General features: G+C 48.3%; 1 protein-coding gene and 1 long non-coding RNA gene across 3 annotated transcripts; one reads left to right on the top strand and one right to left on the bottom strand.

The window, feature by feature from the left end:
• Positions 1 to 53,440: 53,440 nt before the first annotated feature.
• ISG20 (interferon stimulated exonuclease gene 20) lies at positions 53,441 to 70,484 on the bottom strand. Of its 2 annotated transcripts, none has more exons than XM_064376234.1 (4): positions 70,048 to 70,477; positions 69,538 to 69,789; positions 56,603 to 56,803; positions 53,441 to 53,666 (listed from the first exon to the last, which is right to left on the bottom strand). In XM_064376234.1, the coding sequence occupies exons 2-4, from the start codon at positions 69,763 to 69,765 to the stop codon at positions 53,550 to 53,552; spliced, it is 546 nt and encodes a 181-aa protein (XP_064232304.1). In that variant the 5' UTR covers positions 69,766 to 69,789; positions 70,048 to 70,477; the 3' UTR covers positions 53,441 to 53,549. The 2 variants fall into 2 exon arrangements, with proteins under 2 accessions (XP_064232304.1, XP_064232303.1); XM_064376233.1 differs by lacking the exon at positions 53,441 to 53,666 and adding an exon at positions 53,673 to 54,025 and having other exon boundaries at positions 70,048 to 70,484.
• On the top strand, positions 54,241 to 56,104 carry LOC135274897 (uncharacterized). The gene is made up of 3 exons (XR_010342630.1): positions 54,241 to 54,430; positions 54,811 to 54,925; positions 55,965 to 56,104. It is a non-coding gene; the product is annotated as an uncharacterized LOC135274897 (long non-coding RNA).
• Positions 70,485 to 71,029: the final 545 nt, after the last annotated feature.

Below are 71,029 nucleotides of genomic sequence, written 5' to 3'. Positions count from 1 at the left end.
GATTGCAAGGGACACTAGAACTTGGTGGCAGATAGTTGACTCTGGATCAGCCAGGCCGGCTACACTCTTTCTCATATGAGCCCAAGAGGGGCCTGGGGGTGTGACGATGGGACTTGGGATGGGCAGACATGAGGACATCCTAGCCACATCTCCACTGCTTCAACTTATGTTCACTCTGAACCCAGGGTGTGGGCTTGTGCCTGTGAAGTCTTTCTACTCCCACCTTGGGTGGGGGTCCAGGCAGGCCCCTCACACCAACCCTGCTCCGTCGCCCTTAGCTCTCCTGGGACCCTCCAACAAACTGATCTCCATCAGATTTGTCCTTCTAACCATCTGGCCCATGCTCCAAACCTTCCTTGACCCATCCTCCACCTCTTCCAATCTGCCAGGGATTCTCTGGTTTCCCAAAGTCCTCACACCACAGTAAAGCATTCAAGACATCTGTTCTTCCTCCCTAGGCTGGGGCTTACAAAATCTTGCATTAAATCAAAGATGAAGGCCAGACACTGTGGCTCATGTCTGTAATTCCAGCACTCTGGGAGGCCAAGGCGGGCAGATCATTTGAGGTCAAAAGTTTGAGACCAGTCTGGTCAATATGGTGAAACCCTACCTCTACTAAAAATACAAAAATTAGATGGGCATGGTGGCTGGCACCTATAATAGCTACTTGGGAGGCTGAGGCAGGAGAATCACTTGAGCCCAGGAGGTGGTAGTTGCAGTGAACTTAGATCATGCCATCGTGTTCCAACCTGGGCGACGAAGTGAGACTCCGACTCAAAAAAAAAAAAAAAAAAGATACGAGGTTGGGCATGGTGGCTCACACCTGTAATCTCAGCACTTTTGAAGGCCGAGGTGGCAGGAGGATTGCTGGAGCCCAGAAGTTTGAGACCAGTTTAAGCAACATAGTGAGAACACAGTGAGACCCTGTCTTTAAACAAAAAAAAAAGAGAAGAGAATGTTAATGATGAATTTTTTGATGGAAATAAAATTTTAGTAGGGTCTTGTTCCAACCCCACTGCCCTCCTTCCCAAGCAGACTTTGAGCATTTAAATAGAGCTGTGTCTTCCAGGGCTCTTGATGTTTTCGTGCTGCGCTCCTGGTTCTCTCTCCATTTTCCTCCTGGAGCACCGTAGGCTCAGGCTGACGTGGCGGCCGTGTCCTGAGAGCTCAGCACCCCTCTCCCGTGCCCAGCCCTAGGGGAGCTGCCTGATTTAGGAAAAGATTTCAACGTGAGACCAGCTCCTACTACCTCAAAAGCCCCAGGCCTCTGGGCACCCACAGGATCGAATTTAAGCTCTTTCTTCTCCAAAACTGGAAGATCCTGGCAATCTCAGGAAAGAATTTTATATTTTGTCTCCTGCTTTTCTTAATAGCAAACGGTGGAAAATGCTGAAAATCCTGTGCTCAGCAAAACCTCCCTCTATAGGAAATAGCAGGAAACCACTTTCTGGGATGAACACCAGGCCAGCTTAGGTGTTTCTTGGAGACTCTGCTTGGTTACATAATGCCTGATGGCCCAGCCCAGGCGAGCTGACACCTCGGAGCTCATGAGCCCCCTTTACTGTACAAGCCCCCTGCCCTAAGCTGGTCAGGCCCCTTGCAAGGCACTGGCTTTCGCTGTGTTTAACATTCATCTAGTTACTCCCTGCTTTTCCTTGTGCCCCTTCCCCGCTGCCCCCAGGTCCTTTTTTCATGGAAAAACAACAATTTCCATGATGAGCTCAGTAGTGAAGCAGAAACGGAACCTGTCTGGGCCTTCGCTTCCCCGTTGGAGGGGTGTGGATTAAGTGACCTGAGGTTTTTGCTCGCAGCCCACATTCCATGATTCTCTGGTTGAAGGAGAGCTTCTCCTTGTTGTTGAGGCTGCAGACCGTGGCTGAGGGGAAAGATTTCCGGGCAGAGCCATCATGCTGGCCGTGACTGACTAATCCTGTCCTCTCCTCTACCCAGCAATGATACACACATACACATAGGGTATCAAACAAGCATCTGGGTTTCCCTCTTTCTTCCATTCATCCACCCATCCATTCATCCACCTGTCTATTCATTCACTTATATACTCATTTGTTCCATGAACATTCACTGAGCACCCACTGGGTCCTGGAGACATGGAAGTGATGGGATCCCTCCCTGTCCTTGAATTCGTGGACTAGAATGGGGGCAGCAGCTTGTAGATCAAACAGGAGAGTGCTGAGTGCTAAGGTCTAGGGCAGTGGTCCAGCAGGGGCCCATGAGGACAAGAAGTTTCCACAACATCCGGGACACATCTCCACCTCCTCAACTGACAGTCGCTCACTCTGGACCCAGAGTGGAGGCATATTCCTGGGAGGTGCCTTAAGCACTTTAGAGATGATCTCTTCATCCTGTGCTAAGGTGAGTTGGCCAAAGTCACGAAGAGCAAGCAAGTGGGGAAACTGGAACCAAGCCCAGGGACCTTAAGTGTTACCAAGTTGGTGATTCTTACCTTGACAGCAGCATGCAAAGTTAGCCAGACTCAGGACTCTAAAATAAGGTGGGGTGAGAAAAGCACTCGGGCCTTATTGTAGAATTCTAGTGCCAACATCATCGTCTATTTCAACCTCTTGAAAGTTGTCTACTTCAACCTCCTCTTGGCAGGCAAGGAAACTAAGCCATAGCTTGTTCAAGTCAGTTTGCTCAGGGGTCCTCAGCAAGGAAGAAGCTGAGCTAAGAGAGTGCCCAGGTTTCCTGACTAGTTTAGTCTCTGGCAGGCTCTGGTTCAGGCATGATGCTGTTACTGCATACATCTCCACTTTCTAGAACTTTCCCTGGTCTTCAATCAGACTGCCTAGCTGCAGCAAATGCTGCTGCGCTGGCAGACAGGGGTGAGCTCATCCCCTGAGGCAGTGTGGCAGGAACGTGGTGGCAGCCAGGGCTTTGGCTCCCATCTGAAATCATTGGTGAAAATAGCTTGCCTGCGGTCTATTGATACCCAATACTCTATCATCAGATTGAAGAAGTCAATTAAGTGTCTGGTTTTCCCCCAGGGGCCTGAGAATTGTACAAAGGCCAGAGACCAGTGAATAACAGCAACAGGGCTTTGGTTTCCCATTCATAACTCCCCCAAAGCCAGAAGCTGCCAGCTGCACTCGCCAGTCTGCAGGCAGCATTAGGTGGCTCCCTAGGACTGGTGACAAGAAGCCAGCTCTCCAGTGTGAAGAACGGGCTCAGACTCAGATTGCAGAAACATCTGGCCCTCCTGCAGAAAGCACAGGAAACAGCTCAGGATGGGAGGGTCCTGGATTGCCCTGGGACTTCCTGTGGGCAAAGAGGCAGAAGCCAGGGGACCAGGCTGGTATGAGTCGGGAGTGACTGTGGCTGGTTCCAAATGAGACCTCAGGGACATTGGTTAATGTTCAGACCAGGGCAGAGGTGACAGTGCCCAGGGGAATGCAGACTCTGCTCCTGCCACATGTGAAAGGCAAGAATGTGGACCGTCTCCTCCCCAGCTTGATGCTGACCCAGGTCAACCAGCAAGGGACAGAATGCCCGGTCTTCCAAGCCTCAAGCCCTACTCTACCTGCAGTCAACTGTGGTCCTGCCCGTGGAGAGCCTGGCCCTCTGGGAATTTATGTCTCATGCAGGCCTCCTCATTACTCAGCCAGCTCTCCTTCCACCTTTGTCCCCATTGTCCTTTGGGGACCAAATTTTCTGGACTAGGTGGTGATAACTGTGACAGCTCAGGGATAACATGCTGGGCCAGAAGTTTTCCATATTGAGAATCCAACATCAGAATCATTTGGATGGCTTTAAAAATGGCCAACTAACATGAAACAATGCTGAACATCACAAATCATCAGGGAAATGCAAACCAAAACCACAATGAGACATCGCCCTGTCCCAGCCAGAATGGCCAATATTAAAAAATCAGAAAATAATAGATGTTGGCATGGATGCGGTGAAAAGGGAACATTTATACACTGCTGGTGGGAATTGAATTAGTACAAACTCTTTGAAAAAGAGTATGGAGACTTCTTAAAGGACTAAAAGCGGAACTACCATTTGCCATTTGAGCCAGCAATCCCACCACTGGGTATCTACCCAAGGGAGAGAAGTCATTATATGAAAAAGACAACTGCACACATATGTTGGTTGCAGCACAGTTCACAATCGCAAATATATGGAACCAACCTAAGTGCCCATCAACCAATGAGTAGGTAAGAAAATGTGGCATATGTACACCATCAAATACTATTCAGCCATAGTAGGGAATGAAATAATGTCTTTTGCAGCAACTTGGATGGAGCTGGAGGCCATTATTCTAAGTGAGGTGATTCAGGAACAGAAAACTGATTACCGTGTGTTCTCGAAAGTGGGAGCTAAGCTATGGGTATGCAAAGGCATGTAGAATGGTATAATGGACTTTAGAGATTCAGAAGAGGGAGTGTGGTAGGGGACGTGAGATAAAAAACTACATACTGTCCATTTTGGGTATGTTGTACAAAAGAATTTTTTAAAACTACATATTGGGTACAACATACACTGTTTGGGTGAAGGGTGCACTCAGATCTCAGACTTCACCCCTATGCAGTCCATCCGTGTAACCAAAAATCACGTGGACTCCAATAGCTATTGAAATTTGTTTTAATTACAAAATAAAATAGACTGGGTACAGTGGCTCATACCTGTAATCCCAGTGCTTCGGGAGGCCAAGGCGGGCCGATCACAGGTCAGGAGTTCGAGACCAGCCTGGCCAACATGGTGAAACCCCATCTCTATTAAAAGTACAAAATTAGCCAGGTGTGGTGGTGCACACCTGTAATCCCAGCTACTCAAGAGGCTGAGGTAGGAGAATCACTTGAACCCGGGAGGCGGAAGTTGCAGTGAGCCAAGATCGCACTATTGCACTCCAGCCTGGGTGACAAGAACAAAACTCAGTCTCAATAAATAAATAAATAAATAGGATTCACCCCCATAGTTTCTGACTTGGTAAGTCTAGCGTGGGGCCTGAGGATCTGAATTTCTACTAAATCCCTGGGAGATGCAGATGCTGCTGGTTCTAGTAACTGCAGTCTGAGACCCATGTGCAGACATAACTGGATGAGGCAGGGACAGCCACAGCTAACATAGCCAGAAACAGCCTCCCTGAGAAGGCAACATTCAACTCAGACCTGACGAGAAGGAGCCAGCGGTGAAAACGTCTAGGAGTTCCTAAACTCTTCTGGGCCAGGGGTGCCAGGGCAGTCTGGTGAAGCCTATGCATCCCTTCCCAGGATATCTGTAATTGCATTAAATTAATATACATTGAGTTACACAGGAAAATCGTGATCTTGAAACCCAGCTCAACCCCATGGACCACCTGGTTTTAAAACCCTGGGAAAAGAGTATTTGAATAGGAAGAGGGAATGGTAAGCGTGAAGTCCCTGGGGTGGGTGAATTCGGCAGGTTGGGGGAAAAGATGCCAGGGTGTGAGCTTAGTGTGCGGAGGGAGTGAAGCAGGGGCTGGGTCCTGTGGGGCCTGTGCTTTGGGGCTGGCTCTAGTCTGTATTTCCAGTGTGCTGAACACCATCAAGGCTTTCAAATCTGCTTACCACGCCATCGGGGCAGGGTGGTGAGCAGACTCCTATTCTAAACCATCACTGTGGCTGCTGGATGGGAAATGGGGTGTTAGGGGGACAAGAAGGGAGGCAGGAGACCTGTGGGAGCTACCGCAGGCCTCAAGGACCTACTTAGGATGCGATCTTTGATGCAGGGCAGGGAGAGGAGCCTTTGGGGTCAGCAGGGACCTTGGAGGTATAATTGAGTGAAGCACCTATGCATTGGACACAGGCAAGTGAGGACGGGTATTTGGGGTTAGTGTCTATTGCTGAGTGTCTATTACTAATTCGCCAAGTGTCCTAGGCTCAATTGCTCCCCATCTCCGGTTCTCAGGCTCTAGTGGGTAAAAGGAGGGCTTGGACTAACTCCCACTGTCAGCGTCCGGAGGGTTCAGCGCAGGCCCCTCGAACCCTCTGGCCGGAAGTGCTGTTTGCCCGGGAAGGGTGATGCCCACCGCCACGGGCGCCCGAGTGGCTGCCCAGTCGGGCCTGCGGGCCGCATCGCCGGCGGGAAGGGGCGGCGTGGGGACCGGGCGGCCGCAGCCAGGTGGCGAGGAGCCTGGGTCCCGCTGCCAGCGGCCCGGCCCGGGGAAATGAGAGCCCGAGGGAGCCAGGGCGGCGAGGGGTGGGGGTAGGGGCTGGCGCCCGGTCTGGTCCCCTCCTCTTCCCTCCTTTCCCCTCCCCTTCCCTTCTCCCCTCCCCTCCCCTCCCCTCCCCTTCTCTCCCTTCGCCTCCCCTCCCCTCCTTTTTCGTCCCCTCCCCCTTCCTCATCTCCTACCCGCACCCTGCTCCTCTTGGCAGAACTGCTGGAAAAAAGGGCCGGGCAGAGGGGCAGACGGCGGCGGGCCGGCTCCTCGCCGCCAGCCCGGGCAGCGAACGCTCAGGAGGAAAAGCTGCGCCCCCGTCAGCCTTCCCGCCTCTGCTCTGATGCCCAGTTCCGGTGGGGGGGGGCGGGCTTCCTAGAGCCCCCCACTCACTGGACACCTGTTGGCCCCCTGCAGGGAAAATGCTTTTTTCCCTCTTCACTCCCAGAGCCCCTCAATCCAGGCTGACCTCCCTGACATGGCAGACTAGCGATGACCTCTGGGAGGCTTCGTTATTTAGTCAATCAACAAACTTTATTGAAAAACTGCTCCTCGCTGGCCCCGTACTGGGTAGGCCCTGGGGATGACACCAATTCGGACCCTGTTCCTGTCCTGGAGGAGCACCCAGTCTGGTGGTGGAGATGGATATATAGGAGCATGAAATAAGCACCCACTGTTTGCCAGCTCTTTGAAATACATGATCTATAATCCTTATGCTAAAGCCTCGAGTAGTATTATCTCCATTTGACAGGTGAGGAGAAAGACTGTTCTCCATGGTCTAAGATAATAGATGGATGAAATGTATATTCACAATATGTAAAACCCACAAGAGGTGACTATCTTAAAATACACGAAAATTCCTATAAACCCACCAGAATGGCTACAGTTTAAAAGACTGAAAATATCAAGTATTAATGAGCACCTGGAATTTTCACACGCTGCTGGTAGTGCAAATTGGTACAAACACTTTAGAAAATGTTCACTAGTGGAGATTAAAGCCAAATATTCAAAATCCCCATGATGAACCAATTTCACTACCAACAAAACTGAGTACTTACAGCCACCAAAAGACACGTTCAAACATGTTCATAGAAACTTCATTCATAATAACTCCAAACTGGAAACAACCCAAATAAATTCTGCATAACCAAGCAATGGAATATTACACAGCAATGGAAAAGAATGACCTAGCACACCACCGCCTGGATAAATCTGAAAGATGCCAGTTACCAGAGAGAATTTACTGCATGATTCTGTTTATATACAGATTTTATTTTATTTGATACATTCATTATCTTGATTATGGTGATGGTTTCACAGGTGTAAAATTCATCAAACTGCGGACTTTAAATATGTGGAGTGTATTTATTGTATGTTAAGTAAAGCTGTAAAAAAGGAAATAAGAGGAGGACCTTGCATTCACTAATGATGATAACATACCTGAACCGAAGGGTATAATGAGCCCTTTCTAAACTAAAGGATATAATTTTCTGTACCTGAAAATTAATAACTAACCAAACCAAACCAAACAAAACAAAAAAAGCCCAAGCAAATAAAGCAAAAACAACAAGGCTTAGATGGTGAGGTGACTTGCCCAGGCTTCACAGCTGAGATGCTGGCTTCTGGAGTGTGGCTCTAGGAGCCCCGGCGAGACTCAGGGCTTGCATTAGTTCAAGGTGCTCCACAGGCAACAGCATGAGAGAAATTACCTGAACTTAGTGGGGGCAGAGATGACCACATTCACCTAATCCTTAGGGACTGTCCCTGGAAAAGGCACCAATGACTCAGAGACTGGGGGACAAGGTCCTTCTAGGCCCTCTACATTCAGTCTTGAAGAGAGACACTTGGACAGATAGTCACAAGGCTGGGTGAAATCAGGGAAGACTTCCTGTAGGAAGTGATACATGAGTTCACACATGTGTTTGGCCCAGCGCAACCCCTCCCTAAATTTTATCTATTTATTATAACTGTGCCCTCACAATATTGGAGAGAGAAGAATAGAAAGGAACAGGGTGTTCCCGGCAGAGGGAGCTGTACCATCAAAGGCAGGGGGGCATGGTGGAGAGTCACAGATACTTTGGCTTGGCTGTGATAGGAGTGGGGCAAAGTACAGGGTAAGTAAGTCCTTTCAGGGCTGGTTGAGCAGGGTTTGCGTACTCCTGAAAACCTCCTAGATGACACAGGGTCATAGAACATTCTAGGACAGGGGTGATAGAGGAGTCAGAGAGCACTGGGAAGCTCCCCCAACTACGCAGTGACCTAGAGTCTCAGCCTGCCACGTCTAATCTGCAGATGGCTTTAATCCATTAAGGCTTGTCCTCACTGGGTCTCTTGGCTTGCCTGACACATAATGGGAGGCTGATATTAGATTTCTCTCTTGCCTCCGCCTTTCCCAGAACACTTACAGGCTCTGCCCCATGCCCACCCACAGGGCCACGGTCCATACTGAGCCATGACCAGAAAGTGGGCAGGTAGCACTGGGCCGGGCCAAGCGGACCCTCAGTCCCGGGAAGAAGCCAGCCAGCAGCAGGCCCCTCTGGGCCAGGTGGAGGGAGGGGCTGCTCCTGATGCCCGCCCATGAAAAAGCCGTATTGTAGGGTCTTTGCGGGAGAATATATTTATTTTGTTTCCTGAGCTGTGTGAACAGGGCATGGTGCCGCCTGGATTCAGTGGGCTCCATGTGGCTGGGGAGGGATTACGTCCCCTCCCAGGTGGTGTGATATAAAAAGCCTCCATTCAGCCCCAGCCTGGAGGCCCACAGGCAGCCATGCGCTCCTGCACCATCCCTGGGGGCAGCCCGGCTCCCCACATCTCCCTGAGGCTCAGGGCCTGGGGCCGTGTGGGGGACACAGCCACCTCGCCTGCTTGCCTACACCTCTTCGGGATGGGGGGCACAGGGACAGCTGTTTGAGACCTGTTCTCTGAGGGGTCCCTGCTCACCTTCAGGTAGGGTCCCTCAGTCCACACACTCAGGAGAGGAACCAGCCAAGGGGGTGGGCATGGGACACAAAAGAGCCACTTTGTCCCAGCCTCATATTCTCAAAGGGCCTCACATTGAAACTCATGATGTTACCTCCGAGGGAGGTTTCACATCCAGCCACAGAGGCCGGCTGAAGGAGACCTTCGCCGGACAACTTCAAATTCACATTCATTGCTAGGCCACATTGCCTATGGGGCCTCTGAATGAATATTTCTACAATCCCTGTGATTATTTTGTGAATAGCACAGTTATGTTTCCTTACGTTTTGTGTGAGTGTTGTGTGCAAAGAGTATTAATGTATTTATGGGAAATATTTTAAATATTTTTGTAACCCTATTTTGACATTTCTTTGTCAGTGCACTGGGATTTTCTGGATCTCCAAGGGCCCTTGCCAAAGGGTTCCTGCATCCTGAGCTTGTCTGGACCCACGAGGTGTAGGCAAGCAGGCAGGGTGGCTGTGTCCCTGGCAGCCATGGGCAGGGGAGGGCTGCATCCTGGCCAGGCATCCCTGGAGTTGGCAGAGAGGCCAGGAAGGGGTCTTTCCTCGAAATTGGCTGCTTCCCAGATGATCAGCTCCCTGGTAGGGAACACGAAGTTCAGGTTCTTGCTGTTCCTTCCCTCTCCTGTGTGTCAGGCCCCCAGGCCAAGCATGGGCTGCCTCCCGCTGGATTTGCCATACCCCTCAGCCCTTCCTCACCTCCAGAGCAGAGAAGCTCTGACCCCAATTTGGAGGGGCTGGAAAGCCCCAGAGACCCTGGCTGGCACAGGATCTTGATCTCAGTGGGAGAGAGCTCACCGTAGCTATCCCAGCCCTTGGCTGGCCCTCTGCCTTCTAGTTCAGCTCTGCCTCCGCCTCCCTAAGTAACCTTGAGAAATCACTGAACCTCGGCTCTCCCATCTGCATAATGGTGGATTGCACTGGTTGGTTTTTAAGGGTCTTCTCAGTTCCGACTTTCTGGAAATCCAGGAATCCGCACGCAGATATTAATATAACTGGATTCAGACTGACAAACTTGACACGGACACCTAGTTATGCTAGGATGCTGGCCGCTCCACGTGCCCCAATGCTGTCTAAAAGGAGTTTTCTCCTAGGCGTTTGCATCCATCCTCCTGGAAGGATGGAAGGCGGGAGATGTTCTGCTGATCTATAGCCCCCTCATCCCTTTCCCTCTTTGAAAAGAACCATAGAGGAGGACTCGGTGCCAACATTTGGGGTAGAGGTGGGGGGTGGGGAGGTGAGGCTAAGGAGGAAGGGGTTGGGAATTTCCTGCATGGGCAGGACATGGAGGGTGCTCAGCTCTGGAGAGCCCTGAGCTCCCAGTTGTCTATTGTAAAACTGAATCTGATTTCAGGTTATGGCCCAATGTGTCACAGAAGAGAGAGGACCTGTCCCGGAGTACCATTTGCTCCCCGGCAAGGGGAGAGCTCCTTGCGTGCCAGCATGAGCTAGCACTTGCTGTTGGTCATAATCTTGTACTCACTGGTGAAAGAAGGGTGGGCAAGGGGTTGGGAGTGGTCTGTGAGAGGCCCGGAACATCCAGGCTGGCCGTGGCTGCCTGTGCCAGCAAGCTTAGCTGAGATAGGACTTTATCCTTGACTTGGGAACAGGGCTCTGGCTTCCATGGAACATGACCTACTCACCCCCGAGTAAGCTGGAGTGTTCTGGAAAGGATAGAAGGATGGATGGAGGGATAAAATTAAACTGATCTGAGGGAAGACTCCCTAATGACTTTTTCTAAATGACTAACTTATGTAAACAAGAGAGAGAAACTAAGTTTTATGCCCGTGTTTTGAGTCTGATGGACTAAGAGAACGAGCCCTGAAGGGATGGCTGCTGGCTGTGGCGGGGGGAAGGAGGTGGAGGGGAGTGGAGATCAGGCAACAGTGACTTGGCTTGAGACCTGTTGAGTTGGAAGCCGGGGATGGAGAGCTGGGGAGACATCTGGCTTGTAGCTGGAGCTTGGGAGAGGGGCCCTGGTCTGCATGTGGATGCAGATTTGGAAATTTCAACACACAGAGATGATAGTGAAGGTTCTATGAATGGGTCAGTCTTCAAAACATTAAAGCAGGAGAAGGGGAATGAGGGCAGGTAGATCCTTGAGGATGTTCACGGTTTAGGAGCTGACAAGGGACAAGAGGACAATGGAAAGGGAAGCATGAAGCCTCCGGAGAACCGGTGGAGAAGGACGTTACTCTCCGATCTCGTGGCACTCAGAGGGAAGGAAAATGGAAAACATCAAACTGGACTTGCTGTCTGGTGAATCCCAGGAGAGAATTCTGGTAGACTGTTGACAAGGGGGAGTGATGACTGAAGGGACGAAGGAAGGATTGTCGATGTTCCCTCTAGACTGCTGAAGCATCTTGCTTTGCACAGGCGAAACACTGATTCTATCCAGCCATCACATTTGCCACTCACAGCCATATAGCCTGAAATGTCTAAATAGGATTCTCTCCGGAGAGGTCCCCTGAAATAGAGCACGGGCGCTATCATGTACCGTGTGTCACTTACTAGTGATAGCATGGTGCCTTAGAAGGAGTTGTGTGCTCTATGTTAGAAGATCTAGTTTCTGTTTCTTGCTGTGGTGCTAACCAACTGTGTTACCTTAGCCAGATCACTCAGCCACAGCTCTTTATCCAACTCCAGTGAGTTACGTACCACTCCTTATCTTGTACTGCCGTTTGCATTGAACTCTTCCTAACTCAACGTTATCTTATACATAGTAGCTGCTCAATAAGTACATTTGCTGAGAGGATGGACTGATGAATGGCTAAGTGGATGAATGACAGATTCTGGAGTCCAGTTGCCCATCAAGAAACCAAGGGATATGAAGTCAAGCTTCCATACATTTTCTCCAACCTCAAATCATCTGCAGCTATGCTGTTTTGATCTAAGCAGAGTTCTTCCATGGAGTTGCTTACAACAAGCACACCTGAGCCAATCAGGCTTTTGTAGGTTATTCAGTTTAATATCCTTCCCAGCCATTGTCACATCTCCACATTCTTTCCTTTTTGATTGGTGATAGGATCTGAGAAGATTAATAATACTAAGTATTTGTTGAATGAAAAAGAAATCATTTCCAATTATGCTTTGATTCCCCAGAGACACATTGAAGGATCTGTGGCACGTGAGTCTCATGGTAGACATCATGCCACAGTGTTTGCCAGCGGTTTGAAGATTATCCTCCATGCGGGGCAAGAAGTATCCCTGTGACCAGTTTCTGGTGTGACATCTGAATGTGGCTTTGCAGCTTTGGGCTTAGGCGTGTCCTTACGTCCGTCAGCCCATCAAAACAGCACTGGAAAGCATCATATCTGGGCCCCTGCCACCGTATAAGAGAGATGCTGACAATTTAGAACATGTCCAGAGGCAAACGGCCAGGATGGTGAAGGGTCTGGAAACGTCACAAGGGAGGAGTGGTGAAAAGAGCCGAGGGTATTCGCCGGAAGAGAGAGACACATGATAGCTGTCTTGGCAAAGCCTTGAAGGATGGCAGCAAAGGGTGTGTCCACGCTAACCTGGGCTAGGTTTTGGCTTTTTCCCTACCTGGGCGTCCTGAGAACAGACCTGCCAGTGGCAGATGTAAGTTACAGACAGACCAATTTCAGCTCAGTCTAAGAACTTAAGAAGATTTTTTTTTTCAACTGACTTATAACAACATAGAATTGAAGGAGAGAACGGATGAGCACGGCCAGGACTGAAGGGAGGGAGATGTCGCAGAATGGAAGGTTGGGCTAGGTGAATTTTCAGAGCTCTTCTAATACGGAGTCACCAGAATTCTAAATAATTTAGCACACTAGTGTAAAGAGAAAGCTCCTTGCTTTGTCAATTTAGAAATCGTTTGCAGGTCTTCACTGGTTCATATAAGTCCCGGCTGGCCTCCTCTAAACATGTTTCTTTATTCGGTGGCTTTGGCCCCTCAACTGAAATGACTATAAGCCTCTCTACTTTGTGTTTTTTAAAAAAGATACTTTTAATTCTTTTTTCTCCAAATAAAGAGCTTAGGAGGTCTCAGGAAGACTGTACCCAAACGGAGAAATTCTGTAACAAACAAACAAACAAGCCTCCAAGCCAAAATTATATGGCTGTAGAGGCCAAACCCCCACGGTTCAGTTTGCCCGGCTGTCCAGAAAATAGAGCATTGTCTGCCTCCAAGATCTCTTCAGGGACGATGTATTTGCCTCACCCATGACTGGACCCATTAAATTTAAATCTGGGGGCAGGGTAGGTGGGAACCCCTCTGAAGCTCACACCTCCTGATGGTGGATGGAGAGGGAGAAACGTCATCTCCATAGCAACCAGGGGCCCCCACCATAACAACCCCTTACAGCTAGAGCCAAGTCTTCCCCTAGCAACTGGGCTTGAGGGTTGCGCGTCTGGGGCCTCCTATCTGGTGGTTGGTGATGTCAGTGGAGCCTCTGATGCAGTGATTTTCTTGGAATGACGCAGAATGTATGGCCCATAAAATAGAAATTAATCTATCAGCTGCAAGGCTTAAAATAAAAACTGATTCACAACCGCTTTATTTGTGACCGCACCACTGCCAACCAGAAGCAGCCCTCGGCTCCCCCACTCAGGGCTCCATCAGTTTTCTTTTCACAGTGGCATAAACCATCAGAGCCAGAATGGCTCTCTGGGAGCGTCCAACCCCCTCATTTTAGATGAGGTTTCGTTTGAAGCTCAGTTCCAAGTGGGCTTGGCGTCCAACAGGAAAGCGTTAACATTTTCCAGAAGCAGCCCTCTCCTCCTAGCTGAAGGCTGCTTTAACATGAAAGTCCACGTCTTGTTTGAATTAGTGCGGGTGTTCTGGGCATGATTATGGGAAAGGGGGTGAGCCGGGGGAGGAAGTGATGTCGCTGGGACACCAGGTAAAAGCCTCGGGACATGATGACAGTCACCAGCAGAGCCCTCTCTCGTTAGGCAGAGGTTGGAGGGAGAAGTGGGGTGGCTTCTTCCAGAGCAGCTGGTTCTAGGTGGCAGCCACGGCCATCAGGGGCTACCCCAGAGAGGCACTTTGGTGATGTGGCTCAGGTAGACACAGGAGTGTCTCCACCATGTTGGGTGACAGACGCAAGGGCGCCGCCTACTGGCCATGGTGGGGTGGCAGGGGTGCTCTCTGGCTCCAATGTGGGCAAAGAATTGTGTCTAGCAGAATTTGCTGGGCCACTTTTCCAGGGGCTTGAGCCCTTTGAAGGGGAACCTTCGCTCCAGCCACGTCTTGAACTCCACCAGCATTGGCTCCTCCACCTGCTGCATCGTGTAGGGAAACTGAAACCTACCACATGGAATAGGTGTCAAGAGGAAGGGCTCCAATTCCCTGGGATCCAGGGCTCTCCATAAACCCACAGAAGACCTTACCCGCTCAAGTTTCTTTTCCTTTTGTGTGTGTGTGTGTGTGTGTGTGTGTGTGTGTGTGTGTGTGTGTGTGTGCCTGTGTGGTATTAGGGGAAGAGGGGCAGGAACGAGGGAATTTGTGCTGACAATTGCAAGTCTGTTCTGGAGCCCAGAGGAAAAAGTTAGTACAGACCGAAGTAAGAGAAAGAAAATTTCAGGGTTTCCAAGAATACTTAAATAATTGCTGCTATTCCGGCCCTCAGATTGGCGGTTTGTTTGAGTAATAGCTCTGGCATGAATCCTTTGTACCACACTTTGTTCTGGAGGCCAGGCTGGCTCTGTTATGTCTGCAAAGGATACCCCCAGGGTGCACCATATTCTGGGGGCACTCTACAGTTAGGCCAAGGAACAAAAAATTGGACCATAAGGCAGGGCGGTGAAGATGGCATTTCACTGTTAAGGGACATGCTCATGGACTTACAGAGATATAGAGGCTTTCCACGGGGTCTTCTCTGAGGCATGATTTCTCTACCATACAAATGCTGACCTATCTTATTACCCCGTCAGACCTCAGTACATATAAAGAGGCTACATATGTCATTATTTAGGGGCACTCTCACCTCGCGTTAAATTTCCCAGGTCTGGGCTGGTTGCTGATTACTTGCTGGATCCCTGCATATTTATTTTGCCCATTGTATCTTGAGTGTGTCGTGTATTTGCATGTGTGGTTGGGTTGTGTTAGCCCGATTTGTTCAGGCATCTCTTCCCTACCCTAGTAGAGGGAAAGATCTTTTCTAGAGTTCTCAGAGGTGCAAAAGTAGGAGGAGAATTTGGCCGGATTCTGGAGGTCAGGTTCTGGTCCTGGCTCTGCTTGGCTGTATGCTCGAGAGCAAGTCACCTAATCCCGCCAAGAAAGATGAGAGCAGGACTCAGCTTGTGTCAACAAGCATTGCAGATTGTGGCCCATTAGCCAGGGGGCGTGCAATCAATTTGGGCAGAGCAAGTACTCAGGGATCTCTCAAGCAACCAACATCCAGCTTGGCCCAATGAAATTTGATGCAAGGTGAGAGTGTCCCCAGGTAGTCAGGATATTTGTAGCTTCTTGCAACTCTTACTCAATGTGGGACTCATTCTTGGTTTAGGCACCTCAAGGGACAGGGAGCTCACTACTTAACAGAAGAGATGTTTTCCTTGCAATAAAGTAACAACTATGACTACGACGATGATCATGACTAACGAATATTAAGGTTTTGTTCAATGGCAGGCATGAATCTGTTATTCACGTGTGAGACCTCATTTAATCCTCACAACAATCCTTCCTATGAAGTAAATACTGTTATGATTATCTCATTTTATAAATAAAGAGACTGAGGTTCAGGTAGGTTACATATGCCCCAAATCCCACAGTCAGGATTTGAACCTGGGCACATTTGACCCCAGAGCCTAGACTTGTAAACTGCACATGGTTCGGCCCTTTTCTTACTAGGGGAAGGTCTTCTGCCTCCTCCTGGGAGCCACACACTTGCATAACCCTGTCACCCTGGGTATGGGCTGGATTTAGCAACAGCTTCTAACAAATAGAAGGTGCCCAAAGTGAAGGGATGGTACTCCTGGGATGAGGTTACAAAGGACTAACTTCCTGTTCTCTGTCACTAGCAAGCATCCCTATGGAGAGCCCACAAGGCCAACAACCGTGTGAGTGAGTCTTAGAAACCATTGAGCCTTAAGATGGCGGCAGCCCCAGGCAACACCTCAGTTGTGATCTCATGACAGGTGGAGAAGTAGGGGCGTCCAACTAAACCGTACCCCAATTCCTGATTTACAGAAACTGTAAAATAACAAATGCCCTTTGAAGCCATTGAGTTTTAGGGTAATTTGTTACCCTGCAATAGACAGCTCACCCACTCCTCGTGACATCCACCCTGGTGCCACCATTTTGAGAAACACAGAATATATTGACGCCCTCTCCTTCTTCACGTGCCCTCTTGGAATGTTTTCTTTTTGAGTTTCTCATGTGTCCCTCAAGGATACCAGATGGTTTCTAGGATCTCCACCTTCTCTGGAAATGTGAGCATGTTAATATTCTTCTTAGGTGGGGCACCAGACCAGTACCAGCCAGGGTGGCACTGTCACCCCTCTCTGGCTTCACTATTCCTGTTTGAAGATTCCTCCTTCACTCATCAGCAATGAAACTTTGTATAAGTTATTAAACTTATCTAGGCTTCCATTTCCTCATCTATAAAATGAGGATAAGATATTCCCTCTCACACATGGCTATTGTGAGTGAGGATTAAATGAGATAATGTATGCTGGATGCTTCAAACAGTACCCAGCCTGTAGTGGGTGATTAATAAATGCAGCTGCCACATCGCTGGTTAGCATTTAGCCCCACTGTGTTCTGTGCAAACTGCTACAACAAATGCGCAAAGAAAGCTTGGGTCATAGAAGAGGGAGAAGGCACTCCCTGTTGGCTGGTCCTTATTCTGCAGAACACTCCACATCCTCCCCCATCTACAGGGGCAGTTTCTCCACCTCCCGCAAGGATTGTGACACCTCATCTCCTCTGCCTCACAGGTATCGTGAAGTTAAAATGGTCAACTTGTTTCTTAGGGTGGACCTACTGACAACAGACATATGACCTGGTTACAGTATTTGCAGTTTTTTTTTTTTTTTTTTTTTTTTTTTTTGAGATAGAGTCTCGCTCTGTTGCCCAGGCTGGAGGCAATGGCTCGATCTTGGCTCACTGCAACCTCTGCTTCCCGTGTTCAAGCCATTCTCCTGCCTCAGCCTCCTGCGTGGCTGGGATTACAGTCATGCGCCACCACGCCTGGCTAATTTTTGTATTTTTAATAGAGACAGGGTTTCACCATCTTGGCCAGGTTAATCTCGAACTCCTGACCTCAGGTGATCAGTCTGCCTTGGCCTCCCAAAATGCTGGGATTACAGGTGTGAGCCACTGCGCCCGGCCGTGAGACCGAATTACAGTAAAAGTGTGTTTGCTACCACAATGAATGACTAGAGATTAAAAAAAAATATTAAAAAAAAAAAGAAGAAGAGTGTTGGAGCTCAAGGTCCCCCTCTCACTTTCTGGAACAGCCCTGATTGTAATCTGCCGCTTTCTAATACTGGGAGAAGCTCTTGTTAATTTCCCGATCACAACTCAGCAATGGTTTCCCACTAAAGTCCTAGGTGCCAGACTCGGCACCTTGATAGCTCCCTCTCTCTGTCTGCACAGACATGACTCACTTCTCCCTGCCCCTTGCTGCTTGTGGTGGCAAGTTACCCCCACCTCCAGCAGGCCCTCCAGCAGTCAGGAGGGAACTTCTCACTTCTTCAGGGTGTACACCCCAGACCAGAGTCAAGTGTCTGGAAAAGGTTTTAATCCACGTATTGGAGAATACAACAGCAATCCACCTTCCCAAAGGTTTCAATAGTCACTTTCCATGTAGAGTCATACAGTGGGGTTCCCAAACTACTCGAGTCATATAAAGAAAAGGGGACCACGATGATGGATGTCAGGTGTCACTGTTAGGACTCAGATGCCTCCGCCACGCCCCAAGGGGACCCTCTTGCCTATTTGGAAGCCTCTGGCACTGGGGCAGCACTGCAAATGTGAGCCCTGAGAGTGAGATAAGTTTACTCACCTGTTTACCTACACCTAAGATACATGTTTTGCAGCTAATTTTCTCCAGTCTCTGGCTTGCTTATTCATCTTCTTAGAAGTGTCTTTTAGCTGGGCGCGGTGGCTCATGCCTGTAATCCCAGCACTTTGGGAGCCCGAGGCAGATGGATCACTTGAGGTTAGGAGTTCAAGACCAGCCTGACCAACATGACAAAACTCTGTCTCTACTAAAAATACAAAAATTTGCCTGGCGTAGTGGTGCACACCTGTAATCCCAGCTACTCAAGAGGCTGAGGTAGGAGGATGACTTGAGCCCGAGAAGTGAAGGTTGTGGTGAGCTGAGATCACACCTCTGCACTCCACCCTGGGCAATAGAGCAAGAATCTGTCTTAATTTTTTTTTTTAAAAGTGTCTTTTTATGAGCAGAAGCTTTTGATTTTAATGAAATGTAATGTATCTTTTTTTCTGTTAGCGTTATTGCTGTCTGTGTCCTCTGCCTCCTCTCGAATCATGTATATATTCTTGCGTCTTTCTTCTGGAAGTTTTATAATTGTGACATTTACATTTAGGTCTACAATCCATCTTGAACTAATTTGTGTGACAGTAGGTGGCACGGGTCAAGGTTTATTTTTTGCCATATGAATATTCAGTTCCAGCAACATTTGTTGAAAGACTCGTCTTTCCTCACTGGATTGCATGGGCAACCTTGTTGAAAATCAGTTGACCATGTAAGTTTCAGTCCTATCCAACACTGCTGTTTCATTATGACTGTAGAATGACTAAAAGGTATGACTGTGAGAGCAGTTCTCCATAGTAACTGTCTAAACACACACTTTCAATGGACAACATGTAATTTTGTAATTTTGTTCTTTGTTCATGTTATTTTTGTTCTGGTTATATTTATAGAAATGTAATTTTTTTTTTTGAGACAGGATCTCACTGTGTCACCCAGCTGGAGTGTAGTGACATGGTCATAGCTCACTGCAGCCTCACCCTCCCAGGCTCAGGGATCCTCCCACTTCAGCCTCTCCAGTAGCTGAGACTACAGTCACCACACCTGGCTAACTTTTGTACTTTTTGTAGAAACACGGTTTTACCATGTTGCTCAGGCTGGTCTCGAATTCCTGGGCCCAAGGGATCTGCCCATTTCAGCCTCCCAAAGTGCTGGGGTATCAGGCATGAGCCACCGTGCCCAGCCAGAAATATATTTCCTATGTTCATTAAATCTAATACCAATCTGGATTCATATTTTGTGCCTTTAGTTTTTCTAGTAATTCATTTTTGTCTTATTTTAAGAGAGTAGAGGTTTATGACAGATGAAAACCAAACAAAGCCCTGATCCTTTACCACAGACGGCTTGAGAAGCTCTGCTCTGTATCATGCAAGGCCTGCAGGGTATTTAGATATTAATAAGCATTAGATATAAAGGAATTCCATAAAAAAATTCTTCTGGGAAACATTGGGCTACAAAGTTAAGCAGGTTTTTGTATCACAGGGCTCCCTAGGATCTCAACTGCATTATCAAATTACCAAAAGGAAAATATAGCAGGACGTGTTTCCCAAACTTACATGATCAGGGACCTCTTTCTTCAGGGAGTCTCTTGAGAGACCAGTGTTCCATGGAACAATCTTTGAGAACCGTCAGTCCACAACATCCCTCAGGAGTGGTCACCAGCGTTGTCTTGGAAGCCTCCAACGACATTACTTCACATGGCAGCCCATCTCGTTTTCAGGCAACTATCATCCCTGGGGGGTGGGGGGTGCAAAGCCCATCTGCTCCTCCTCTCTGGAGTGGCACAGAGGGAAACCCAATCCGGGTTCTGCTGGAGAATCCTCTTGGGTCTCCTCCCCCCTCACATCCTCTAGACTAAGTGTCTCTGCACTAAGCTAGGTGCTCCTTAAGAGCAGGAACTGGCCGGGCACAGCGGCTCCCGCCTGTAATCCCAGCACTTTGGGAGGCCGAGGAGGGCAGATCACGAGGTCGGGAGTTCGAGAGCAGCCTGACCAACATGGTGAAACCTTGTCTCTACTAAAAATTCAAAAATTAGCCAGATGTGGTGGCACACGCCTGTAATCCCAGCTACTCAGGAGGCTGAGGCAGGAGAATCACTTGAACCCGGGAGGTGGAGGTTTCAGTGAACCACGATCGCACCATTGTACTCCAGCCTGGGCGACAAAGTGAGACTCTGTCTCAAAAAAAAAAATGGGGGGGCTGGGAACTGGGCTTGGCGTGTCAAGTCTCTAGTGCTTGGCACACGTAAGCACTTGGTAAATGGTTATTTAGTCAATGAAGAAATAAAGCCTCATACCTCACATTTGGCCCCATCTCCAGACCTTCTGCTGTCTTGGTTACCTACCGCTGGTGAACCACGGAGCCACACTATTGGCTCACTTGCTTCCTGTCACATGCAATCTCCGATGCTCATTGTTCCCTTGGACCCGCTTAGCTCTCAGAATCCCACAGCTCAATTGCGCATGGTCTCTTGATGGCCAGTTTGTTCCTCCTCAGAGCTTTTGCACAAGCTGTTCCCTCTGCTTGGGAAATGGCCACCTCTTTCTTACCCTTCTGTTCTCAGATGAAATGTCACCTCTACAGAGGGCCCTTCCCAAAGTCACATCCTCCCATCACACTCCATCCCAAGATCTGTTTTGTTTCCCTTGTAGTGCTTATCATCACTCCATTTCCTTGCTATGGTGCTTACTGATGTATTTGTCATCTGGCACCTGGCCTCTGCACTCGCCGCTGGGTCCCTAGGGCTAGAACAGTCCCTGGCAGAACATGGACACAACAGAGTTGGCTGAATATATAACTTAAATCAGTAATGTTAGAGGAGGGAATCTTGTCACTCAAGACAACACAGATTCCCCTGCCACATGTCATCACAAATGCTGCTGCCCCTGTTCAGTCAGACGCCCTGGGGCAGAGCAAGGCTTCAAGCGACTGACCTTCTAACATAGGCTGATTCATAGAGAGCTCCCTCCAGCAGCCCGGCCTGCTCCGTGCGTCTGGGGCCTGTGAAAGAAGCCCTTGTCGCCTTTCACTGTGTGGTCATTCACCGGGATTGGCTCGCCTGTCAGAGAATTTTAATTTTTTGAAAAAATTCAAACCATCTTGAAACATGCAAGCCAAGCACCCAAGCACAGGTAGGAGAAGGATGAATACGTTTATTCGAGGAAGGCCCTCCGGGAGACCGCAGAAGGCAGGAGCCAAGTCCTCCTCTCTGAAGCCTCAGCTTGTGTACCCTTTCTTAGACTTCCTACCCAAAGCACTCAGTGTGTCAGTGCTCCGAGGGTAAACGACGAGGGGTTGGGGGCACTGGGGGCACCCAGGAGGTGCCCTGAGGATGGTTAAGGGAACAGAAGAGAGAAGTAAGGCTGCGGTTGCTCTTGGGAGGTTCGAATGTCTGGCATTCTTGGCCCCTCCTCACCGTCAAGACTTTTAGATGTTTGCTCCCTGAATATTTCATCAATCTGCCCCCACCCTTCATCCCTGAGCTGCCACTGCTCAAGGCCCACCATCACACACCTGGACTGTGAAATTTCCCCCAGAACTGGCCACCCAGCTACTTGGCTCTTTTCCTGTTTTCCAGCAGCCAGAGTGATGGTTCAAAAGTGGACATCTGATCGAATGACCCCCCACATCCCACTCTTAAATAACTTCAATGAAGCAGCATCACTGACAGTAAAAATCAGACTTCTTCCCTGGCATTCAGGCCCTCCAAGCTGGCCTTACCTGCTGCTCTTACATTACCTCCCTTTTTCCTTGCCTCACTGGTTATGCTTGGGAAGATCCAGTAGCTTGTGGTGTCCTGGCTACACCATGCCGCTCTACAGCAGGGTAAAGGATCAGAAGTGTGAGTCTGGAAGCAATGGGAGATGGAGCTGGTGGAATCTGGGAAGTCTTCCTGGAGGAGGTGATATTGGTTATCATCTTAAAGCAAAAGTTAGGGTTAACAAAGCAAAAAAGAGGGGAAGGAGCTTTTGGATTAAATGATTTACTCAAGAATCTCATAGATCATAAATGTTAGAGTCAGTGTCACTGATGCTTGGGCTAGAGCATGGACACACAGAGTTGGCTGAATATATAACTTAAATCAGTAATCATGGAGGAGGGAATCTTGTCACTCAAGACAACACAGATTCCCCTGCCACGTGTCATCACAAATGCTGCTGCCCCTGTTCAGTCAGATGCCCTGGGGCAGAGCAAGGCTTCAAGCCCTGCTCTAGAGCACGGTGACCGCAAGGATCGCAGGACCCTGTGTTATAAGCCTGTGTCCCCTAAGGCGTGAGACTCGCAAGTGGGAAACACAGCTCTAGAGAAGGAGCCGTCAATCCACGTGCCCACAACAGCCAGCAGGGAAGGAGAGTAGGTAAAGGGGATTGGAGGGGCTACGGCCAACCCAGGTGGATAAGCCGTATCTGTAGGGGATCAAAGAAAAGAAAGATGCAGGAAAGTGTGCATAACACAATCTCATATTTAGAAAATGAGAGAGAGAAAGAAAGAAAGAAGAAAGAGGAGAGAAGGAGGGAGGGAGGGATGAAGGAAGGAAGGAAGGAAAGAAGGGAGGAAAGAAAGGAAGGAGGAAAGAAAGGAAGGAGGAAAGAAAGGAAGGAAGAAAGAAAAGGGCCGGGTGCAGTGGCTCGTGCCTGTAATCCCAGCACTTTGGGAGGCCAAGGTGGGCACATCACGAGGTCAGGAGTTCAAGACCAGCCTGACCAATATGGAGAAACCCCATCTCTACTAAAAATACAAAAATGAGCCAGGCACGGTGGTGTGCACCTGTAATCCCAGCTACTCTGGAGGCTGAGGCAGGAGAATCACTTGAACCTGGGAGTCGGAGTTTGCAGTGAGCAGAGATTATGCCACCTCACTCCAGCCTGGGCAACAGAGTGAGACTCCATCTAAAAAAAAAAAAAAGAAAGAAAGAAAGAAAAGAAAAAAATATATAGAAATTTAAACAGAGATGAAGGATTTAAAAAATATAAAATAAAGGACTGCTGTGGTTGCTGAGCTCCGGCCACCTGTTATCCTGAGGGAATTTAGGCCCAGGGTTACCAGGTTTCCTAATGCTTCAAAAGAAGATGAAAATCCTGACTTCTATGTGAAATTAAAACACTGTGTAGCTACCAAGCACTTAAGGAAGAAATAATGCCATTCTACACCTTCTAGAAAACACCATGCATAGAAACCAAGCACATCTTGGAGCCACCTCTAACACACACCTGTTTGCAACCTCTAACTTAGAGCATCTGAAAGGAGTGGGGCCAGGGCCTTCTGATTCCTCTTTGGGGAGTGAGGGGCAAGAGGGCGAAGGTAGCTGGCATGTATTGAGTGTGCTGTGTGCCAGGCACACTCATAAGACCTGTACGTGCTTATATTCATTTATTTAACACAAAATGAAATCAAGCCCATTGAACAGATGGGGAAACTGAGGCTCTGTTAAGCCAGATGCCTGGGGTCACCCAGCTAGTAAGCAATGGGGCTGGATCAAATTCAGAACTGCCTCCCTTCGAAGCTTTCCTCCGTGCTCCTGGCTTCCTGGTAACACTGAGCTTTCCGCCTCACTCCTCTTCTTTGCCCGTCTTGCATCTCTGCCCTCCTTTCTTTTCCCCGGCTTTATCATCCAGCTCATGAATCCTGAGTCCAACATGCGAAGCTGCTGGGCAGGTAGGAGTCATCCACATGTGAGATGTGCTTATGGGAGTATCATTCATATGCTCAGATTAGAATGAAAAAGGGACTATCAGTGAAGCCCAAGCAACTCTCCTGCTTTGCAGTTAGGAAATAGAGGCCTAGAGGCTGGGCGCAGTGGCTCAGGCCTGTAATCCCAGCACTTTCGGAGGCTGAGACGGGCAGATCACTTGAGGTCAGGAGTTCAAGACCAGCCTGGCCAACATGGTGAAACCCCATCTCTACTATTAATAAAAATACAAAAGTTATCTGGGGGTCATGGTGCATGCCTGTAATCCCAGCTATTAGGGAGGCTGAGACACGAGAATCACTTGAACCTGGGAGATGGAGGTTGCAGTGAGCCAAGATTGCACCACTGCACTCCAGCCTGGACGACACAGCAAATCTGTCTCAGAAAAAAACAAAAACAAAAAGCAACAAAGAAAGAAAAGGAAGTGGAGGCCCAGAGAGTGTGCATGCCTTACCCAGGGTCACACAGCCGAAATTTCCATGACTTTCCTTCTCCAGATCCTCCCTCTGTGGCATTAGCTGGATCCCAAGTTGTCTTTTAGCCTTACCTGAAAATCATGGGTTGAGGTTAGGGAAGTTGTAGGGAACAAACTGGGAGATGGACGGTGTGACACCCCGAAACCTCCATTGTAGCCGATGCCCCGCACCCCATGCCCTGGCAGTAGCCAGTGGGAGCCCAGGCAGCTCCAGGGCTGCACCCGCCGTGGGAAGCTGATGGAGTCTTGTGAGGTTCCAGTCTTGGGGCTTGGTGTGTGTTTCTCTTTCCAGCCACACTTCTCCTCGAGGGCTATTATTAGCAAAGGGGACAAAGCCCTTAATGACGGAGGCTGGCTGCTGGCTCAGGAAGCTGGCCCTTAAGCCCTGTGGGTGCCTCTCCGCAAACAGTTCCTTTGAACAGGGTAGATCTTCCTGAGGAAGGAGAAGGCTAGGGGAGGTGCTTTTGTCCTCCACTCCCGCTTTTGGGACCCCTTGGGGAGGACTCTGTCTGACCCTAATGGTACCCCTCCATGGTGAACTGTCTTGGGCAAGGGGCCTGGGATATTCTGTAGGCTACAAAGAAATGGTCTCTGCCAGTCTTGGCGTGATCTCCTATGCTAGGTCTTCAAAACCCCTTTAGGTCCCGGGTTCTTCATCTCTCTGTTACATTCCAGTCCCTCCTCCTAGCATGGGGAAGTCAGCTACATTCCCACATCCCTCCTGGATCACAAGATGCTGGTGGGCTGCCTCGGGGCCTCTCTGACTGATTCCCGCCCAGCCATCTCCACTCTGCTGCCCCTGACCCCACCCCTGTCCTGGGTGCATCCTCAGCATTGCTGTTTTTCAGAGGTCCTGCTATAGGTGCCTCGTCTTTCAGATCCTGCCCTTAAAACAGGGCCTGTCAACCCTCCATGCCCCGTCCCCTGGGATGCAAAGATAGTTTTCTATATCAGCATCCAGCCACAGCTCCCTTGTTCATTTCTAGCTTCCTTCACTCCCCACCCTGGAAGCTACTAACCACTCACCCTGCCCAGAAAAATCCCCACCCAGGTAGCAGCACTGCTTCTAGATCTTTCCAGACTTGTACTAGGATGACAGCTTTGAAACTTAAAAGCCAAACTTTACCCTGATTTTATTCTGTGGACGTTCCATGATGCTGTACCATGGAGCAATGCTGGATCTGTGTCTCCTTTCCCAAGTAGGGTCCTACGTTAAGGCCAAATTGGGGTTCGTGAAGGTGGCTGCTCCCTCCCTCCCTCCCCAAGAGGGATTAAGGGTTATTTGTCACAAATCCAAGGCCCACGTCCAATCCGCTCACTTTGGAGCTCAAAAGAAAGTTTAAAAGCCCCACTGAGTCCAATCCTCTCACCATGGAGAAGGTGAAGCTGGACTCTAGGACGGTGCATGCCTTGTCCAGAGTCACCCTGGGTGCGGCAGAGTCAAAGACAGGACCTCGGTTTCCTGGCTCCCAGGCTGGCTGTGCTTCTACTGCGGACCCTGCTTATTACAAGGTTGGAACTGGCATTCTCAGGGCTGGGATTATGTCACATCCATCCTGATCTACCGCAAACCCTGCCTCGTTACCCCAAGGAGGTCACTTTTCTACTGGTGAGTCAGATTGCTCATCTACGAGATGAGGGTAGGTGATGGCAGAGACCCCTAGTTCCCCTAAGCTTCATCTATTCCCTGTGTCCCTGGACTGTGCCAGTCTTGGAGATTCTTTCAGATGTAAATTGGCCCCCCTCTCCTCCCTGCTTGTTTACCTCTTGGCCTGCTGAGATCCTGTTTATTGGTTAAATCCTTCCGAATTAAACAGGTTCTCCCTCTGCCCCAGCCTTTGCCTGGTGGAAAACATATTTCTCTTTCATAAAATGTATTTCCTTAGTCACTTAGTCACTTACCACTTGTAAAACTCCCCAGTGATTAAAAAAAAATTTTTGTTGATACATAATTGGTGTGTATATGTTCAGGGTCTCCAGCGATTCTTTTCAAAAACAGGTTGCTTATACGTGTCTCCAAAGTCTGAGATCTCCCAGACTTTCTTATTCCTACACATTCTTGACTTTCCATTTCTTTTTTTTGAGATGGAGTTTTGCTCTTGTTGCCCAGGCTGGAGTGCAGTGACGCCATCTCAGCTTACTGCAACCTCCACCTCCCGGGTTCAAGTGATTCTCCTGTCTCAGCCTCCCAAGTAGCCAGGATTACAGGCACTTGCCACCATGCCCAGCTAATTTTTCATTTTTAATAGAGACAGGTTTTCTCCATGTTGGTCAGGTTGGTCTCGAACTCCTGACCAAGGTGATCCGCCCACCTTGGCCTCCCAAAGTGCTGGGATTACAGGTGTGAACCACCGCACCCGGCCAACTTTCCATTTCTTAAGAGTCCAAGCTCAGTAGCCCTCATTCTCTTATCCATTTTGTGTAGCTCACCTTTCCTTTTGCAAACTCAAAGCCCTTTCTTCTGGGAGTGTGAAGCTACCCAAGCAGTGGAAGAGGAAATGAAAGCCCAGAGTGGGAGAGAGGCAGATCCAGGATCTTCAGCGGGGTGAATGGCTGGACCTACATTTAAATCTGTGGCTGGGTGCATGGCTGGATCTATGACTGGGTTGACTTCTGGGTCCACAACTGGGTCTATGGGTGAGTCTATAGCTAAGTTCATGGCTAGGTCTATGGGTGTCTATGGCTCAAGAGCTATGGGTGTCTATGTCTTATGTGGCTGGGTCTACAGCTGGATTTATGGCTGGGGCTGGGTCTATGGGTGAGTATATGGCTGGGTCCATGGCTGGGTTTGTGGCTCTGTCCATGGCTAGGTCTGTGGATAGGTCCACAGCTGGGTCCATGGCTGGATCTATGGCTGGGAGTATGACTGGGTCTGCGAGTGAGTTTATAGCTGGGTCTCTAGCTGGGTCCATGGCTGGGTCCATGGGTAAGTGTATGGCTGGGTCTGTGGCAAGGTCCATGGCTGGGTCCACAGTAAGACCTGCCTTTGACTCTGATCAAGTGTCCCCAGGACCCTGGCCTGGGACTCCTGAGGTTAAAATATGTATAGTGTGGTGAGCAGGGCCCAGGAGATCTTGTTTGCAGCTCCAGTTCTGCCGCAGGCTAAGCTTGTGGCCTCAGATCAATCTTGTTCCTGTTCTGAGTCTTGGTTTCCCGTTTATACAATGAGCCAGTGAGGCTAAGATCATAGTTTTTAAGGTGTTTCATGGAGCCCTAGGGTTCCCAATGAAGTTCTTCCAAGATCTGGCAGGGATGGTGGAGGTTGCACGTTGGAGGTTGGCCTCACCCACCATCTCCTCTAACCAGAACAGCTTGGCAGCAGTCATGGTCCCTCACAAGACTTCATTTAATAAGACTGGAAAGACTGGAAACCAATCATGTTCATCTTTAAAATCTGGCTAGTAACTTATCATATAGCCACAACATGGAATACGATACAGTTGGGAAAACGAAGATGCTCTCAAAATAATTTTTTAAAGTCTCCAGGATGTCTCATATTAAAAAAGCAAGATGTGAAAGGATGTCTAGTATGCTAATCTTTATATAATAAAAAGGGAGAACTAAAAATAAATATCTGTATGTTTGATTTGCATACAATATCTGTATGTTTGATTTGCATACATAAATATCTGTATGTTTGATTTGATACCCTGTGGTATCAGGTGGGGAGGGGGTGGGGAGGGGGAGAGTAGATGAATCTACAGATGGAAATGAAATTTCTCAATGTATGCCTTTTTGTAGCATTTTGATATTTGAATCGTGCACATTTATTACCTTTTCAAAAAACTAAAACTTACATATAAAAAATCTACCAAGTGAAAACAAGGGTCAGGGGAAAATAAGTTGGCCAGATAATCTCTAAATTCCCTTGCTGCTTTGATGAGCAGGCTGGTGAAGGAGGTAAGGAATGCCCACACATGCCTGTCACCAAAGGCAGATGGGCAGGGAGAGGCCTTGGAACCGGGAACTGGGGAGGGAGAAGCTGTGCCCCCAGGTCCATGTGCAGCATCTCTGGGGCTTCTGCCAGTCCTGCTGCATAAACAGCCGATGTAGATGCCCCTGGTGCCCAAGCCTCGGGCCCTGTTCTTCCCCCCTGACCGGCCTGGGCTCCCTCTCTCCCGGGAGTGGAGGCCAACGGCTGCCCCTCCTCAGCCTGCCAGCTGGGAGTGGCCCCACCACTGGCCAGTGGGACAGAGCCTCCTCCACGCAGGGCTGTCTCCAGCTGACGCCAGCTCCAGACTGTGGCCTGAGCCTCGTCCAGGGCAGAGCCCAGGGTACAGATGTTCCCATTCTCTGGCTCTGGATGAGCTTCTTGGAAAAATCATGGAGCCAGCCTTCCTCAATCCACCTTTGAGTGGAGAGAAGAGGGGCCCTTCTCTCCTGCAACCACTGGCACCTGGCTGCCCGCCCTCGGGGCCGGCCGCAGGCTGCTGATCCATGCAGCCCTTGTCTGTGTGGCTGGCTCCTGTCCGAAGGTCGCTGCAGGGAGGCGGGCTGGCTGGAGAGAGGGCGGCAGAGGCTCCCATCAGCCCTGTCTAAAGTTCTTCATGCTCTCTCTGGCTTTTTCTGGGTGGCTCACCAACAGGAAGTGGGCTGGCTAAGACGAAGGGCAGCTGCTGCAGGGCCCCAGAGTGGGACATTGCAGCCAGACCAGGACCAAAGTGAGTCCAGGAGGAGGGAGAGGGGCTCTGTGTTTATTGCAGTACTGTTACGTGCCAAGCTTTGCAGTGAGACAGACTTGCATTCAAATCCAGGTCCTGCCATGGAGTAACTGTGACTTTAAACAAGTTACATAGTGTACCGTGTGAACCTCAGTTTCATCATCTATAAAATGGGGGAAGGTAAAATGAAATAGGGGTAATAAATCACCTAATCAGGCAGTCGTTGCTGAAAAAATATTGCCGATTCTCTCCCTCTGGGGTATAAGATAGAAGGTCAATGCCAGACAGGGTTTAAAACCCTGAAGCCAACTGCCGGGATTCAGATCCTAGCTCTGCCTAGGGCACCTGATTCAGAAGACTGCTGCATGCTGGGGGGAAGGAAAGAGTTGAGCATGGGGCTGGCGTGCAGTGAGTGTTTTGTGTTACTTCTTTTTATCACTGTTATGTCAACAACCACCCACTTTAACCCAAATCCTTGTAGGTCCTTGTGTGAGCCAGAACCCTGGGACCTCTTCTGTTGCCAGGCTGATCTGCTGAGGACTCATTCACCAGCCGGTCTTGTCTGGGTCGGCTTCTGAACAGGGGTTGAGAAGCGGGTGGGGAAAGCTGAGTTCAACCCCATCTGCTCAGGGTGGGGACACACTTCCCTTCACCCACACTTCAACAGGCATCTGTTTTTCATAAATCCCTTTAGCCATATGCCTGGGAAGGAGAGTGAATTTCCTTAGGCAACAGAGCCCTCCAAAACCACCCGCCATGGGTTGGGTGGATCCCGCTGGGCCTCCTTCCCACTCTGCGTCTGGCCCTGCAAAGCCTAGGGCCATCACTGCCTCTCAGCACCTCTGCCAAGGGAGGTTGCTTCCCTTGTCCAGCCTGTAGCCTGCCCGCCCCTCCGGCTCCTGGCTGGCCACTATTGCCAGCCGCATGCCTTCTCTTAGGCTGCCTGATGACTGTTTGGCCCTCAACTTCATGCTGAGCTTGGAGCCAGTAGCCCCCAGCCCAGAATTGCTGCCACCCAATGGCACTCTCACTGCCAGCCTGGGACCGCTCTTTAAGAAAGCCCCTTGGGCCGGGCGTGGTGGCTCACGCCTGTAATCCCAGCACTTTGGGAGGCCGAGGCGGGTGGATCACAAGGTCAAGAGATCGAGACCATCCTGGTCAACATGGTGAAACCCCGTCTCTACTAATACAAAAAATTATCTGGGCATGGTGGCGCATGCCTGTAGTCCCAGCTACTCAGGAGGCTGAGGCAGGAGAATTGCCTGAACCCAGGAGGTAGAGGTTGCGGTGAGCTGAGATCGCGCCATTGCACTCCAGCCTGGGTAAAAAGAGCGAAACTCCGTCTCAAAAAAAAAAAAAAGAAAGAAAGCCCCTTAAAAGAAACAGCATGTGGTCCTTCCTAGTGCCTGAGGCAGAGGGACGGACTTCCGGAGGATTCTGCTCCTGGCCCCTGACAGAGGCTGGCAGGGCCCCATCTTCCCATTACCCTTCGCCTCCTGCCCCTTCCCATGAGCTTTCTCTTTGTTCCTTCCATAAACTCAGTTTAAGCTTTGTTCTCGGTGTCAACCAAAACTTGCTCCCATATAGGTACATAAAAAACAGTTTTCCATCTCTTCAAGCAAATGGGGCGGGCAACCACCAGCTCACTGTGTCGCCACCATTTTGGTAGGAAGCCATTATTTTTGTATTAAAACAGACCTCCTATGTTATGAGCGTATTGTTATGGTCCCATTAGGGAACAGAATGCAGTCGTCTGCAAGCGTTTCCAAACACGACATAAGACTCTAAAGATCAACGCTAGAATGGAAATCCACCACAGCAGGGGCTATGTCTGTTTTGCTGACTGATACATTCCCAGTGCTGAGAAGAGGACTTGCCAAGTGGCAGGAGCTTCATAAACGTTTGTCGAATAAATGTAACACAATGTTGCAGCCTGAGGCTCCAGTCTGGACATCCAGATGAGGGTACATGCTATTCTTCTGCCTTTAGGGGAAATGTCTGAGAATCACTGGGCCATGCATCATCTCATTAAATCCTCCTACCAATCCAACAGTGCTGGGTAAGGGACATCTTCATGGAGGGTAACTATTGAGCGCCTGGACTCACCCCCACCCGTCGATATTGAGGACGTCCCCATCGTGTGAGTCTTGGTAAGAGACTGGCCTCACTTTCAATACAGAAGCTTAAAAGACCAGATTTTTTTTTTAGACTCTGTCACCCAGGCTGGAGTGCAGTGGTATGATCTTGGCTCACTGCAACCTCTGCCTCCCTGGTGCAAGCAATTCTCCTGCCCCAGCCTCCCGCATAGCTGGGATTACAGGCACCTGCCACCACACCAGCTAATTCTGTATTTTTAGTAGAGATGAGGTTTCACTATGTGGGCCAGGCTGGTCTTGAACTCCTAACCTCAAGTGATCCACCTGCCTCGGCCTCCCACAGTGCTGAGATTACAGGTGTGAGCCACTGCGCCTGCCTTGCAGGGTCAGATAAAACTCAGCCTACCCCTGCAAGCAGGGCTTAGACACATACCAGGGAGGAAGTGACACACAGATACAAGCTTGGGTCAGAGTTCATTCTGCTGGGACCCACATTGGTGTCCAGTGTGCACTGCCAGTGGTGTAGTGCCTGAATCTGGCTGCTCGGCACCCCTTCTTCCAGCCTGTGTTCTGAGCCTGGCCCCTCCCTAACCTAATTCTCCAAGCCAACCAGCATTCTTCCAGTAGAGCTGCTTTCTGCTTAGGTTAGTAGAGATGTTTTCTATAGGTTATAAGGAAGAATCTTGATGTCAAAAAGTAGATGCTATTATTCTACTTTCTAGATGAAGAAACTGAGGCTTAGGGTGGCACTTATTGAGCACCTACTGTTTGCCAGGCTGTGGGGGTTAGATATGTGAAGAGGCAGTTTCAGTACAACGTGATAGAGGGGTGTACAAGGGGCCATGGCAGCTGGAGTGCCTGAGGAGGGCAGGGGAGGCTTCATGGAGAAAGTAGCACAAGTTGAGACTTGAAAAAGGAGGACAGCAGGCATGGTGGCTCATGCCTGTAACCCCAGCATTTTGGGAGGCAGAGGTAAGTGGATCACTTGAGGTTAGGAGTTCAAGACCAGCCTGGCCAACATGGCAAAACCCTGTCTCTACTAAAAATACAAAAATTAGCCAGGCATGGTAGCACATACCTGTAATCCCAGCTACTCGGAAGGCTGAGGCAGAAGAATCACTTGAACCCAGGAGGCGGAGGTTGCAGCGAGCCCTGATTGTGCCACTGTACTCCAGCCTGGGTGACAGAGTAAGACCCTGTCAAAAAAAAAAGGAGGAGGAAGAAGGAAAGGAGGGAATTTTCTTAACATGGTACGTTAGAGGTATGGCATGTTATTCTGGAAGCTGGAGTGAATGGTGCAGGGGGCCCATGACCACAGATGATGCTGGAGGAGAGGGTGGAAGCCAGTTACTGAGAGGCCTTGCCTGCCTTATCAATGGATTTAAATTTTGCAACAGGTTTCCTAGTTGTAAGCAACAAAAATAGATTTTGGCTAATATCATCAGAAAAGGCTTCTGTCTGGAGAGTATCTGAAAAAAAGGCTAATAAATTGGGCTTAGAAAAGAGGGAAGCAACTCGTTTAGATAGTGAGAACTGCTGGCTTGTCAATGTGCTGCTGCTGTAATAAGAGCAATATTTTTGCATCCTTGACTCAACCTACAGAAGACTCAAAGTCTTTGGAGACAGAGACCAGTTGTTCTAGGGTAAGAAAACCAGGAGCTCTTGATTTATTCTTCCATCATGTCTGCAAACTCTAGGGAAGGAGCAGATCTCAAAGAAATATTGAAGTGTTATTTCCAAAGAAAGAGAAATTAATAATGTGCAACAAATAGCCAACAGACTTTATCATGAAAGATATGTTTAACAAGGGAATGACAAGTTTTTGACTTCTAAGAAAGTAGTTTAAAATAAACAATGAGGGAAGGCAACATTGTGGGTAGATGGCCAGTGACTGGATTCAGAAATCCAGGAGAGCAATGATGAGATCCTGGGCTAAGGCAATGAAGATGAGAGTGAAGTGAATGCAGGAAATACCTGGGAAATGGAATCTTTAGGATTTGGAGGACAATTGGATGTGAGAGGTGAAAGAGAGAAGAGCCAAAGAAAGCTCTGCTTTCTGGCTTGAATGAGTTGGGTGGATGAGGAAGTCCTCAAGTCAAAATAGAAATACATGAGGAAGGTAAAATGGGGATGGTGATGCTTCATGAGATGAGGGGACATGTTGAGTTTGAAATGCCTGCAGATTGTCCAGTTGAACAAGATTAGAACTTAGGAAAGAGACATCAGCTAAAGGGATACTTCAAGTTATAGACTTAAGTAAAATTTCTCAGTGAGACAAGGTAGAATGAGAAGGAGAGATGAGTGAGAAGGAAGTACTAAGAAGAACATGCTGACATTTAAGTGGCAGGCAGAAGAGGGATCTACGAAGGGGTAGACAGTGAACTGGAAAGAGTGAGGAGAGGCTCAGGTTATACAAACAATCATTTTTTAAAAAAGAGAGTTCCAGGAGAGTGTGGCTGACATTAATATATGCTGCAGAGAAGTCACACAGGATAGGCACTGAAAGTGTCCATTGGATTTGAGCACTGGAAGGTCATTGAGAACGCTGGTTAGAGCAGTTTCAGTGAAGTCCTGAGGACAGAAGCCAGGACATTCAGAAGGAGAAAAAAAGACAAGATAGTAAATACAGGCCTCCCTGGGGTAAAGCTTGACTGTGAGGGGAAGGAGAGACACGGTACCTGGAGAGGACCTAGAGCAACGGGAACATGTGAAGATGAAGAGCGTGCTGAGTGTGGCACTTACTGTTTCTTGATTTCAGTCCAGTGGAACATCCAAATATTGACTCAGGGTTCTAAAGAGGAAAATATTTTTTAATCCCTAAAACATGCTAAAACGTGAATCATGATGACAGTGAATGAAATCAGTTGTGTAAACAGTAGAATATGTCTATTTGTTATTAAACTATAAACAGTTCAAATTTGGGGGTCAAAATAGGAAATAAAAACAAAACAATAAAGATTATTACTGTGGAGGAATCTCCCAATACCAACTCAGGGTTATCTTTCTGGTTCGCTTAGTCTGTTCACTTCTGAGGGGAGTATATTACTATCTTCAGCTATTATTGTTGCTTTATTTAGTTCTATTCACAATTCTTCCAGTTGTTATTTCATGAAGACTGTCCAGTGTAGTAGGTATTAGACACATGTGGCTATTTACATTTTATTTGGCAGGGCACAGTGGCTCATGCCTGTATTCCCAGCACTTTGGGAGGCCAACGCAGGAGGATCACTTGATCTCAGGAGTTTGAGACCAGCGTGGGTAATATAGTGAGACCTGCAAACAATTAAAAACAATATTAGTCGGGCATGGTGATGCACACCTATAGTCCCAACTACTTGAGAGGCTAAGGCAGGAGGATTGCTTGAGTCCAGGAGGTGGAGGCTACAGTGAGCCATGATCACACCACTGGGTGATAGAGGGAGACCCTGTCTCAAATAAATAAATAAATAAATTTTAATTAATTAAAATCAAATCTTTAATTATACTAGTGTCACAGTAACCATATTTGAAGTGGTCAGTAGCCACATGTTGTTAGTGGTTGTTGCGTTGGACAATGCAGATGTAGAACATGTCTGTCACTGCAGAAAGCTCTTTTGGACTGCTTTCCTTTATATAAACCTGGGCTATATTGCTAGATGCATATATGTTTATGTTTATGTTTTCTTGGTTTATGATCTTTTTATTAATCCATAAAATGTCTCTTTGTCCCTTATGATGTTTGTTACTTGAAATTCTATTAAATTTACAACCCAAGCTTTGATTGGTTTATATTTACTAAAAGTCTTCTTCTCCATATCTCTTTTTACCTGCCACACCTAAAATCTACAAACTTATTAATAAAATGTTTCAGTTTTCTTGCTAATCAAAGTGATAAAGGAATCACAGAAAATAAAAAGACATTCGATACAAAATTGATACGAAATCACAGAACATAAAAAGACATTTGTGCTTGTTGAAAAAAATTCACATAAAAAAACTCATGTTGGTTGATTCAGATCTATCTTATTGTTATTCAGCAATCATTTTTCTGCTTTTATTGACTTCTTACTGAATTTCTCCTGGAAACTAATCCAAAAATTTTATTACCTTAAATCCAATCACTTTCTGTGACTGGCTGAAAAATGGTCCACCCAAAGATATCCACATCAAATCCCTGGAACCTATGAATGTCACCTTATTTGGAAGAAGGAACTTTGTCAATGTTATTAAATTAAGCACCTGGAAATGTGGAGCTAATCCTGGGTTATCTGGGTGGGCCCTGAAAGCTATCACAAGTGTCCTTATAAAAGAGAGACAGAAGGAGATTATACGCCACCACACGCAGAAAGGGCTGTGTGAAGATGGAGGCAGGCACTGGAATGATGCTGCTATAAGCCAGAGAACACCATGGAATGCCAGCAGCCACCAGAAGCTAGAAGAGGCAAGGAATGGATTCTCCCCAGAGCCAGCAGAAAAGACTGGCTCCACCGACACCTTGATTTTAGATCTGGTTTCCAGAACTGTGAGAGAATAGATTTCTGTCGTTTTAAGCCCTCAAGGTTGTGATATTTGTTACACCAGCCCTCGGGCACAGATACACTCCCATAACTCCCCTGTCTTTAGCCAGAACTCTGACTCTATTTTCTACCACTGGAGTTTGTCATTTCTCAACTTCTCCCAATTTTGTATTTTTGTTAGAGATGGGGTTTCACCATCTTGGCCAGGCTCATCTCGAACTCCTGACCTCAGATGATCCACCCACCTCAGCCTTCCAAAGTGCTAGAATTACAGGTATGAGCCATACTGCAATTCAAAAATTCTCTCTCTAGCCACCTTTTCTAACCCCTTTCCCATTGGTATGGTCAGAACTGCCCTTCCTTCCTTTTCCCAGGGCTAACGTCTGCCTTCAGGCTCCATTCCATCTTGTATATTCGGTGCATGCCTATAATCCCAGCTACTCGGGAGGCTGAGGCAGGAGAATCACTTGAACTGGGGAGGTGGAGGCTGCAGTGAGCTGAGATCCCACCATTGCACTTGGGCAACAAGAGAAAAACTCCATCTTAAAAAAAAAAAAGAAAGAAAGAAAAGAAAATATAACACACATGCTGTCCTCACCCTTCCAAAATAGTTAATCATCATTTTGGGGAATTAAATCAAGATTCAATGTTTCTATTGTTATTATTATGTAAATTATGACAAAATGGCAACATGCTACTACTTTTGTACATTTTCTCATTGTTGGTACTAGTAATTGTCTCTCTTTTTAACTTAGTTTTCTATGTGCCTGCTATTAATTCATCTCAAACGAATAGAACCTCCTTTTGGTATGATTCCCTTTTGTTATTGACAGATATTCAGGACCCCCTCTGCACTCTAGGCTGGCTCCTCTCTGGGCTCAATACACAGCTGTCATCTGGAGACATCCCTTCCTCATCTTCCTGGGAATATCCTACACCCTTCTCTTTTATTTGAGCTCCTCTTTTTCCGTTTCCTCCTCCATTTGGGTTGAGCATATCTTCCAACAGCTTCTTTAAAAAGGAATGTGGAAGATAAATACTTGAAAGTGTAGATTTCTTAAAGCATCACTTTATTTTGTTTCCATATTTGATCTGTAGTTTGCTTAGATATAGAATTTTAGGTTACAAGTTATGTTTCTCACTTGATGCTTTTCGATGATGTAAAAATAATTTTGTTTAAAAAAAAGAAATCACTTTCCCTCAGAAGTTTGAGGCAGTACATCACTGTCTTCAGTCTTCTTAAGAAGTCTGGTGCCTTTCTGACTCCTGGCCCTTGGTGTACACCCCATTACTCTTTTCTGGATGCTTCTAGGGTCTTCCTTTTACCTCCAGTGACTTAATTTCCACAGTGATGTCCCTTGGTGTGGATTTTCCTTTGGTCATCTTGCTGAGCCTCTAGTGAGCCCTTAGTTTTAGATGATCCATATCCTTCAGTTCTGATAAATTTTTCTCCTTTCTATTTTCTCTTCTGTTTCTATAATTCCGATTCATCAGATATTAAATTCCTAGATGAAGCCTCTAATTTTCCCACATGTTTTGTCCCATTTTCTTTTTTCTTTTTAATTTCTATGGGTACATAGTAGGCATATATGTTTATGTGGTACATGAGATATTTTGATACAGGCACACAATGCATAATAATCATGTCAGGGTAAATGGGGTATCAGCCACCTCAAGCATTTATCCTTTGTGTTACAAACAATCAAGTTACACTCCTTTACTTATTTTTAAATGTACAATAAATTATTGTTGACTGTAGTCACTCTGTTGTGGTATCAAATACTATTCATTCTATCTAACTATATTTTTGTACTCATTAACCATCTCTCCTTCCTCCCCACAACCCTTCCCACCCTCTACTAACCTTCTACTCATGAGTTAAACTGTTTTAATTTTTAACTCCCACAAATAAGTGAGGACATGCAAATAAGTGGAATTTGTCTTTCACTTATTTCACTTAACATAATGACCTCCAGTTCCATCCATGTTGTTGCAGATGACAGGATCTCATTCTTCTGATGACTGAAGTGCTCCATTGTGTATATGTACTGCATTTTATTTTTCCATTTGTCTGTTGACAGACACTTATGTTGCTTCCAAATCTTGGCTATTGTGAATAGCACTGCAGTAAATATGGAAGTGTGACTATCTCTTCAACATGTTGCTTTCCTTTCTTTTGGGTGTATACCTAGCAGTGAGATTGCTGGATCATCTAATAGTTCTATTTTTAGTTTTCTAAAAGAATCTCCCAACGGTTCTACGTAGTGGTTGTACTAATTTACATTCCAACAACAGTGTACAAAGATTGCCCTTTCTCCACATCCTTGCCAGCATTTGTTATTATTACCTATGTTATAAATAAAAGCCATTTTAACTGTGGTGAGAGCATATCTCATTGTAATTTTGATTTGTATTTCTCTGATGATCAATCTAATGAGCAGCTTTTCACATATCTTTGCCATTTGTATGTCTTCTTTTGAAAAACACCTATTCAGCTCTTTTGCCCATTTAAAAATCAGATTATTAGCTTTTTTCCTATAGAGTTGTTTGAGCTCCTTATATATTCTGTTAATAATTCCTTGTCAGATGGACAGTTTCCGAATATTTTTTTTCTCATTCTGTGGGTTGTCTCTTCACTTTGTTGATTGTTTCCTTTGCCGTGCAGATGCTTTTTAACTTCGTGTGATCCCATTTGTCCAATTTTGCTTTGGTTGCCTGTGCGTGTTGGTATTACTCAGGAAATCTTTGCCTAATACAACGTCCTGGAGAGTTTCCACAATGTTTTCTTTTGGTAGTTTCATAGTTTGAGGTCTTAGATTTAAGTCTTTAGTCTATTTTGAATTCATTTTTATATATGGCAAAAGATAGTCTAGTTTAATTCTTCTGCATATCAATATCCAGTTTTGCTAGCACCATGTATTGAAGAGACTGTCCTTTCTTCAATGTATGTTCTTAGAACTTCTGTTGAAAATGAGTTCACTGTAACAAAAAATAAATAAATAAGAAAGAAAGAAAATGAGTTTACTGTAGATGTATGGATTTGTTTCTGGTTTCTCTGTTCTGTTCCATTGGTCCACATGTCTGTTTGTACGCCAGTACCATGAAGTTTTGGTTACTATAGCTTTGTACTATAATCTGAAGTCAGGTAATGTGATTCTATTAGTTTTGATCTTGTTCTTAGGATAGCTTTGGCTGTTCTGGGTCTTTCGTGATTCCATATAAATTTTAGGATTATTTTTTCTATTTCTACAGAGCCTCTCATTGGTATTTTGTTAAGGATTGTTTTGAATCTGTAGATTCACTGGGTAGTATGGACATTTTAGCAATATTCACTCTTCCAATCCATGAACATGGAATATCTTTCCATATTCCATATTCCTCTTCAATTTATTTCATCAATGTTTCATAATTTTCATTGCAGAGATATTTTACTTCTTTTGTTAAGTTAACTCCTAGGTATTTTATTTTATCTGTAGCTGTTGCAAATGAGATTACTTTCCTGGTTTCTTTTTTAGAATGTTAACTGTTGGCATATAGAAATGCTATTGATTTTTATATGTTGATTTTGTATCCTGCAACTTTACTGAACTTATCAGTTCTAATAGTTTTTTGGTGGAGTTTTTAGGTTTTCCCAAATATAAGATCATATCATCTGCAAAAAAGAATAATTTTTCTGCCTTTTCAATGTGAACGCACTTTATTTCTTTCTCTTGTCTGATTGCTCTACCTAGGACTTCCAGCACTATGTTGAATAACAGTGGTGAAAATGGGCATCCTTGTTGTTCTAGACCTTAGATGAAAGGCTTCCAGTTTTTCCCCATTTAGTGTAATACTAGCTATGGATCTGTCACATATGGCTTTTATTGTGTTGAGATATGATACGGTATATCCCGTTTTTTGATGGTTTTTGTCATGAACGGATGTTAAATTTTATCAAATGCTTTTTCAGCATCAGTTGAAATGATCATTTTTTTGTCCTTTATTCTGTCAATATATTGTATCACATTGATTGATTTGCATATGTTGAATTATCCTTGCATCCCTGGGATAAATCCCACTTGGTCATGATGAGTGATCTTTTTAATGCTGAATTCAGTTTACTAGTATTATGTAGAAGATTTTTGTATAAGTGTTCATCAAGGATATTGGCTTGTAGTTTTCTTTCCTTTCTTTCTTTCTTTTTTAATGTGTCTTTATATTAGAGTAATACTGATCTTGTAAAATGGGTTTGGAAGTATTCCCTCCTACTCCATTTTTTGGAATAGTTTGAGTAAGCTTGATATTTATTCTTCTTCAAATGTTTGGTAAAATTCAGCAGTGAAGCCACTGGGTCTCAGGCTTTTCTTTGCTGGAAGATTTGTTTTTCCAGCTTTAATTTCCTTACTTGTTATTGGTCTATTCAGGTTTTGGATTTCTTCATGGTTCAATCTTGGTAGGCTGTGTGTGTCTAGGAATGTATTAATTTCTTCTAGATTTTCCAGTTTATTGGCATATTGCTTATAGTAGCCTGTAATGATCCTTTGAATTTCTGTGCTATCAGTTGTAATGTCTCTTTTTTCATCTCTGATTTTATTTATTTCGGTCTTGTCTCTTTTTTATTCTTAGTCTGGCTAAAAGTTTGTTGATTTTGTTTATCTTTTCACAGAACTAACTTTTCATTTTATTGATCTTTTGTATTTTTTTCTTCACTTCCATTTCATGTATTTCTGCTGTGATCTTTATTATTTCCTTTCTTCTACTAATTTTGGGTTTCATTTGCTCTTGCTTTTCTAGTTAAGATGCATCAGCCGAGTGCAGTGTCTTACCCCTGAAGTCCCAGCAACTCGGGAGGCTGAGGTGGGAGGATCACTTGAGCCCAAGAGGCAGAAGTTGCAGTGAGCTAAGATTGTGTCACTGTACTCCAGCCTGGGTGACAGAGTGAGAGCCTCTCTCTCTCTCTCTCTGTCTCTCTCTCCCTCTCTCTCTGTGTCTCTCTCTCTCTCACACACACACACACACACCATTAGGTTGTTTACTTGAAATTTTCTACCTTTTTACCTTTTTTTTTTTTTTTTTTTGATACAGGGTCTTGCTCTGTCACCCAGGATGGAGTGCAGTGGCACCATCTCAGCTTACTGAAACCTCTGCCTCCCAGGTTCAAGTGATTCTCATGCCTCAGCCTCCCAAGTAGCTGAGACTACAGGCATGCACCACCACACCTAGCTAATTTTTGTCATTTTTAGTAGAGATGGGGTTTTGCCGTGTTGACCAGACTGGTCTTGAACTCCTGGCCTCAAGTGATCCACCCACCTTGGCCTCCCAAAATGCTGGGATTATAGATGTGAGCCACTGTACCTGGTCTAAAATTTTTCCACTTTTTTGATGTAGGTGCTTACAGCTATAAATATTCCTTTTAGTATTTCTTTCACTCTATCTAATAGGTTTTGGTATGCTGTGTTTCCATTATCATTTGTTTCAAGAAATTCTTTTCTTAGACAAGGCAGCATGAGCAAAAAATAAAATAAAGGAATTTAAAATTTTCCTTCTTAATTTCTTCATTGACCCAGTGGTCATTCAGGAGCATATTGTTTAATTTCCATGTGTTTGTAGTTTCCAAAATATCTCGTTATTGATTTCTAGTTTTATTCCATTATGATCAGAGAAGATACTTGATATCATCTCAATTTTCTTGAAATTTTTAGGACTTGTTTTGTCTTAACATATGGTCTGTCCTTGAGAATGTTCCACATGCTGAGGAGAAGAATGTGTATTCTGCAGCCACTGGATAAAATGTTCTGTAAATATCTATTGGGTCCATTTGGTCTATAATACAGATTAAATCCAGTGTTTCTTTGTTGATTTTCTGTCTGGATGATCTGTCCAATGCTGAAAGCAGGGTGTTGAAGTCTCCAGTTATTACTGTATTGGGGTATATCTCTCTCTTTAGCTCTAATAATGTTCACTTTATATATCTGGATGTTCCAATGTTGGATGCATATATATTTACAATTGTTATATCCTCTTAATGATTTGACTCCTTTATCACTATATAATGACTTTAGTTTTTGTCTTGGAATTTGTTTTGTCTGATGTAAGTATAGCTACTCCTGCTCTTTTTTGGTTTCCATTTGCATGGAATATCTTTTTCCATCCCTTTATTTCTAGTCTATGTGCGTCTTTATAGATGAAGTATGTTTCTTATAGGCAACAGATCATTGGGTCTTTAAAAAAATCTATTCAGCCACTCTGTCTTTTCATTAGGGAGTTTAGTCCATTTACATTCAATGTTGTTTGTTGTTGTTGTTATCGAGCTAGGGTCTTGCTCTGTCACCCAGGCTGGGGTGCAGTGTGGCATGGTCATAGTTCACTGAAGTCTTGAGCTCCTGGGCTTAAGTGCTCCTCCTACCTCAGCCTCCTGAGTAGCTGCGACCACAGGTGTGCATCATGATGTCCAGCTAATTAAAACAATTTTTTGGCTGGGCATGATGGCTCATGCATGTAATCCCAACAGTTTGGGAGGCCAAGGCGGGCAGATCACCTGAGATCAGGAGTTCAAGATCAGCCTGGCCAACATGGTGAAACTCCAGCTCTACTAAAATAAAAAAAAAAAAGCCGGATGTGGCAGTGGGCTCCTATAATCCCAGCTAATCAGGAGGCTGAGGCATGAGAATCACTTGAAGCCAGGAGGCAGAGACTGAGTGAGCCAAGATCGTGTCATTGCACTCCAGCCTAGGCAACAAGAGCAAAACTTCGTCTCAAAAAAAAACTTTTTTTTTTTTTTTGGTACAACAGCAACATAAGACAGGGTGAGAAATAAAAATTAAAAACGTAAATAAATAAATCAATAAATCTTTTCGTAGAGACTGGGACTTACTAAGTTGTCCAGGTTGGTCTCAAACTCCTGGGCTCAAGCAATCCTCCCACCTTGGCCTCCCAATGTGCTGGGATTACAGGCGAATCACTGTGCCCAACCCAATGTTATTATTAATAAGTAAGGACTTACTCCTGCCATTTTGTTATTTATTTTCTAGTTGTTTTGTGGTCTTCTCTTCTTTATTTCCTTCCTTGCTTTCTTTCTTTTAGTGGAGGTGATTTTCTCTGGTGGTATGTTTTAATTTCTTGCTTTTTATTTTCTGTGTGTCTGTTGTAGGTTTTTTTTTGATTGTTTTGTTTTTTTGTTTTGAGACAGGCTCTCACTCTGTCACCCAGACTGGAGTGCAGTGGACAATCATAGCTCACTGAAGCCTCTACCTCCTGGGCTCAGGCAATCCTCCCACCTCAGCCTCTCAAGCAACAGGAACTACAGGCATGCACCATCATACTCGGCTAATTTTTTTTCTATTTTTCGCAGAGGCAGGGTCTCACTATATTGACTGGGCTGATCTCGAACTCCCAGGCTCAAGTAATCCTCCCATCTTGGCCTCCCAATCTGCTGGGATTACAGGAATGAGCCACCATGCCAGGCCTGTTGTAGGTTTTTTAATTTGAGATTACCATGAGGCTTGAAAAGTATATTTTAAAACCCATTATTTTAACCAATGACAACTTGACACTGATTGCATAAACAAACTAACAAACAAAGAGAAAACCAATAAAAACTCTACACTTCAACTTTCTTTGTTTCTGCTTCGTGCTTGAAGGGTATTTTCATTGCATATACTTTTCTAGGATGAAAGTTTTCTCCTTCAGCACTGTAAATATGTCATGCCACTCTCTCCTGGCCAACAAAGTTTTCACTGAAAAGTCTGCTGCTAGATGGGTTGGAGCTCCATTGTATTTGTTTCTTTTCTCTTGCTTTTAGGATCCATTCTTTATCCTTGACCTTTGAGAGTTTGATTATTAAATGTCTTGTGGTGGTCTTATTTGTGGTTAAATCTGTTTGGTATTCTAAAACTTTCTTGCACTTGAATATTGGTATCTTTCCCTGGGTTTGGGAAGTTGTCAGTTACTATCCCTTTGACTAAACTTCCTAGCCCGATCTCTCTTTACATTCTCTTTAAGGCCAATAAGCCTTAGATTTGTCTTTTTGAGGCTATTTTCTAGATCCTGTAGGCATGTTTCATTGCTTTTTATTCTTTTTTCTTTCGTCTCCTCTGACTGTGTATTTTCAAATAGCCTGTCTTCAATCCACTGATTCTTTCCTCTGCTTGATCAGTTCTGATGGTGAGAGACTCTGGTGCATCCTTCAGTATGCCAATTGCATTTTTCTACTCCAGAATATCTGCTTGATTCTTTTTCATTACTTTAGTATCTTTGTTAAATTTATCTGATAGGATTGTGAATTCCTCCTCTGTGTTTTCTTGAATTTCACCGAGTTTCCTCAAAGTAGCTATTTGTATTATCTGTCTGAAAGGTCACATATCTCTGTCTCTCCGGATCGGTCACTGGTGACGTATTTAGTTTGTTTGGTGAGGTCATGTTTTCCCAGATGGTCTTGATACTTGTGGATGTTCATTGGCATCTGGTCATTGAAAAATTAAGTATTTATTGTAGTTTTTGCAGTCTGTGCTTGTTTATACCCATCCTTCTTGGGAAGGCTTCCCGGGCATTTGAAAGGACTTGAGTGTTGTCATCTAAGTTCTTGGTCACTGCATCCATATATGCATTAGGGAGCATCCCAACCCTGGTAACGCTGTGGCTCACACAGACTCACAGAGGTACTGCCTTGACAGTTTTGGATAAACTCTGGGAGAGTTCTCTGGATTACCAGGCAGAGGCTCTTGGTCTCTTCCCTTACTTCTCCCAAACAGAGTCTCTTTGTCTATGCCAAGTTGCCTGGAGCTGGGGGAGGTGTGACACAGCACCTCTCTCTGTAGCTGCTACCACTGAGACTGCACTGGGACAGATCTGAAGCCAGCACAGCGCTGGGTCTCACCTAAGGCCCCTGGTAATCACTGCCTGGCTACCGCCTGTGTTTGCCCAAGGCCCTAGGGCTCTACAATCAGAAGTAAAGCCAGTTATGCTTGCGTCCTTCCCTTCAGGATCATGAGCTCCTCTTGGCCCTGGGCAGGTCTAGAGATGCTGTCTGGCAGCCAGGGCCTGGAGTTGGAAACCTTGGGAATCTACTTGGTGCTCTGTTTCACTGCAGCTGAGCTAGCACCCAAGCCACAAGACAAAGTCCTTCCCACCCTTCCCTTCTCTTCCCATTCCACAAGTAGAGGAGTCTCTCGCCATGGCTACCATCATCACAGGCCTGTGGTGAGTACAGCTTAGCTACCATTGATATTCACTTAAAGCCCAAGGGCTCTTCAGTCAGCCTGTGGTGAGTGATACCAAGCCTGAGACTATCCTTTCAGGGCAGTGGGCTATCCCCTGGGCCAGGGAAGGTCCAGAAATATCAAGGCCCATAGCAAGTATTGCCTGGGTATCACTGTGGATTATTCAGGTCCAAGGGCCCTTTAGCAAGCAGGTCCTGCCAGGACTGGGTCCTTCCCTTCAAGGCAGCAGGCTCCCTTCTGCCCCAAGGCATGTCTAGAAATGTTGTCTGGAGCTAGGGCCTGGAACGGAGGCCTCAGGACTCTGGTGCCCTATCCTACTTTGGCTAAGCTACTATCCAAGTTGCAAGACAAAGTCCTCTTTATTCTTCCTGCTCTTCTCCCTAAGTGGAGGGAAGGAACCTCTTCCAGAGCTGCTTGCTGCACTGCCTGGGGCTGGAAGAGGAGTGGTGCAAGCAGTCACTTGGCTTCCCTGGCTGGCGTCTCACTAGGTCATTTGCCCCAAGAGTCCACTGGCTCCAAGCCCAGCACAGCACCAAGACTTGCTCAGGAATTGCAGTCCTTGTGGCCTAGATTGTCTTTCAAGTTTATATAGAACCCCAGAGCACTTTAGGCCACAATGGCGGGGCTTGCTGGAAATCTGGTTCCAATTGCTGGGATGGGCCATTCCCCTCTGGCCAGGGCTGGTCTAAATGCTCCTCCATGGGTGCCAGCTGAATTCTGCCTGGTGTTGCTTTCTGCTGTGACCAGGCAGCACTGAGTTCCAATGCAAAGTCCCACGGTCACTGTGCGCTCCCTCTCACAAGCGCACAGATTATCTGTCTGCACCACAGGCTGCTGCTGGGGAATGAGGAGGGGGTGGCACCAGCAATGCAAGACTATCTTTCCTACCCTCTTCAGTGCCTATTTCAGTGATATGAAGTTAAAATCAGGTACTGTGATTGCTCACCTAATTTTTGGTTCTTATGAAAGTGCTTTTTTGTGTAGAGAGTTGTTCACTTTGGTGTTCCTATGGGGAGGGTGATCACTGAAAGCTTCTATTCGGCCATCTTGCTCCACCTCCATCAGTCTTATTTTCCCTTTAACTTTTTTGTCTGTTTTCTGGAAGATTTACACAACTTGATATTTTAATATTTTTATTGGATTTAAAATCTATGCTGCACTAATTTTACTTGTGAAGAATTTTTTTTTGTTTAAATATTCCTTTTTAAATAGTGTTCTTTACTTTTTGGATGTCATATTTGATTTGTTTTCTGATAATATTAATTATGGTGTTTTTTTCCCCCTTTCTTTCTTTAAAGTGTCCTCCCTGCTTTGTGTCTGTTCCTTCTCAGTTTTCACCTACTTTTTGTTTGGGTAACTTTCAGGTAGAAACGTTCCTCAAAAGGCTGGTGATCCTTTGCTGGCTATTCATATTGAAGAGTGAGGCACTAAAAGCCTGATTAGGGGATCTGTCTTTGTGTGGAAAGGGCTCGTTGACTGTGGGCCTCACTGTGGGGTGATGGAGCAGAAGCCCAGCTCGTTCGCTGGGAACCCCAGATAACAATATCTATAGGTCTTTGCCGTTGGCTTAGTCAGTTTCCTCAGAGAGAAATTCTTTTGTCTCATACCAGGAGGTTAGAGATTAACAGAAGCATTTTGGGGGCAGAGTGTGGGAAGCTGTACAGATGTGAGAGGTCTTGCTATTCAGATTGCCATACCTGCCCCCACAATCTCCTCTTCCCACTGTAACTTCTGAGAACTATGAAACTGTTTTCCATTTTTACGATTTTGTCACTTAAGGAATTTTTTTTTTTTTTTTTTGAGACAAGAATCTTACTCTGTCACCAGGCTGGAGTGCAGTGGTGCAATCTCAGCTCACTGCAATCTCCACCTCTGGGGTTCAAGCAATTCTCCTGCCTCAGCCTCCCAAGTAGTTGGGACTACAGACACGCGCCACCATGCCCAGCTAACTTTTGTATTTTTAGTAGAGATGTAGTTTCGCCATATTGGCCAGGATGGTCTCAATCTCTTGACCTCGTGATCTGCCCACCTCAGCCTCCCAAAGTGCTGGGATTACAGGCATGAGCCACCATGCCCAGCCACTTAAGGACATTTTTTGAAGTGGAATCATGCAGAATACACCTTTTAGGATTTACTTTCTTTCACTCAACATAGTTCTTTGGAGACTGATCCAAGCTGTTAAGTGTATAAATAAGTAGAATTACATGGTATGGACACACCACAGTTTATTTAACCATTCACCCACTGAAGGACTTCTGGGTTGTCTCCAGTTTTTTACTGTTATGAGCAAAGCTATAAACATTCATGTACAGATTTTTGTGTGAACATATATTTTTGTTTCTCTTGGATAAATGTCCAGGAATGCAATTGCTGGGTTGTATAGTAGTTGCATGTTTAGTTTTTTTATGAAACTGTCATTTTCCAGTATGACTGTTTTTGCATTTTAAATAAAAACTTAAACATAGAACTGTAGGTTCAAAGTTCTTTTCCTCCTACTCTTTGAAGATGTTATTCCATTTCCCTGGATTCAGTGTTGCTGTTGAGAAGTTAGATATTATTCTAACTCTTACTTCTTTGTAGGTGATCTTTTCCTGTCTGAAAGCTTATAGAACTTTATTTTTAAAAAATTTTTCCAGCATCTACATTAAGGACAACAGAACTTTATTTTTAACTTTCAGATTTTTAAGATTCCACTGAAATGTATCTAGGTGTGTATTTTTACTTATGTACTTACTTGGGAATGCGATGGATTCTTTCCATATTAAATGCATTCTTTTATATTCTGGGAAATTCTTGATTATTATTTTTTCAAATATTTTCTCTACTCTGTTTAGTCTTTTGGGGTTTCTAGTATATAGATAGTGGATTCGTTATCTATTATTGCATTAAAAATTACCCTAAAATGGCTAGGCACAGTGGCTCACACCTGTAATCCTAGCACTTTGGGAGGCTGAAGCGGGCAGATCACCTGAGGTCAGGAGTTTGAGACCAGCCTGACCAACATGGAGAAACTTTGTCTCTATGAAAAATACAAAATTAGCTGGGCATGGTGGCAAATGCCTGTAATCCCAGCTACTTGGGAGGCTGAGGCCGGAGAATCACTTGAACCAGGAGGCAGAGGTTGCAGTGAGCCGAGATCACACCATCGCACTCCATCCTGGGCAATAAGAGCAAAACTCCATCTCAAAAAAAAAAAAAAAACCCTAAAACTGAATGGCTTAAAACAGTATTAAGCCTTTATTATCTTGTACAGTTTCTTGGGGTCAGGAATCTGGGGTGACTTAGCTGGGTGGTTCTGGCTCCGGGTCTCTCAAAGTTGAACTCAAGATGTTGATCAAGGGTGAAATCATCTGAAGACTTGACTGGCATTAGACCATCTGATTCCAGGATGGCTCACTCATATGACTGGCAAGTTGAGGTTGGCATTTGCCCTCAGTTCCGGCAAATGTGGACCTCTTCATAGGATTGATTGAGTATCCTCCCAACATGGCAGTTGGCATCCCCCTGAGCAAGTGATCCCAGAGGGAGTAAGAAGAAAGCCACATTGATGTTGATGGTCTTGACTTGGAAACTGCACTCTATTAGTTCCTTAATACTCTATCAGTTACACAGGTCCGACGTAGTCAATGTTGTGAGGAGGCGAGTTGACTTCTACACAAGGAAGTGAATACCAGGAGATGAAGATCACTGGGGCCTGTCTTTGAAGCTGGCTACTATAGGTCAGAACATTTCTTCTCCTCTTCTCTGTATCTCCTGACTTGTCTTTCATCTTCACTTCTTTATCCCTTCCTGATGTCTTTTGGATGAGGTTCTCAATCAAGTGATTTAACTCAGTGATTTGTCATTTAGCTTTATTCTCTCTGCTGTTTAGCCCATCCCACTGGAGTGCAGTGATGCGATCATAGCTCACTGCAGCTGTGAACTCCAGGGCTCAAGTGATCTTCCATTCTCAGCCTCCCAGGTATCTAGAACCATAGGCATGCACCACCCTGTCTGGCTAGTTTTTGTATTTTGCATAGAGACCGGATCTATACTGCCCAGGCTGGTTTCAAACTCGTAGCCTCAAGTGATCCTCCCATCTTGGCCTCCCAAAGCTCCGGGATTACAGGCATGAGCCGCTGCACCTGGTCATCCCAAGTTCTTATTTCAAAAATTGTGTTTTCTTAAACATAAGTGTTGGCCAGTGTATTATTTGTGCCTTATGCCCTGCAGGTGTGTGCACATGAGCATGTTTAAGGGGGTGAAGTGGGGGCAAGTAGCAGCTTGGGAGCAACAGCCAGTTCTGCCTCTGCCTTCATTCCCAGCACCTGGTGCAGCCCACAGCACACAGGAGATGCTGAGTACATATGTATTGAGAGGAGAACAACATTAATAACAACACGATGGTTATTGTCTTTTTTTTTTTTTTGAGACAGAGTCTTGCTCTGTCACCAGGCTGGAGTGCAGTGGCACACTTGGCTCACCGCAACCTCCACCTCCCAGGTTCAAGCGATTCTCCTGCCTCAGCCTCCCAAGTAGCTAGGACTACAGGTGTGCGCCGCCATGCTCAGCTAATTTTTGCATTTTTATTAGAGACAGGGTTTCATCATGTTGGCCAGGATGGTCTCGATCTCTTGACCTCATGATCCGCCCTCTTCAGCCTCCCAAAGTGCTGGGATTACAGGCATGAGCCACCGTAACCGGCCAGTTATTGTCTTTTAAGCACTTGCTGTGTGTCTCTATAACCCTACAATCACGCTGTGAGGTAGGCACTGACATTCTCATTCTGGAGGGCCCTCGAGGCTGGAGAGGGGCTCTGGCAGAACTGAGTTCAGTGATTCCTGCTCTGTTCTAGCCCTAAAATTGGGAGAATAAAATAGGAGAATGAGGAGTTTGGGACATCAAGCCCTGAAAGCGGGGACCACGTCAGTGTCCTAAAACCAAACGTTCCAAGCGGTGTTCCCTGGGCCTCCCCATGTGCCTGGGAGCAGAGAGGGCTGCAGCTTCTGCCACAGAAACACGTTGCTGGAAATCAGGGTGCTGGGGCCAGGCCAGCGTTTGCCTTCTCCTCCACGTCCCGGCAAAGCCACTCGAAAGCCCCTCATCCCCCAGCAGGAAAAGCATATGTTCTTTCCATATAGAGGAGAAATTGTTCCACCAGTGAGTAAGCCTCTTGGCTGCAGAGCCTGGCCCAGCCCACAGAACACTGGACAGGAAGATGGGCTGCGCTGGTTACCACTCCTGGAACCGGGACAGGGCTGGCTGACACCCTTGGAGACAACAACAGGCCTTCGGATGGGGCTGGGGGCAGTTGGGAAGCAGGGGCTGGGATGTGCCTGGAGACATTTAGCGGTTCAGGGTAGGAGGAGCACGAGGACACCCCTGAATAGAAGCACTTTTCTCCATTCTGGCTGGGATGGGCTGGAAGGGCGGAAGGCCAAGGGGACTGAGGGGGGCGGGGTGGCATTTCCAGTCCCTTCACTGGGTCAGCCTAGGAGTCTGAGTCAGAGGTGACTCAGGTGTGCTCAGCAAGGTGGGGCCGAATTTTGGACTGTTATTTGCAGCTACCCAAAAAGTCTCTTTGATGCCTGCAGGGTTAGGTGGCAGGGAGTGAGTCTTGTCCCTGGCACCTGAGTTCTTCCTGCCAGTGCCACAGATCTTTCCACCAGCCCCAGGCTCGATGGAGGACGCTGCTCTTTCTCTTAGCTCACCTGGGTCCTGGTTCTTCCCCATTTGTTAAGGACCCACTGAGAGTGGGGCTTAGGGAGTGTGGGGAGAGAGGGGACAGGTAAGCCAGGGTGGGCAAGGGGGCAGCTGGTGGCGGGTAGAGGAGAAATCGAGAGGGGCTTCATGTAAGAGGAAAACATTGAGAAATTGAGTATGTTTAACCTGGAAAGTCAGACTCAAGGGAGAGGATGGTGACATGAAAACCATTTGAAGATGTGTCACAGGTCACCCCATGAAAGTGGGATTGAATTTCTTGTGGGTGTGAGCTTCAGGGAGATAAACGTTGCTCTGCATAAATCCAGAGCCCCCATGCTCTGAGAAGTGCTTTCGAGAAGTCGATTTTCTGTCATTGGACACATCTAGGCAGAGGGTGGATGCCTCCCAGTTGGAAAGAGTCAGGTGTCAGCTGGAGGAGGACTGGAGTTTAGGTCTCAAACTGGTGGCCTGTGGGCCAGACACAGCCCTGACAATGTGCCCACCAGCTAGCATTTGTGCATGACCACTGAAAGCTGAGGCTGAGTGGCAACCGCCCGCTCCAGCAGGGCACACACTCCCTGTTCCCCACAGCACAGCTTGTCTGGCTCAGTCATTTATTTTTCAGGACTCGCTCCTGAGGCATTTTCATCTGTGACCCTTGGAGTAGAGGCCCCGAAGGCACCTAGCTTTCTCCCTCTCTAGGTGCACCCTGTAGGCTGAGCTGGGGAGCTGCAGGAGGAGGAAGCAGTACCCACTAAGACGCAGGGGACACCCACCGGGCTAGACATGACCACCGCTTCTCCACCCTCATGCTGCCATCGGGTGGGATCTATCCTGGTCTCCAGGGACTGGTGCTCACTGCCCAGGAGAGTGCCATCATTCCCGGGCCTTCCTGCCCTGCCCCAGAGTCCCCCAGGGTGGGGGACTTGGCCTGGGAGTCAGAAAGCCTGTGCTCACCTCCCAGGCCAGGCTACATCACGCTCCAGCCCCATTCTGAGCCTCAGCGTCTGTGGCTGTGTAAAGACTGTTTACAGAGTCCCTGGAGCAGCCCCCTAGGCATTTTTGAAGACACTGTCCCTCACACCTCATCCCAAAATGTTCATTAGTCAGGTTCTGCCCTTGAAGCCTTGGGGAGAACAGACGACCCAAGGCTACCACCTAGTGGCCACTCACAGTCAGACAAGGCTGACGTACCCAGCAGCCTTGAAGGCACATTAAGAAACTATAAAACTGTAGAGGGCTGGGTCATCACCTTGAACTCTGGGAACAGGGCAGGAGAGACCCCTGTGAGAGCAGATTGCATCTCGCCTGTCTTCCAGACGTGGGAGGGGACCCTCCAGCTTCCCAGAGGTCAGTGGCTCAGATGGCAGGCATTGCCATGGTAAGACAACTGAGGGAAATAAAGACTTGAGTTTGGGGATCGGGCAGGTCTGGATTGGAACCTCGTGGGTTCTTAACCTTGCTGGAGTCCCTCATCTGTGCAGTGGGCTATTTGGGACCCATCTTGCCGGGCTGTGGACCTCTCTGCATGAACAGACCGCATAGGGAGGCAGCATGGGGAGAGGCTGGACCTGTGACTGAATGCACCTTGGTGGCGCCCAGCCCTGGGGCCAGCTCTCCACTGCGGCTGCACATCCTCACCGCCTGATTCTTAGGCAGTGCGGTCTCTGGGCCAGCAGCAGCAGCAAGCGCAGCAGTGAACTTGGTAGAATGGGGAACTTGCACCTTCTTGAGCTCCACTGCAACCTGAATCTGAAACTCTGCAGATGCTCGCTGTAGTGTGAGAGAGCTGTGCTCAGGTGCCGGTCTGGCTGAGAAAGCACCGCAAGTGACTCAAATACCCTAAGGCCAGAATCACCTGTGGAGGTTAAAAAATGAACAGCTTGGCCAGGTGCCGTGGCTCGTGCCTGTAATCCCAGCACTTTGGGAGGCTGAGGTGGGTGGATCACATGAGGTCAGGAGTTCAAGGCCAGCCTGGCCAACGTGGCAAAACCACGTCTTTCCTGAAAATACAAAAATTAGCAAGGTGTGGTGGCACATGCCTGTAATCCCAGCTACTTGGGAGGCTGAGGCAGAAGAATCACTTGGACCTGGGAGGCGGAGGTTGCAATGAGCCGAGATCCAGCTGCCGCACTCCAGCCTGGGTGAAAAAAAAGAAAAAAGGAAAAAAATATTGCCTGGCACCATTCTAATAACTTTAGTGGATGCACTAAAATTATTATTATTAAAATAACAAGAACTCTGCAATTGATTCTAGAGGCCAGGGAGAGCTCTGGCCCAGACCCTCCTCCCCATACAGTACACCCTCCCCTCAGAAGCTGAGCCCAGAAACAGTGTGCAGTGACTCTCCCTGGGGTCCCCTAGGTCTGAAAGCCATCCAGGGAAGAAGAATGACTTATCGACACCTGGTGGGTGCTTAAGCTAGGACAGGCATGGTGCTGGGGGCTTTGCATGCAACATCTCACAAATACCCTAGAGTTGTTAGAATTCTCACTTCACAGATGGAGAAACTGAGAAGTTCAGTAATTCACCTTAGGTCACACAGCTACTAAATGACAAAGACAGGATTTCAGCCTACTTCTCTCTGACTCCACAGTTCACTACCTTTGCTTCCTCATTTTACAAATAGGAGGCGTGACTTGCCCAAAGTCACCGGGGTAGCACCCTTGACATTTCCTGTACCTTTGCTTCAAAGCCACAGTCCACAAATGTACCTTTGCTTCAAAGCCACAGCCCACTAATGCTGTGGCACCAAGCTCAAGATGCCACTCCAGGAAATAATGCTACCCCTCTGGGCATAAATGCACCAGGAATAGGGTTGGGGTACAGCAGCAAAGTGTGGGATTCATAATTAAGCCACGAGCTACTTAGATTCCCAAGCCACTTTTTGGACCCACGGGATTCAAAGTATTAAGGAAATTGACACTTGCCCACCTCCCCCTCATAAGACTTCATTCCCTCCAAATATCACACAGACTGACAGACTGTGTCCTGTCCACTGTTAACCCAGCTCAGAGAGAAAGAAAAAACAAGAAGAGGACCCAGGGATGGCATAGAGAAAACACAGAGCCGCTTTACTATTAAAAATGTATTTTCCAAAAGCAAGGTAGTTGCTGTCCCAAAAAGCCGAAAGCCTCTAGTCCTTGGGGAACGGGCTGCACGGAGCCTCAGTCTGACACAGCCAGGCGGGGCAGCCCTCGGCGGGCTCGGATTCTCTGGGAGATTTGGTAGAGCTCCATCGTTGCCCTCGCATCTTCCACTGAGCTGTGTCCATGCCGGCTGTTCTGCAGACACAAGTACAAGTGGGGACTTGGGATGAGGCTGAATTCAGAGGCCACGTGTCGGGGCTTTCCCTGCTCACATCCTGATTTCCAGAGTCCCCAGGTGGGTCAGTGGGTGAGTCTCTCGAGGCCTCTGACACTTTGGAACTGGGAGACTCAGCAGGTGGCTGGAGCTGGCCTGCCTTCAGCTCTGGGGCCAGGGGCACAAAATCCAGCCGCCTGGGAACCAGGCTGTGCCTTCAAGTCGCCTGCAGTCCCGCGAGGGAAGTAGAGGCTGCTGACTTGCTGTCAGATACACACAGTGGCTCCAGCAACTCTAACAGGGAGCTTGAGAACATCGAGGAGGGAGTGAGGAACTCCAGCTAGGGACATGGGGAAGGGCTGCTCAGAGGGAACACAGGACGTCTGCGTCTAGAGGAAAGGCTGCGAGCGTTTACAGGCGGGGAGAGCGTGTGCAGATAAAATAAGAGAGCTGCAAGGGTGGGGGCAGGGGGTGTGTGAAAGACAGTGTGGGGAGGGGTAGTGGGCCTGGATTTATCACTGAAGGCCTTGAATGCCGACGTCGGGAGCCTAGTAGTGCTGTGGGAGTCAGGGAGCCCTCAGTCCATTCAAGGGAGACACGATGACCATTTACCCCCTCTTCCATGCACTAGGCTGAAGTTAAACCTCTGAGCTGGATACGCTTATTCCCCCATTTCACTGACGGTCAAACTGAGTCTCACACACAAGCCAGCCAGTTGTGGAGCTGAGATGTGTGTCCCACAGAGGTGAGTATGTGGGGCAAGTCCTCACTCCAGTCACCTGTCCTCTCCCTTTGCGCCCCCTGCTCAGGCCTGGTATCCTGGCCACTACCCAGCACGGGAGCCAGCAGGCTGTTGAACCTGGCTGCATCTTCTTGGTGTCCCTCTGTCGAGAGAGGCCTTCCTGTTCTCACAGCGGCTCCTTTTCCAGGCACTGCAGACAGGGGGTTGGGGATACCTGGTGCGGTGGCCACTCAAAAAGGCTTTTTCTCATTGCCTTTACTACGCTGTATTATTTTTTAACGTTTTATTTTTTGGCTTGGACACTATCGCAGGCAGGTAGCATGGTGGCGTCGTCCACACTGTGCCTCTGCATACCTGCCTCTATCACCATCCTTGCTTGACAGATGAGGAAACTGAGGCACGGGGAGGTTACATGCTCTACCACTCTGCTCTTTGGAGAAGGAAGCCAAGAACAGAAGCAGAATGCAGCATCAGCATCCTTCATCACCAAGCGGGGAGGTAAAGAGCCCCAGATGTGGAACCAGACAAACCCAGGTTCCAGTTCCCAGCTCCCCTGTGGGCATAAGTGACCATGAGCAAGCCACTTCTCCTCTCTGGGCCTCTGTTTCCTCTTCTGTAAAATGGGCCTCATGACACCTGCCTTAGAGGTTGGAATGAGAGCATGCCAACTGCTGAGCACCCTCCACAGGGCTTGATAAATGGCAGCATCCTTGCTTTCTGTGCAGCCCCATCCACCATGCACACAGCTCGGCCGGGAGCCCCAGGCCTGCTGTTTCACTCCCTCAGGGGACAGTAACATCACTGCCCAACTGTGACCACTCTACCACATTAGCTCCTTGTGTCCCATGGTTCAGCTGCGGTCACGGTGATCAGTAGGACCACTGCCCATGTGAGGGGGGCTAGAGGGCTGGTTTCTAGGGGCATCAGTACAGGCAAGAGCTGCCTGGCAGGGTTCTGAGCTTCTGGAACAACCAGGCTTAATGAGCCCAGGGACAGAGCCTGGGAGGGGCCCCTGGGTCTGGGAGCCACAGAGTGACTAGGGATCCAGGAAAAGCCCAGCCTGGGCCTTATGTGCCTTATGTGCCCCGAGGCTAACAGAGAGGGCCAAACCCAGGCCTGTTCCCTGCACAGTTCTTGCCAGCAGGTAAGGGCGGGCTCCCTGCTCCCCAGCCCCTCCTCCAACCTCAGGCTTTGGTTCGCCCAGATGCCCTCCTCTGCCCTCCTTGACTGAGACCCTCCAAGCTCTATTCAGACCTGGTTTCCGGCCCTGCCAGCCCCATCCTGCATCCTGCTCCCAGGGCACTGCCCTTCCCTCCGTCAGACACTCTACCATGTGTGCCGATGACCTGGTTAAGGGCCATCTCCCAACCAACCAAGAGCTCAAGGACAGGGACGGGTCTTGCTTACCCTGCATCCCCGGGATTTGGCGCAGCTTGGCAGGGAGCAGGTGTTTCAGAAAGAGCTGTTGACCTGGAGGGTCCCTGTGTGCAGCCCTGGCTCTTAGTGTCTGGCCCCTCCCCCTCTGCCCTTCCCACAGGGTCAACTCCCAAGCCCCTGCATCCGCATGCCTTTTCCTGCCTGCTTTGCCTGCCAGCCAGAAGTGCTGCAGAATCAGTGCCCAGGAGCGGCAGCAGCTGTGGCCGATGGTGCACAGATATCCCAGCTGCCTGGGTCCTGCTGTGGGACACATCTGAGGTGAGGCGTGTGCTTTACACCATTGCTCAGAGTTCTATGGTGGAATCAAGCTTCACTTCCCACAGGGTAACTGGCTTGATTTCAACAACAAAAGGAAACCTTTGTTGGGTGTTTTCCGTGCCCTGCCCTCATCCTTACTGTACCTGCCAGGGACCAGGCACAGCAGGACCTGCCAGCAATGCCTCGGGCAGGCTGCCCGGAGGAGGCAGGGGAGGGGGGAGGGGAAGAGGAGGCGGAGGGAGGGGATGGGGAGGAGGGCAAGGAGGAGGGGAAGGAGGAGGGGGAGGAAATGGAGGCAGGTGAGGAGGAGGGAGGGTAGCAGGAGAAGGAGGAAGAAATGGAGGCGGACAATGAGGAGGGGGAGGAAATGGAGATGGGTGAGGAGGAGGGGGAGGAGGGAAAGGGGGAAGAGGGTGAGGAAGAAGGGGGAGAAGGGCGAGAGGGAGGAGGGGGAGAGGGGGGGGGCGAGGAGGTTCTCACCTGGATGCTCTTGTGCAGGAGGCGCTCACTCAGCACCCGCAGGGAGACGCGCCTGCAGTGGTCCAGCTTGGCCTCACGCCACAGCACCATGTCGGTGGACGTGTCATAGATGGCGTAGCCGCTCATGTCCTCTTTCAGCGCCTGGAAGTCGTGCTTCAGGTCATGTCCCACCACCAGCTTGCCTTTCAGGAGCTGCAGGATCTGGCCAGGAAGACAAGTGCCCACCCCTACATGACCCAGCATCTTCCGGGTAGGTCTGGGGGCTGGCAGGGGAGCAACCCCTCCTTGACTAGCTGTGTGACCTTGGGCAAATTATCATCTCTTCCTGGGCTTCAAATATATCATCTCTGAAAAGAGGAGACTGGACTAGGTCCCTCCTCACACTCGATAGCTTCAGTCTGTGCCAAAAGCCCACGTGGACTTTTCCAGGAGCTGAACTGTGTAGGAGCAGTGCTTAGTACGTCCTGAGTATTTCCCGGGTGCCAAGCGTGCGTCAAAATACGTCATGTAGATTATGTTGTTTAATCTTCCCAACAATTCTATTGTGGCGGGCAGATTAATGACCTCCCAAAGATGTCCACGCCCTGGTCCCCAGGATCTGTGAATACAATACCTGGCAAAGAGGAATTAACAGTTTCGGGCAGAACTTAGATTGCTAATCAGCTAACCTTCAAATGGGAGATTGCTTGGCCTACCCAGGTGGGCCCAATATCATCGCGAGGGTCCTTACATGTGGAGGTCAGAGGGAATCCACGTGAGGAAAACAGGCTGTGGCTGGCTTTGAAGATGGAGGGAGGGGCCGTGAGTCAAGGTATTCACGCAGCCTCTAGAAGCCAAAAAGGGCAAGGAAATGGATTCTTCCCCAGAGCATCCAGAAGGGACCTAGCCCCACTGACACCTTGATTTTAGCCCAGTGAGACCCACGCTGAACTTCGAAACTACAGAACTGTAGGTGGATATATCTGTGTTGCTGTGAACCACCAAGTTGATGGTTGATGGCTTCCTAAGGCAGCCACAGAAAACGAACAGCGAGGAGGGAGCGCTGCGCTGGACTGAGTCTTACAAGGGAAAAATCTGACATGCGGAGAAGTAACATGCCCAGACTTACACTGATGATTTTAAAACAAGTTTGCAAATTCCTTGAAACTCTTCTTAAAAAAGATGGAATCAAACTCTGCACCCCTTGCATCTGGGCTGGGCTGTATGACTTCTGTGACTTCTCTCCAGGACCAGAGTTCTATAAGAAGTCCGGCCACCAGCCAGGCATGGTGGCTCACGTCTGTAACCCCAGCCCTTTGGGAGGCTGAGGCAGGTGGATCACCTGAGGCCAGGAGTTCAAGAACAGCCTGGTCAACATGGTGAGACCCCGTCTCTACTAAAAATGCAAAAATTACCTGGGCATGGTGGCTAGTCCCAGCTACTCGGGAGGCTGAGGCAGGAGAATTGCTTGAACCTGGGAGAGAGATTGCAGTGACCTGAGATCTTGCCACTATACTCCAGCCTGGGTGACAGAGCGAGACTCTGTCTCAATAAATAAATAAATAAATAAAAGTCTGGCCACCCCAAAGCTGCCATGCTGGAGAGACCATGGGGAAGAGCCACCGAGACAGTGATGTGGCCACAGCAGGCCGGCACCAGCCACCACACAGGTGGGCGAGCAAACCTTTCCATGGGTCCAGCCCCCAGCCTTCAAGGTGCCTTAACTGATGGCCTGTCCCCACTGCAGAGCACCTGCCAAACTGCAGGTGGCTGAGCGAAATACATATTAACATTGTTTGAACCAGTAAGTTTTGGTGTGATTTGCTAAGCACCATTTGATAACTGGGACAGTCACACAGCTAGTTAGTGGCAGCCAGGCCTTGAAGCCAGCAGGCTGAATCCAGAGCCTGCCTGCCACTACCACACCAGGCTAGAAGCATGAACGACCACTCCAGGCCTCCACTCGCCCAGGGGCTCAGCTGCAAGTGCCCCAGCCCCATGTCCCTTGCCTCGCCTCCCACATGGACAGCCTCCTCTGCTGTGGTCATACAGGCCAGTCAGCTCGCTTTAACTCAGCTGCCGTTGGAGAGGATGGGAAGGGGACCTGAAAATAGAACAGATGCGAGCTCTATTAGGGAAAGGGGCGGCTCGTGGCTAGTTCAGGCTCCCTTTGGAAGCTCTATGACAGCCTTCATCTCCTCTGCATGTAGCCCTCGACCCTAGCCTGTGCCCCGGGAAAGAGCCTTCTGGTGGCTAACACCTTCCCAGTGGCCTGCTTCTACTTCTAGATGGCCAGTGGCCTCCTGGGACATCATGTGGTCCCTTTTACATGTTCTCCCCTGGCAATGACAGGAGAATGAGTCTCAGAGAGAAGATGTGACTTGTCCAGGGTCATGGATAGGCAGAGCCTATCCATCCACTGTCAACAGGCAGTGTCGCCAGCCTGCCCTGTTGACCACATGGTCTGGTTGGAGGCCTTCTCTGGACAGAGCCCATGCTCTACTTAGAGGACTAGGGAGAGTGTGCTGGAGAATGAAGGCATGCCGCCCTGAACCACAGCAGCGCTTCTCAAGCCTGAGTGTGCTAGGGGTCACCTGGGAAATGGCGATAAAACTGAGGCTTTAATATACCCAGAGGATTATAAATTGTTCTATTATAAAGACACATGCACACATATGTTCACTGCAGCACTGTTTACAATAGCAAAGACCTGGAACCAACCCAAACGCCATCAATGATAGACTGGATAAAGAAAATGTGGCACATATACACCATGGAATACTATGCAGCCATAAAAAATGAGGAGTTCATGTCCTTTGTAGGGACATGGATGAATCTGGAAACCATCATTCTCAGCAAACTGACACAAGAACAGAAAACCAAACACCGCATATTCTCACTCATAGGCAGATGTTGAACAATGAGAACACATCAACACAGGGAGGGGAGCATCACACACCAGGGTCTGTTATCAGGGGCTAAAGGAGGGATAGCTGGGGGTGGGGAGGTCTGGGAGGGATAACATGGGGAAAAATGCCAGATATAAGTGACAGGGGGATGGAGGCAGCAAACCACCTTGCCATGTGTGTACCTATGCAACAATTCTGCATGATCTGCACGTGTACCCCAGAAACTAAAGTACAATTTTAAAAAAATTGAAGCTTTAAAAGATGACAACAGGCACACGACCTCAGAGCAGCAGCTCAAGGGAAACAGTGCGGAGGAAACCGCCCAGCACACGGCAGTGGGCAGAAATGGCACAGGGCGTGGAGAGATGTGGGTGTGTGGGCGTCCATGGGTCATGTGCTTTTTCTCGCTAACGTCCTTTGTGCTCCAGAACAATGTGGCCTGTTTTCCCCGTCTAAGGGCTTGGCTCAGGCCCAGTTCACACAAAGCCCTGAAGGAACTCATCCACCATCCCAGCAGCAGCCTCAGCCAGGCCCAGACACAGAAGGGACGAGTCATCATGATGTAGATTCCTGGGAAACTCATCATTTCCCGAGCCTGAGAGTCCAGGCAGGGGAAGTGGGGTCTACATGAGGCACTATGGGACTTGCCATGAGACAAACAGAATAAGAGGGGGAGGACAGGCCAAGGAAGGAAGAGGAAGAAGGGAAAGAGCAAAACCATCTATTTAGCAGAGAGTCACCAACTCTTTGGGACAAAGATTCCAGAACTGGCAGAAAGACTGCTGGAACTTGCTGTGTGCCCTCAGGGATGTCAAAGACCCTCTCTGGGCTTCAATTTTCCCATTTGTCAGGTGAGGGCCAAGACTGGTGAGGCTTGAGTGGCCTAGTAGCAGCCAGGGCTCCATGGACTTTCTAAGGCAGGTCTGAAAAGGGAAGGAGTCAGTCACCTCCTGGAGCCCAGGAGTCGGGAAAAGGCACTGACAAGCCGGCCTCGGGGCTGTGTGACCTGCTGGCCACAGGATCTACCCTGAGTCAGTGTCATGAGGCAGGTGTGTCAGACTTTGCCACTTTCCAACACAGGTGAAGGACTCTCTCAAATTCCTGGAAAGAACTGGGGTGGGGCTGGGGGATGGGCATTTATTGATCTCTTAGCAGCCTGGCACTATGCCGGGCACTTTCCTTACCTCATCATGAAGCTCCTCAATGAGAGTATTCTTAATTCCATTTTACAGAGGAGGGAGCTCAGGATCTGAGAGGTTAAGGGGCTTGCCCAGGTCACACAGCTAGTCAGCTGAAAGCTGCAGTGCAGTGTCTGGATCCATATGACCCTGTCGTTGTTACTGTAGTTGTGACTATTAGCACCTACTGAGGACCAAGGGACTGGGCGTGACCAGGCACACACTGGCACTCAGTGACAAGCCCTATAAGACCCTGACTATCATACCATCTGACCCACCAGCAAAGCGGGGTGCAGGGCAGTGTGCGCCCAGGTCACAAGCATGGGAGTGCCAGGCCAGGTGTGGCTGTCTGCCTGCATATACCTTCCACTGTGTTTCCGCTCCACTCCAAGTATTCCCCAGATGTGCCCGATCCAAAAATCCAGGAGGGCCAGGCCCTATACAGACCATTAAATCGAAATCTCCAGGGAGGGTGTCAGCAGCTATTTCAGGGGATTCTTTCCGTCTAAGTCTGCACGTCTCTGCACTGAATCCTGCTGAGCAGTTCAGAGCCTGCTGCCTCCGCCATGCATTCGTTCATCCATCATTCATTTGTTCATGTACCCATTCATTCATTCTTGGCTGCCGGGAGAGGAGGCATGAGTAAGGGGCCCTGAACAATGCTGTTCTTGCAGAGAACCAGGTCCCTTACTCTCACCTTCTGGAGTGACTCCAGCTCTCCCGCCCCCCTGCTTTGCTCTTGTTCCCTGCCAAGCTCCCGTGGTGTCCCTGCCTGTGGCTAGTGCCTGGTTCCCACAAGGCCGCTACCCTGGGGCAAATCTGGATAGCGAAGCCTTCCTCCTTCATCTGGCCGAGCCCCAGAGAGATCTACCAGGTGGCAGGGCCCCTACAGGACACTCCCACCTGTGCAAGGGCTACCGGGCTGGCCACAGCTGAAATCTCTCCCTGTTCACAAGCTACCATGACTTCCCTTCTGTCTGCATCTGTGTCCGCAACCACGGTGCTTCCCTGGGTAGATGCCCCTTGTTGTGCTGGGTTGACATTAAAAGAACATTTACTCACAAAAGTGATTTACAAGTTACTAAAAATCACCGTTAGAGTTTTTAAAAGGAAGAAGAAAAATGAACTCACCAGATGAGACCCCTGAGTCTGAGCACTGATCTGCATCGTAGCTTCCTGTGTGTCCTCAGGCAAATCACTGCCCCCCTCTCTGGATGCCAGTCTCTAGTGCATGGATTCCCTCCTGTGCTGAGAGTCTGATTTGTGGGGCTCTCTATAGACCATGGTTTCTTAGCCTTAGCACTGTTGCCATGTGGGGCCAGATACTTATTTGTTGTGTGTGCGTGGCAGGGGTGGGAGCTGCCCTAGGCATTGTGAGATGTTTGGCAGCTCCCTGGTCTCTACCCACTAGATGCCGGCCACTGTGACAACCAGAAGTGTCTCCCGACATTGCTGAATATCCCCTCTAGCTAATGGTCAGACACAGAGAGGTCAGAAGATTATAAGCACTTACATTATAAAAGTAATGGCACCACATTACAATCAATGAAAAAGGATGAAGTGGGGGGCCCCACTTACATCAGTGGCCTAAAGTGCTAGCACTCCTGGGCGGACTTGGGACTCCCCAGAGCCTCCTGGCCACCATGGGCTAGTTTATTGCTGGCTGCTGGCTGGGCACACTCACTACTCCTGGGAAGAGACAGAGAGGTGAGAGGCCTTTGGAAAATGCCTGCATAGCTGGCCTCAGTGGCTCACACCTGTAATCCCAACACTATGGGAGGCCAAGGCAGGAGGATTGCTTGAGGCCAGGAATTCAAGACCAGCATGGCCAACATGGTGAAACCCTGCTTAACTAAAAATACAAAAATTAGCTGGGCGTGGTGGCACATGTCTGTAATTCCAGCTACTTGGGAGGCTGAGACATGAGAATTGCTTGAGCCTGGGAGGTGGAGGTTTCAGTAAGCCAAGATTGCACCACTGCACTCCAGCCTGGGCAACAGAGCAAGACTTTGTCTCAAAAAGAAAAAAAAATCCCTGCATGAAACCAAGGGCTGGCCAACCCTAGACTCACCTGAGAGGTGTCACCTGGCCTTATGGGGTCTTGTAAAAGGGCTGTTAGGCTACTGCCCTTTGGGGGCCCTCAGCTCATTTGGGGGCCCGTGAACCTGATCTCTTTGGGATTAAAACCTTATGGATGATGAATGGGATCAGACTGTCTCCAGAGCCTCCTCCGACATGACACTCAGTGTCCTCATTCACACAGACGCAGTGTCCTCATTCACAGAGACAGATGATGACCATTATGAGCCACGTTTCCACTCATGCCTCTTACATACGTTGGACACTTAGCATTTACAGAGCGCACTCGCACACACTGAGCATAGGATCTGAACACCACAGCTCCAGCTCTGGAGCCAGAATCTGAGTCTCTGCTCTACCCCTTCCTAGGGCGGTTTACTCAGTTTCGTACCTCAGCTTCCTCATCTATAAAATGGGAGTGCTGGACTAGTTAACCACTTCCCAGGGTTGTGGTGGGGAGTATGAAACATGCTCAGAACAGTGCCTGGGCCACGGGGCTGGATACACCTGCACTATTTAATCATCTCTGTATTACAGAGGATCCTACTTAGGGGAGCACAGAGAGGCTGAGAAATAAGGTAGAGGACACAGAACAATCCAGAGGCAAAGCTGGGATTGGATCCACAGGCAGCCCGGTCTAAAGACAGGGTGCTTGCTCCCCACCCTCGCAGCTGTGCCTCGCTGCATCTCGACAGCAAAGGCCAACACTAGGGCAGAGGCAGTTTTACTCCCCGCAGCCACCAGAACTCTTTCGTATTTATGAAAATCAGTTCCACTTCAATCCCATAAACATTCGCAAGTCACCTGTGTGCAAAACACAGGTTCCAGTCTGGGGGCAGATGAAGTGTATAGTAAGAGCTGTGGAAACGAGCAGATGCAGTGGGTGGATGGACAAGCTATGAAGTGCATGAGCAACAGCAAGGAGGGCCAGGGACCAGGGACCAGTGGGGCAGGGGTGGTGGGCAGGAGTGGGGAAGTGCATCGTAAAGGTCTCTTCTGGCCTGAGGCTGCCAGAATAATGGTATTCCTGGGGAGAGGGATGGGAGATAGGAGGGAATAGGAGTTGGCTGAAATGCATGGTAGGCAATGGACGAGAAAGGCAGGTAGATAGGGGTTTGGAGAGCATGACTGCTGGGTGCTGAGCTGGGGGGACCTTAGGCAATAGGGAGCCACAGGAGATATTTGAATGGGGGGAGACGGCCATGATCTGAGCCAGGTTTGGGAAGTTCTCTGGCAGCAAGGTGGGAGAGAGGGGCAGCACACATCAGGTACAGCCAGCAGAAAATGAGGGCCAGCATCTAGGACTGCAGTTCCCAAGAGAAATCGGAGAGGGGACTGGGTTTCTGCCTTTCTCTCTCCATGGGCGCAATTAGCGAACATCAGCTGTGAACCAGGCACTGCGCTCAGGGCCACAGCTCACGTCACTGCGTCCAACCCACATGAGACCAGGGAGGAGGCACTACGAGTCCTCTTTTATGACTGGGAAATGGAGCCTCAGAAAGGTTCAAGAACTTGCTGACGATTGTACAGACCGACAGGTGATGGAGCAGGAACTGGGAAGCCCAATGTGGTTCCAAAGACCTGCCTGGTCTTCGGACTCCTGACTCGTCCTTCAGTGGCTATCAAGTGCCCAGTCTGAGCAGGGTTCTGTGTCACACGCTTAAAGCGTTGGACTTGGCATAGCCTCTAACTGAGAAACAAAAGCATTTCTGCACGAAATCTGGATGAAGACTGAGGCGTCCAGGCCCCTAGGCCAGTGCTCAAGGGTGCCTAGGGAATTGCGGTTTTCCAGGTCTGGATGTACAGGGACTGGGAGAGCCACTGCTCCACTGCCTCCTTTCCCCCTGCTCTGGGTTCCTCTGCCCCTTTCTGTCTCTCTGGTGGGGAGGGGAACTGGGGACAAGGAGGAAGGAGGGGGACATACTGCCCACCCTGACTGCTCAGTGGGGATCTGAGGGTGGGGAGCTCCTTGCAGTGTCCCTGGGCCTCCCATCAGCACCTGAACAGACCCCTACTTATTCCACATGTTGCCCTCCCTTTTTGTGACTCTCCACTGATCTTCTCTGTCCTAACATTTTCTTGACTCCAATTCTCTGTCTGCCAAAGATGACGCAGGCCCCGGTAACCACTCCCTAGGACCTCTGACTCTTCGTATTATCATCTCTTTTCTCACTCCTGTCTGTCCTGCATGGTACTTCCATTCTAGTTTTCTCGAAACTGGTTTTTATCCTCCCATGCCATTGCTCAAGAATCTCCAGTGGCTCCCTACAGCCCACTTAATTGCCTACACAGACTCTCCTCCACCCCTTTCAAATGCCACCAGCCTCACGGAGTCTTCCCAGAAGCACACTGAGGTACTGTGCCCATCCCCAGTGTTCCCCCACTATCCTGTTGATACAGGCTGAGCATCCCAAATTACGAATGCTCCAGAATCTTAAGCTTTTTGAGTGTCAACATGACGCTCAGAAGGAAACATGATGCTCAAAGATTTCAAATTTCAGATTTTCAAATTTGGGATGCTCAACCAGTGAGTATGATGCAAATATTCCAAAATCAAAAAAATATACATCCTAAATCCAAAATCTGAAACCCTTCTGGTTCCAAGCATTTCAGGTAAGGGCTATTCAACCTGCACTTCTAGAACAGTGTTGTCCAATAGAATATAATGCATGCCACAAATGTAATTTTTTTTTTGAGACAGAATCTCCCTCTGTTGCCCAGGCTGGAGTGCAGTGGCACGATCTTGGCTCACTGCAACTTCCGCTTCCTAGGTTTAAGCTATTCTCCTGCCTCAGCTTCCTGAATAACTTGGATTACAGGTGCCCACCACCATGCCTAGCTAGTTTTTTGTATTTTTAGTAGAGATGGGGTTTCACCATGTTGGCCAGACTGGTCTTGAACTCCTGACCTCAAGTGATCCACCTGCCTCGGCCTCACAAAGTGCTGGGATTACAGGCTTGAGCCACCACACCCGGCCCAGAAATGTAATTTTAAATCATCCAACAGCCATATTTTAAAAGGTAAAGAGTAAACAGGTGAAACAAATTTTAATGTTTTATTTAACTAACATAACCAAAATACAATCATTTCAGTAGGTAATCAATATAAAAGTTTTGAGGCATTTTATGGCTCTTTTTAATTTTTCAATTAATTCAATTTTTTAACAGAGACAGGGTCTCCCTCTGTCACCCAGGCTGCAGTGCAGTGGCATAATCATAGCTCAGTATGGCCTCAAACTCCTGGGCTCAAGCAATCCTTCGCCTCAGCCTCCTTGAGTAGCTGGGACTACAGGTACACATCACCATGCCTGGCTAATTTTTAATTTTTTTTGTTTTGTAGAGGAGTTCTCACCATCTTGCCAAGGCTGGTCTCAAACTCCGGGGCTTAAGCCATCCTCCTGCATTGGCTTCCCAAAGTGTTGGGATTACAGAATAAACCACTGCACCTGGCCTGTCTCTTTTTAAAACACAAGCCTTCAGCCAGATGCAGTGGCTCACGCCTGTAATCCCAGCACTTTTGGGGGGCTGAGGTGGGTGGATCACTTGAGGTCAGGAGATCGACACCAGCCTGGCCAACATGGTGAAACCCCGTCTCTACCAAAAATACAAAAATTAGCCAGGCGTGGCAGCGCACACCTGTAATCCCAGCTACTTGGGAGGCCAAGTCAAGAGAATCCCTTAAACCTGGCAGACAGAGGTTGTAGTGAGCTGAGATCGCGCCACTGCACTCCAGCCTGGTGATAGAGCGAGACTCTGTCTCAAAAAAAAAAAAAAAAAAAAATCCAGTGTGCCCTTTACACTTACAGCACATCTCAGTTCAAAGCAGCCACACTCCAGGTCTGAATTCAGCTTACTAGCAGCATATGGCTGCTGGGGACCCCAGCATGGTTCTAGAGACTGTGAGCCTGAGTTTGGATTCCTGAGCAGCTGTCCCATATTCCAACTATCTTAATAGTGGAAGTTACTCAGTTTGTGGGTTGAAGTGTGTCCCTCTCTCTCATTCATATGTTAAAATCCTAACCCTCAGTAGCTCAGAATGTGATTTATTTGGAAATAAGGTTGTTGCAGATACAATGAGTTAAGGTAAGACGATGTCATACCGGAGTAGGGTGGCTCATAATCCAATACGATTGGTGTCCTTTTAAAGAAGAAGTTGGAGGCCAGGTGCGCCGTGGCTCACATCTGTAATCCCAGCACTTTGGGAGGCCAAGGTGGGCAGATCACTTCAGCTTAGGAATTCGAGACCAGCCTGGGCAGCAGGGCAAAACCCCATCTCTACTAAAATACAAAAATTAGCCAGGTGTGGTGGCGGATGCCTATAATCCCAGCTACTTGGGAGGCTGAGGTGAGAGAATCGCTTGAACACAAGAGGTAGAAGTTCCAGTGAGCTGAGATCGTGCCACTGCAGTCCAGCCTGGGCAATAGAGTGACTCTGTATCAAAAAGAAAGAGGAAGCTGGCCAGGTGCGGTGGCTCATGCCTGTAATCCCAGCACTTTGGGAGGCCAAGGTGGGTGGATTGCTTGAGACCAGCTTGGCCAACATGGTGAAACCCCAGCTCTACTAAAAATACAAAAATTAGCTGGGTGTGGTGTGTGGCTCACGCCTGTAGTCCCAGCTACTCTGGAGGCTGAGGCAGGAGAATCACATAAGCCTGGGAGGCAGAGGTTACAGTGAGCTGAGATCGTGCCACTGCACTCCAGCCTGGGCGACAGAGCGAGACTCCAACTCAAAAATAATTAAAAATAAAAAGAGGAAGTTTGAACACAAACACATACACACAGAGAGAGAATGCCATGTGAACATGAAGGCAGAGAGCTGAGTGAGGCATCTACAAGGTAAGGTACCCCAAAGCTTGCCAGCAACCCCCAGAATCTGAAAGAGAGGCAGGGAACAGATTCCCACTCACAACCCTCAGGAGGAACTAACCTGGCTGACACCTAGACCTCAGACTGCAGCCTCCAGAACCCAGAGACAGGGCGTTCCTGTTGTTTAAGCCACCCAGTGTGTGATGCTTTGTTATGGCAGCACTAACAAATAATCAAGCGAGCCCCAGCTCCTCATCTGTCATATGGGGATAAGGTAAACAATCATGGCAGGCCGAAGTGGCTCACACCTGGGACTTTGGGAGGCTGAGGTGGGTGGATCACCTGAGGTCAGGAGTTCGAGACCAGCCTGGCCAACATGATGAAGTCCCTTATCTACAAAAAACCAAAAAAAAATTAGCCGGGCTTGGTGGGTGCGCACCTGTAATCCCAGCTACTTGGGAGGCTGAGGCAGGAGAATCACTTGCAGAGCCGAGATGGCACCACTGCACTCCAGCCTAGGTGACAGAGCGAGACTCTGGTTAAAAATAAATAAGTAAACAACAAAAATCATAATAGCTAACTTTTTTTTTTTCCTGTGGACCAACCAGTGATCTTTGGCTGCAGCTCAGAAGAAACAATAGCTAACTTTTTTCTTCTGGCTCTGTTGCCCAGGCTGAAGTGTAGTGATGCCATCTTGGCTCACTGTAGCCTCAACCTCCTGGGCTCAAGCAGTACCAGCCGCTGGAGTAGCTGTGACCATGGGCATGTGCCACCATTTCCAGCTAATTTTGGTATTTTTTTTTTTTATTGAGATGGGGTTTCCCCATGTTGCTAAGGCTGGTCTCGAACTCCTGAGCTCAAGCTACCCACCCACCTCCGCCTCCCTATGTGCTGGGATTTTAGATGTGAGCCACTGCACCCAGCCAGCAGCTAACTTTTTTTGAGTACTTAATTAGGCACTCTCTCTAGACCCTTTCTCAGTCCTCTCAATAATCCAGCAAAGCTGCTACTGCTAGTATCCTTTTCTTTTACCAGGTACAAAGAGGTTGAGTAACTTGCCCGAGGTAACCTAGCTGCTAAGGAATGGGAGCCGGGATTGAAACTGACCCTCTTAACTCTGCGGCAACAGCTCCTGAGAACCCGCCTGGCAGGGCTGTTTGTGAGGAGTGAATGAGTTCAGGAATGGCCAGTGCCTGGGGGAGCGGCCAGTACATAGTGAGTGCTCAGTCAATAGTAGCTATTGTTGTCATTTCATCCCTAGCACCTGGAGCCTGGCACGGACTGGGTGTGTGCTGCTGCGAGGAACCTTGGACTTCCTCAAACCTACCATGGTGTCTAGAAACCGACGAGCTCGCCTGCCCTTCTGAGATTTCCCAGGGGTGGCTAACCCTGTTGACACCTTTAAGTTTTGCTTTCCACTCAGTAATTCAAAGAAACAGAAAGTTAGACCTGGAAATGACCTCATAATCAGCTAAAGGGCAAGAATGTAGGAAATCCCTGGACCACAAACTCAGGATTCAAACTGAGCAGACCGCCTGCTCTGGGTCAGAACGCTAGCCTGGGAGCAAGGTCCACCCTCAGCTAAAGAAGCTCGGGGCCTTTTCTCCAGGACTGGGAGGGCCAAAGCCTCTTGCTGGGGCCTCAGCCAAGAATCACTTCATTTCCCCACAGGTGTCACTAGTGGCAGCCTGGAGTAGGGGAAGAATGGAGAATGTAGACCCCAAGTCACTGTGTGGGGGAATGTCAGACCGGACTCTGTTTCCCCATTTTAAGACCAGCAAGTTGGACCAGATCCAGATAGAGCTAAGATCTAAGATCTGAGTCTAAGGTTCTCGAAGGTTGGAGACACCAACAGCTTTCTCCCACAGCAGTGTGGGAATCTTACAAGTAGGATTACAGGTCACAGATGGGCACCAGGGGGAAGGAGCCAGGGAAGTGGGTGAGGGGTGGTTTCTGTAGCCCCTGCTGGACTGGCCTTCACTCACCTCCAGTCTGGCCACGGCAAATGGTGTGGCCCCCACCATGTGCTGAGGGGTGACCCCGCTGACCCGGGTTCTGTAATCGGTGATCTCTCCCTCGGGCCGGATGAACTTGTCGTACAGCACAGCACCACAGACGTTCACGAGGCTGCAACGAGCCAGGCCACTCTCCCGGAGGGGCCCCAGTCCCACCATCTCGCAGTCCATGGCCACCACCTCACGGCTGCCAGCCATGTTCCTTGGGAACCCTCAGAGATGCTGGAGAAAGGGGTATGGGGGGCAGTCTCATGCTTGGGCCAACCAAGCCTCCAGGTGTCCTCAGCCAACCCCAGCTGGCCTTACCCTCCGCCCTGCCCTTTGTTTCCCACACCACCTGGCCACAGTGGAAGCTGGCCTCTTGCCTCCCTCCTCCCCCTGCCCGTGGGTCTCAGGGCCTCTGGCCTGCCCAGCAGCCTGGGAACCAGGAAGGCCCCTCCTGCTGCCTCCCCAGCAGCTGCTCCAGCTCCCTGCTCTCACCTGCCTGCCTCTGCGCCCTCAGCTCACGTCTGCCTCTCTGCTGCCACTGCTCAGCTACTGCAGCCGCTCTCAGCAGTGACTCATCTCTAACTCCGAGCCGGCATCCCGACCCTGTTTCAGTTTCTGGTTTGTTATCAAGTGAAGTCAGGGGCGGGAGGCCGGGCACGTGGGTTGGGCTGCTCCATTTCCTGGGCTACCGGCAGGTGGGGAACTCCGCTCCCCTTAGTCAGGGCTGACGGAGCTGGCAGGTCCAGGTCAGGGTGCCCCTCCTTTGCCCCAGCCCTCCCCCTCCTCAGATGACGCATCTGACGTGGAGTGGATTGCAACATTTTTCTTTCCTTTCTCACCTTCCGCCCAGAGAATAAACATCCCTAGGACTGGAGCCCAGTGAATGTCCCACAACTACTGGGGCCTGCTACCAGTCTGATACTCAGTGGTCTCTTATGAGGGCAGGAAAGCTGCCTCTTAGGACATACAGGCTTTTATTGGAATGAGCAGGAGAAAGCTGTGGTGGTGGTGGCTAGCCCCACTTCCAATCCAGGGAAGGCAAGGAGCAGCGAGGGAGCCCTTACGGGCCCCTGTGGGTTCCAGATGCCTCAATGAGCTCTGCCTCCAGTGGGGCTGACACTGTGAGGCTGAAGGAGAAGCAGGCCTTGGGGGAGCCCCCACCAGCCCAGCCACACTTCCTTGGGTCCACACTCGCCCAGGCTAGGACTTTGAGCTCTTAGAACAGTGCCTGCCAGATAGGGAGTGCTTGGTATTGAGTGAATGACAAAAGAGTTACAACTGGGGCAAAAAGAGAATCAACTTTCAATGAGGAAAGTGCTCCTCTTGCACTGCAGTGAGATCCGACAATGATGAGCTGAGCGCTCCCAGGGAACGGGAGCCTCCTACCCCAGATCTGTGTGGAATCCACTTGGATCCCTCCAATCTCACTGCCTCCCAGTGTTGTGAAGATTTGTGGTTTGAAAAGGAGCTTCCC

The sequence above is a fragment of the Aotus nancymaae genome, unplaced genomic scaffold, assembly GCF_030222135.1.
Source record: "Aotus nancymaae isolate 86718 unplaced genomic scaffold, 86718_ANA_hifiasm-v0.15.2.pri h1tg000014l, whole genome shotgun sequence".
NCBI classification, from domain to species: domain Eukaryota; kingdom Metazoa; phylum Chordata; class Mammalia; order Primates; family Aotidae; genus Aotus; species Aotus nancymaae.
This window is presented reverse-complemented; position numbering and strand designations above follow the sequence as displayed.

Coding starts and splice junctions, on each gene's coding strand:
- ISG20 (XM_064376233.1), bottom strand. CDS start 69,765: ATGGCTGGCAGCCGTGAGGTGGTGGCCATGGACTGCGAGATGGTGGGA. Junction 56,804..69,537: donor TTGCCGTGGCCAGACTGGAG/GTGAGTGAAGGC, acceptor CTTCCTGGCCAG/ATCCTGCAGCTCCTGAAAGG. Junction 54,026..56,602: donor TCCTGCACAAGAGCATCCAG/GTGAGAACCTCC, acceptor CCATGTCCCTAG/CTGGAGTTCCTCACTCCCTC.